The 71,713-nt window shown below is 44.6% G+C and overlaps 3 protein-coding genes across 14 annotated transcripts; all 3 read right to left on the reverse strand.

Annotated features, from left to right (window-relative positions):
• Positions 1–20,372: 20,372 nt before the first annotated feature.
• LOC125544195 (uncharacterized) lies at positions 20,373–24,242 on the reverse strand. 7 transcript variants are annotated; one of them, XR_015619025.1, is made up of 5 exons: positions 23,602–24,242; positions 23,462–23,518; positions 22,346–22,381; positions 21,467–21,666; positions 20,373–21,336 (listed from the first exon to the last, which is right to left on the reverse strand). XR_015619025.1 is itself a non-coding variant. In XM_087547196.1 (4 exons), the coding sequence occupies exons 1-4, from the start codon at positions 23,879–23,881 to the stop codon at positions 21,244–21,246; spliced, it is 411 nt and encodes a 136-aa protein (XP_087403322.1). In that variant the 5' UTR covers positions 23,882–24,242; the 3' UTR covers positions 20,373–21,243. The 7 variants fall into 7 exon arrangements, 4 of the variants coding, with proteins under 4 accessions (XP_087403322.1, XP_087403323.1, XP_087403325.1 ...); XR_015619026.1 differs by having other exon boundaries at positions 22,346–22,394; XR_015619024.1 differs by having other exon boundaries at positions 21,467–22,381.
• A 140-nt stretch (positions 24,243–24,382) lies between these two features.
• LOC147979830 (uncharacterized) lies at positions 24,383–25,543 on the reverse strand. The gene has a single exon (XM_087547195.1). The coding sequence runs from the start codon at positions 25,371–25,373 to the stop codon at positions 24,480–24,482; it is 894 nt and encodes a 297-aa protein (XP_087403321.1). The 5' UTR covers positions 25,374–25,543; the 3' UTR covers positions 24,383–24,479.
• Positions 25,544–26,406: 863 nt separating this feature from the next.
• LOC125544196 (transcriptional corepressor LEUNIG) lies at positions 26,407–41,071 on the reverse strand. Of its 6 annotated transcripts, none has more exons than XM_048707788.2 (18): positions 40,737–41,071; positions 39,621–39,718; positions 39,398–39,507; positions 37,649–38,038; positions 37,430–37,515; positions 35,592–35,679; positions 35,416–35,491; positions 35,214–35,263; positions 33,763–34,062; positions 32,932–33,102; positions 31,883–32,113; positions 31,700–31,814; positions 29,500–29,609; positions 29,273–29,422; positions 28,966–29,130; positions 28,748–28,867; positions 27,145–27,351; positions 26,407–26,796 (listed from the first exon to the last, which is right to left on the reverse strand). In XM_048707788.2, exons 1-18 carry the CDS (start codon positions 40,766–40,768, stop codon positions 26,650–26,652), a joined length of 2,646 nt encoding a protein of 881 aa, XP_048563745.2. In that variant the 5' UTR covers positions 40,769–41,071; the 3' UTR covers positions 26,407–26,649. The 6 variants fall into 6 exon arrangements, with proteins under 6 accessions (XP_048563745.2, XP_048563744.2, XP_048563743.2 ...); XM_048707787.2 differs by having other exon boundaries at positions 33,763–34,065; positions 35,416–35,494; XM_048707786.2 differs by having other exon boundaries at positions 32,932–33,135; positions 40,737–41,070.
• Positions 41,072–71,713: the final 30,642 nt, after the last annotated feature.

Consider the following 71,713-nt stretch of genomic DNA (forward strand, 5'->3'; position numbering starts at 1 on the left):
GCTGCAACGTTAATGTTGCAGACTTTTCAGACAACGATTAAGGAGTTTTAGGTCGTGGTTCTATACTCAGTGATGCCGTTGGAGTTGATGGACTCACTTATCTTCCAAGCCTTCCGCTGTTATCATTATTAGATGGCCTTAAGCCATATTTATTGTAATAAGTTCTCTTTTGAGACACTCGATGTAATAAGTGTGTGATTGCTACTCTGCTATAAATCCTCCGAGTACTGTGTGGTGTCAGCATTACTGATCCAGGGATGACACCGGAGCACAGAGATCAGACTGTTTGAGGTCTGGTCGCTACATCGGGGAGGGCACCCTACAGCCGTGCTCTTCCAAGGGGAAGGAGCCCATCTGCGACAACATGGAGCGCATCCAGGGTCCGTGCTCTTCCCACGGGAATAAGCCCATCTGTGACAAGTGAGGAAACCCATGATTTGTTTTTCCATGCCTCTTCACAGGGGGAAACCCATGATTTTTTTTGTCGAGTCCCTTTTGTAGTGTAGTGAGAATATGTCCAGTTTTAATTGCTATATTTGGTTGTTTGCAGTATGCCTTGTTTATTTCAGTTGTTCACAATGTGATGCTCTATATGTGCAATTATTTATTGTGCAGTACATTTCATCAATCCAGTTTTAAACATACCGATAGGAATGCATATATGTGCTTCCTGTTAAGGCTGTTATAGCTAGAACATGCCTCTTTTAAAGTTTTTTGATTGTTCGGTTGTTTGTAGTTAGCATATGTCCAGTTTCTAATGCTATCTTTGGTTGTTCGTAGTATGCCTTGTTTATTTCAGTTATTCACAATGTGATGTTCTATATGTGCAAGTATGAACTGTGTAGTTCAATTTCATCAGTACTAGTTTCAACAATGCCACTATGAATGACTACATTTGGTTGCTGCATCTTGTAGTTAACACGCCTTTCCATTTTTATTTAACAATAACCAGTGTACTTAGACCGGCACAATACCAGTTTGAATGACTATGTTTGCTTGTTGTTAAATGTTAGGCATGTTGCAGTTAACACACATTTCCACTTGTTTTGCTTTACTAGCATGCTTAAACCTGCACACCGAAGCTATCTTTTGGAGATTATTTTGTCTGCCATGGATAATTTTGGTTGATGTTTAGCCTGTCGTGCTTAACATGCCTCTCGATGTACCTACATAGGACAATTATGGGAACGACTATTGTTTTCCATCATGGTTAGTTTCATCCCATGGCTTATATATACTCACTGTTCAAGATATCGGTAGCTGGTACCATATAGGCCGGGGGCTGATAAGGGACTAATCGGTGAATCGGGCTTTTAACCGAATATATATGTAACCCATTTATTGTTAGGTTAACTAGGGCCATATGTAATATATCTGAGGCTACATAGCAACATGCACTGTACTTAATGTCTAAATATGCAATCCTAGGCTATGTAGCAACAAGAACAACAACCCTGTTTGGATACTCAACTTAGCTAGAGGTTAGAGTTTGTTTCTTGCTCATGACTAACCCTGAACTAACTCCATCCAAAGAGGTGTTTGGATAACAGGGTTAGATTGGCAATAAATGCACTAGGAGAACTAGCTCCAATTAGCACCTCTTGGGTTGGATGGTTTTTTGGGTGGGTTAGATGCAACTAGCTCAAACTAGCCCTCATGTTTGGATATACTTTAGGGCTATTTGAGCCCAAACTAGCTCAAACTAACTCTAACCCATGGATACAACAGCAGTTAATCAGCCGATAATTTGTAAGAATGCAATAAACTCCTTCCGGCCCATAATATAAGATGTTAATTCATCTAATATGTGAGTATATTGGATGTTATAAGATATTATAAAAGAGTGTTGTATTACATCATTGTGCAATTGTTGTTTAGCTTCTAATGTTAACTTGGTGCTTTTAGGTACATATGTCATTGGTAAAGATCCGTGCTTCGACCCTTTATGCGTATGGGGCAATGAGATATCGATGAACCAGCATCAAGTGAGGAAGCTGATAAAGATTGTTAGTAAAATTGGTCAAAAGATGGCAATTAAACTATTTGTTTACACTTTATCCAAGACAACGGCGAACTGCAAGATGGTAAGTAAGAACTCTGCAGCCTTCTTTTTACTTCCCATAATGAGTTATGTTAGATGACAATGTCTGAATCTTTTTCTTTGCAGTGGTTGCCAAAGCAGTTTACTCAAGATTACCTCTCAAACTACATGATTGGTGGGCATGCAAAGGTTAAAGTATTTCTACCAGAACACGATGATCATCCAGATGTTTTCATGAAGACCGTGAAGGATGGGTGGTCAGCCATCACAAGGGGTTGGACTAGAGTCGTGCGTGCCTTCTACATGGAGAAGGGCACAATATGGGCATTCCGCTTCACCTTATTCAGCAATCAGAATGTATTTCGCCTCTTTCTTTACCGTCTTTAATAGTACAAGTATACAATTGTGGTTCATCATTATTTATTTGGTTCTTATGTAATTCTTGAACATATGTACCTATGAATCGAATAATGCATTGGTTGTTTGAACCTGATATGAATGAAGTTATAGCATATATTCAAAATCAAATTCAAATTCAGTACAATTTGAAATAGCAGCAATTAAATTACGGTGAAATTACGCTCTCTAGGTCGTTATGACACACACGGTTGGTAAAACACAAAACGTTTGCGATATACACCATAATCCGACACGGTTCACAAAGAAGAAACATGTGCAAGCATGCACACAATTATCGTTTACAAAGCGTGTGCGATGTCAGACAATATCACAAATGGTGCGGGCAAACTAAACATTTGTGATAGTTGCCTTATCGTACACGATTCACAACCATGAACTGTTTCTAATGAAGTATGCATCATAAACGTTGCACCACAGAATAGCGTGTGTGATACTTGTCGTGTACGACGATGTTACGGCGGCCCGACATTTCGTAATCATGTCCGACACTTGTACGACGATTAGTTAATCTTCTTAATTAGTTCGCATATGTTTTGGGAAAATCAAATGTGTGTGATTGTATGCTTTTTTGATTTAAAAGGAAACTTTATTCATTTGAAGTAACCAGTGCATCATTTGTGAGGATCATTACAATTTCATTTGGAGGTTCCTCAAACTAGTCGGAAGTCGAAGAAAATCTAGCTAATCTAGCAAGTTCATGAGCTACTTTATTTGCCTCTCTATTACAATGTTTGAATCTAGTTGTGACAAAATCCTCGAAAACTGCTGCCGCTGCCCCCGCTAATTGTCCTCCTTCCTGCATGGTCTCAACCACCTCCATGTTGTCTGAGTTGATGATTAGGCGGTTACACCCCGCCCTTTGCGCCATTGTTAGGCCAAACTTGAGAGCTAAAGCTTCAGCCATCAAAACATCCGCACAATAGTCAATCTTTCCATTTCCTCCTGCGATGAACCTACCTTTGTGGTCTCTTAAAATTGCCCCCATTGTACCCTTCAACATATCATGATCAAAAGACGTGTCAACATTAAGTTTCACAAAACCCCTAGGAGGACAGTACCAACCCCCCCTTTTCATCGTCGCCTTTGGAGATGATGCATTTACAAAGTTGGATATGAGAGCTATGATCCCCATTGCTATCTGATTTGTTTTCTGAGTTAATTCCTTATGCACTAACTTTCGTCTTCCCATCATAGGTACCAAGCTGAAATAGCTATCATTTCACGTACATTTAGGTACCCCATAATACTCAAGTCTTGGTCTGGAAGAAGTAGAAGGTATTCCAATATTGCCTCCCCAGCAAGATCAACCTCACAAGCTTTATCAATAATCACATCCATCCCTAGTCTCTTCCAAACCTCCTTTGCTTTACTACAGAGGAAAAGAATGTGTTTCGTATCTTCAAAACCCCGAGAGCAAGTCGGGCAAGAGGGTGAGACCTTCATGTGTCTATTAGCGAGTGTTACCCGGCATGGGAGACTGGCATGTAATGTATGCCATATAAAAAAATTTACTTTTGCTGGGCAGGATAACTTCCATATCTGACACCAAATAGGGTTTGGTATGCTTCGCCCCATCCCATTAGAATATTTGAGTCTACTCACATACTGATAATTCCATTCCACCGAGTAAGCAGACCTTACCAAGAACATACCATTTTTGTGTAACTCCAGGCAATGAAATCTGTCATATCATATTGCGAAAGTGGGATTGAAAGAATTCGTTGTGCGTCAATGGGCCACATAGTTTATCTAATCAGTTCCTCGTCCCAATTGTTGGAAGCAGGGTCAATCAGGTGTAACGCCCCGAGACCGATGCTCCAGATGCCTTCCAGTAATTTCGTTGCCGCCGTGTGTTTATTTTGCTTGCTCCTTTTACTTTTGCATTGCATCATGTCCTCATGCCATTTCATTTTTTTAAATATACTAAATAAAATGCACAGATCTTTGATCTATTTAAATTGAGGGAACTTACATGGTGATTTCTCTATATAACATATCCTCCCAACATATTAGGGAGCTATAGTAAATATTCTAACACACTTGCAAAATAATTCCATGTATTTTATACTTCAAGTTTGGTCCCCAAACTTTGCCCATAATTTCTTTCATCGCTTTCTTGATCTCCACAAAAATTCTGAACATTTTTGGACTCTCCAAACATGTTTTCCTAATTCAAACTTATTTGAATCACATTCAAATGTGTTCGAATGCAATCCTTCCAAGCGGTGCCAAATGTATTTTTTTGGATCAAGCTCCTTTTTGTGAGTCCGAGAAAATAATCCCTTTCCCAACCTCTTTAACCTTTTCTGCACTCCTTTTCTTTCTTTGCATTTTTTTCCTGTTTTGGAAAATAAGTGAGAGGGAGAGAGAGAGGCTCTTGCCGGCCTCTTAGACCAACCTAGGCCATCCCTGCCAAGGCCCATGTCCTCCCAGGACCATCTAACCCCTAACCCTAGCCCGACTCCTCCCTCGATACCTCTCCCCTTCCCTCGTTCCCTTCCGTCCAACGCCGCCAGGAGCCTCGCTCCCCATCTCCCTCCGCGCCCGATCCCCTCCTGCACCGTGCCCCGATCGATGGCGCCTCCCGAGCATGCCCGGCCTCCACCAGCAGCCTCTCCATCGAGCCCGCTCTCCTCCTACCCCGCGACCAAGCCGCCGGCCTGGAGCTTCTCCGCAGCCAGCGCCCTTCTCCAGCGCCCCAAGTCTCGTAGGCGCCTGCTCCTGTATCGAGCAGGGGAGCAAGGAGGACGAAGCCCAGCTCTGCCGCCTAGGCAATTCGTCCGCGCCGCGCCTCCCCTTCCTCTACTCCCTTTTCGTCCTCCTCCCCGTCGCTGCCATTGCCACAAGCAGAGGCTTGGCTCGCCACTCCAGCGACCTATTCCTCCGACGACCTCGACTTCTAGCCTGCTGCTCTGCCTCGCCTCTCACCCGACCGCCCCCGCGTCGTCTGCGCAGCCGCCTGCATCGCGCCCGAGCACCCGCTTCCTTCGTCCATGGCATCGCTGCCGTTCCTGGCCTCGCCCACAGCTCCGCCACGTTCCGGTGCCGCCGGCTGACCTCGTCTTCCTCCTACCCTGCTGCTGCCTTCAAGCACAATCGACGCATCTATGTGTGGAACCTGCAAGTACCCCGACGTTCATCACCATGCACAACTACAGCGACAAGGGTACCACTACCGTCGATCCGGGGACGCCAAGTTCCTCTACTACCCGTGTGAGGCTACATCCGGAGATGCGTCAAGCTCAACTTCCTTCATGGGAATGACTACCTCTCGCGGGCGTGTATCGTCGCCTTGTACCATTTCGGTTCTTCAAGGCCACCAAGTTCCGCTACCAGATGTACCCGTACCATCACCGAAGACCCGTGTAACACAAACGTCAAGTTCTACTACCGTCATAAAAATGAGACGGCGGGAGTCCGAAGACCCCAAGTACCATGACAATTGACACAGAGTACCACTACCATCGCCGATATAGCGAGTACCTCTACCGTCGTCGTGTACCACTACTTCCACTACCCTCGACAGAACGACTACTTCCCACGACGACCCCGTGAACAACTACTTCCCCTTTGACATGTGTACTTCTACCGCCGAACTCGATCCGCTCCTAAAATGCATGCTTCAAAGGTATAACGCCGAGACGACCACCCGTGGACCATACGCATGTGATGTGTGTGTATGAGATGGTTGCATGTATCTGTTGCTTGCCGCGCACGATGTATCGCTTGCGCGTTACCCGTTCCCAAGCCATCGACACGTGGGAACCCGGTTACCAGGAGCACCCCACCTTTTCATCGCATGACACTCTCCCGTTACTTCTTCTTTTGCACCGGCATCTCAATCGAGTTTCCAGAACCGATATGTTGCCGTGGCTTCATTTTCGGATTCCTTGTCGTGGCACCCCTTTCTTTCCGCCATGACGACAAAATGTTCCTTATCATCTTCATGTCAACTTTTCATAAAATTGCATGAAACTTGCAAATGTCATCCGCATCATGATAACAACCTTTAAAATGTGTTGCATTAAATTGCTAATGCACATGAGGATTTACCGGAATTGTTGTTTGATGTTTCCGACCTCCTAACTGTGTATTTTACTCATGTTTCACCTCTTGCCATGTTAAGAACATTTAATTTTGTTGGGTACATAACCGGGAGTGAACTAAATAATCGAATGTGGTGTTTCATCAATAGCTCCACTTAACTTGTAGTTTTGTTTGTGCACTTTGCCATGCCTCTTTAACCGGACATGCATCATACTTGCTTGCGCATCATGCCATGGTTATGCTTGTGTGTTTACCATATTGTTTGCTCCTTTCCAGTGTTGCTTCTTCTTATTAGTTTCGGTAACATCGCGTTTGTGAGGATTCGTTCGACTACGTCCGTTTGTCTTTTTCATGGACTCGTTCTTCTTCCTTGTGGGATCTCAGGCAAGATGACCATACCCTCGAAATCACTTCTATCTTTGCTTGCTAGTTGTTCGTTCTATCGCTATGTCGCTCTACCTACCACTTGTTATATCATGCCACCCATATTGGCATGTCAAGCCTCTAACCCACCTTTTCTAGCAAACCGTTGTTTGGCTAAGTTACCGCTTTACTCAGCCCCTCTTATAGCGTTGTTAGTTGCAGGTGAAGCTGAAGTTTGTTCCATGTTGGAACACGGATATGTTGGGATACCACATTATCTCTTATTTTAATTAATGCATCTATATACTTCGTAAAGGGTGGAAGACTCGGCCTTATGCCTGGTGTTTTGTTCCACTCTTGCCTCCCTAGTTTCGTCATACCGGTGTTATGTTCCTTAATTTTGCGTTCCTTACGCGGTTGGGTGTTATGGGAACCCCTTGACAGTTTGCTTTGAAAATAAAACTCCTCCAGCAAGGCCCAACCTTGGTTTTACCATTTGCCTAACAACATATCACCTTCCCTTGGGTTCTGCAGACCCGAGGGTCATATTTATTTCACCCCCCCCCCATGGGCCAGTGCTTCTCTAAGTGTTGGTCCGAACCGAGCCGCCTGCGGGGCCACCTAGGGGAAACTCGAGGGCTGGTTTTACTTGTAGCATGTCTCATCTGATGTTGCCCTGAGAACGAGATACGTGTGACTCCTATCGGGATTGTCGGCACATCGGGCGGCTTTGCTGGTCTTGTTTTACCATTGTTGAAATGTCTTGTAACCGGGATTTTGAGAATGATCGGGTGTTTCCGGGAGAAGGAATATCCTTCGTTGACCGTGAGAGCTTGTGATGGGCTAAGTTGGGACACCCCTGCATGGTATAAACTTTCGAGAGCCGTGCCCGCGGTTATGTGGCAGATGGGAATTTGTTAATGTCCGGTTGTAGAGAACTTGACACTTGACTTATTTAAAATGCATCAACTGCGTGTGTAGCTGTTATGGTCTCTTTCCGGCGGAGTCCGGGAAGTGAACACGGTCTTGTGTTATGCTTGAACGTAAGTAGTTTCAGGATCACTTCTTGATCACTTCTAGATTCTCGCCCGTTGCGTTGCTTCTATTCTCGCTCTTATTTGCGTATGTTAGCCACCATATATGCTTTGTGCTTGCTGCAGCTCCACCTCATTATCTTACCCTACCATAAACTTAAATAGTCTTGATCTCGTGGGTGTGAGATTGCCGAGTCCTCGTGACTCACGGATACTTCCAAACAGTTGCAGGTGCCTATGATACCACTGCAGTTGACGCAACCGAGCTCAAGTGGGAGCTCGATGAAGACCTTTGTCATTACTATGTGTCGTTTCTTGTTGATCAGTAGTGGTGCCCAGTTGGGACGATCGGGGATCTAGCATTTAGGGTTGTCTTCTTTTATTTTGGTTCCGTAGTCAGACCTTGATTGTACTCTGGATGATGTATGTTTAACTTGTTATTTGTGTGAAGTGGCGATTGTTAGCCAACTCTTTATCCCTTTCTTATTCAGTACATGGGATTGTGTGAAGATTACCCCTCTTGCGACAAAACCACCATGCGATTATGCCTCTAAGTCGTGCCTCGACACATGGGAGATATAGCCGCATTGTGGGTGTTACAAGTTGGTAATCAGAGCCATCCCCGACTTAGGAGACCCCTGCTTGATCGAATCACTAACGTTGTCGAGTCTAGAACAAAATGTTTTGAGTCTTAGGATTATATATATCGGAGAGTAGGATTCTTTTTACTCCTCAGTCCCTTCGTCGCTCTGGTGAGGCCTCCTGGCGTAGAAGTTTTGACTTTCCTTTCCTCAAATTTCACGAAAAAAATTTAGGATCACGCGGGTATCTTGGAATCGTTCCGATAGTCTTGTGATGAGAACATTGTTCTTGGTGCCTCCTGACATTTAGGGGTTGTGGCAGTGTCCCGGGGAGTTGAGCTCCGAGGTGTTGTCATCACAATTTTATCATTGCGGTTCTGGAATACCTGAGTTCGCCGACATCAAAAATCTCTTTTATGCAGTTGTTGGTGAGATAACCTCGACGCCACCCAGTACTAGGGCGGGAGTTTGGGAGTATTGCCATAACTTGTATAATGGATGCTTTTCGAAGGTTGAGGTACATGATTTTCGAAGGTTTCTTGGTGATGTGTTGAAGGATGGATACAGCTGGATGTAGGGATTGTTAGTTTGGGTGAGATATTATGCTTCCCCTGTATCCCCAACACTAGATTGCATAACCATAAAGTTTTGGGAGTTTATAAGTGGTAATTCAACTATCTCGTAGGATATCTTTCCAACAGACACATGATACGACATGGGATCTATCATATGTTTGTTTCCGGCTTATTTTGCAAGCCAAATCCTTTGCTTGTTTTGAGTTGTGGTATTCAAGTTGCTTCGAAGTCAAGTGTTGATTCCATACCTTTCCTAAACGGTGTTCTCATATTTCTATGTGAATGCTAATCCTTCTTGATCCTCAAGGTTGTCTTTTCAATTCTATCCCAACGTTGTTCGTTTCATCCGTTCCCAAGTTTGCCTTTGTTTTCCCCGCCCTCCCACCCTTTTTCTTCAAGGACTCGGATTTCTTAATCAACTATCCTTTTCATTCATGTGAAGTCTCTTTAGTCTTTTCTTTCAATGTTCTTATCCGGTGATTCTCAGGAAGATGCTCAGTAAGCTTCAAGTTCATCATTCATCATTCTTGTATTCTTCTCCGGTGGATTCAATTCAAGCTTTCAGTGTTGATCATATCCTTTCCTCGTTTCAAATGCTTTCTCATGCCATTGCACCCCCCTGATCATTCACCTCTCGCTATTCATTTGTTCCGGAGTGCTGAAGATATCTCAAAAGATTCAAGTCTCCATTCTCAATTCGCTCAAGTTCTTTTGAGGATGTTATCTCATTCAAGCCATTTAAATCAATCGGTGCAATCTCCTTTCAAGTAATCATTCAATGGTGTATCTTTTGAGTGGGCCCTAACCCACATGTCTTTTCCCATGATCTTACCTGACTCTTCTAATTTTCCCGGAGTTACTCTCAAATTCTTCTCCAAGTTTGACGTAAGAATGAATTATCATCAGTCATATGTCTTTCTCTAAGATCTCTCAAATTCTTTTCATCGTTGGCTCAACCTCTTCGCTTTTGATTCTCCCGGAGTGTCTAAACAATTCTTGGTGGTGTTTCTCGTCGTCATTCTCGGATCTTGAAGACCGAAGAAGAGTTTCTCTTAAATCTTGCTCCGTTCTCTTGAAGATGTGTAGTTCAAGATTGATGCCATCCTCTCATAATTGTTTTCGATTGTGAGAATTCTTTTCAACCATTCGGAGCAATTCATGAGTCTTTTCAGTTTGATTCTCCGGAGGCCATCATTTCAGAAGATTTATTCGTTCTCAACATTCAGCTCTCATTCCCCAATTCTACCGGCGGGTGCATCGTTCAAATATCCTCTAATCAGTTCATGATCTCTTCATTCTCAGGTATCTAAATCCCCTCAAGTATCTTCATTCATTTTCTAATTCTTCCAGTGTTTCTTTATCTTTTCTTCGTTCATTTTCAATTCTTACAGTGGTTCATTCAAGATTTATCTTCCTTCGTTATCATATCAATTCATTCATTGTTTCCAAATCCCGCCGGTGGTTCCATCAATACCTTCTCAAGTTTGCGCAAAATCTCTCTTAATCCTTTTTATGAGAATAAGTAGTATGCCAAATCCGTTGCTTGTCATTAATTTAAATTGGTGAAGGATACGCATAACGTAATTCTTATTATTGTTTTATCCAAGTGTTCTAGTTTCTTCTTTCCAGAGTTCTTCATCATGTCACATTTCTCGATTTGAGATGCTTCATCTCTTCTTTTCCGGAGTTCCAAGTTTATTTTCCGCTTTATCTCGTCGTGAAGCTCCATCTAATCATTGCAAGGCTTCAATCTTATTCTTTTCATCCTTCACTTCTTTTTGATCATTCTTTCATTACCGGAGTTCTTCATGGAGGTTGTACATGGTAGTTCGTCAAGGATTCCTTTCATTCTTCAATTGTTCTTCAAGATTTCTCTCGAAGTTAAGTTCCGCCAAGCTATACTCTAAAATAAACATGGTGTTCAACACATGTCTTGTTTTGAGGAGTTCAAGCATTCTTCATCTTGCATTCCGAAGTGCAATTCTTTCTCTCTTATCTTTTGAGGTGGTGTTATGTCACTCTTGACAATTTCGCTTCGTGTTCTATGATTCACAAGTTGTCCGGAATGACATATTTTAAACCCATCATTTTCAATTCGTTCATGAGATCCTTTGCAACCCATCAATCTCTTCATTGGAGTTATCTTGGGTAATATTTCACCTAAAGCTTTCCCTAAGGATTGTTGCTATTTATGGTGCTTATAAATGACCCAAGTTCTTCATTTATCATCCCGGTGAAATAAGTTTTCATCTCTTCGTTGATCTCAATCAATCTTTGTTTCCGTTAGTGGCAGAATTTCACCTCAAGTTTTGGGGTGTTTTCCATAAGCCCACAACAAGTTTATTCTTTTCATTGTTCATTTCCCAACAACTCCATCCAATACTCTATGGAAGGATGCTTTCAAATTCATTTGAGGTAGAAGATGTTGCTTTTCTTCTTCGTTACTTTCAGTCGGTTCTATCTTTTGTTCCGGAGGCATTGTGATGTTGCACGCTTCGACCCATCATCCCATTTTTGTCAAAGATCTTGTTCTTTCCTTTGCTTATCCATTCAATCGGAGTGTCGTGCTCTCTTTTCAAGTTCTTCCCATTTTGTCAAGTTTTACCTCCCTTCTCAACCGGAGTGCTGTCTGAAATCTTTCTTACCCATTGTGCCATTCTTTCAATAGTTCTGGAGGCAGTGTGTTGTTGATTTCGTCAAGTATCATCCAATCTTCCCAAGTTCATGTTCAATTCCTTCCATTTACAATCGGAGTGTTGTCCAAATTATATCATTCTTATTCCTTCTCTATCTTGTTATAACTAGAGTGTTGTCATAATTGATCTTTATCGTTCCTTGTACATCTCGTTTCAACCGGAGTGCTTGCATGTACTTCTTGTCCATTGTAACCCTTTTCTTATGTCTTCCAACCTACAAGGTTACCATAATGTTCCTTGTTCCTCTTTTCCAACGGAGTGTTTTTCAACTTTGTTCATCTTCGTTGCATTCTTTCTTTCAATTTGTTCAATCTCTCAAGGTTCTTTGGTTTCACTCATTTGTCAAAGAAGCAACTTAGTTTACCTCTCCTCTTCCTTTTCTGCTTCTCTCCGGTGCCATCCTAGATCTCGGGACGATATCCTCTTGTAGTGGCGGAGTGTTGTAACGCCCTGAGACCGACGCTCCAGATGCCTTCCAGTAATTTCGTTGCCGACGTGTGTTTATTTTGCTTGCTCCTTTTATTTTTGCATTGCGTCATGTCATCATGCCATTTCATTTTTTAAAATCTATTAAATAAAATGCATAGATCTTTGATCTATTTAAATTGAGGGAACTCACATGGTGATTTTTCTATATGACATATCCTTCCAATATATGAGGAAGCTATAGTAAATATTCTAACACACTTGCAAAATAATTCCATGTATTTTCTACTTCAAGTTTGGTCCCCAAACTTTGCCCATAATTTCTTTCGATCTCCACAAAAATTCTAAACATTTTTGGACTCTCCAAAAATGTTTTCCTAATTCAAACTTATTTGAATCACATTCAAATGTGTTTGAATGCAATCCTTCCAAGCAGTGCCAAATGTATTTTTTGGATCAAGCTCCTTTTTGTGAGTCCGAGAAAATAATCCCTTGCCCAACGTCTTTAACCTTTTCTGCACTCCTTTTCTTTCTTTGCATTTTTCCCAGTTTTGGAAAATAAGTGAGAGGGAGAGAGAGGCTCTAGCCGGCCTCTTAGACCCACCTAGGCCATCCCTGCCAATGCCCATGTCCTCCCAGGCCCATCCAACCCCTAATCCTAACCCTAGCCCGACTCCTCCCTCGATACCTCTCCCCTTCCCTCGTTCCCTTCCATCCAGCGCCGCCAGGAGCCTCGCTCCCCATCTCCCTCCGCGCCCGATCTCCTCCTGCACCGTGCCCCGATCGATGGCGCCTCCTGAGCATGCCCGATCTCCACCAGCAGCCTCTCCATCGACCCCGCTCTCCTCCTACCCTACGACCAAGCCGCCGCCCTGGAGCTTCTCCGCCGCCGGCGCCCTTCTCCAGCGCCCCAAGTCTCATCGGCGCCTGCTCCTGTATCGAGCAGGGGAGCAAGGAAGACGAAGCCCAGCTCTGCCGCCTAGGCAATTCGTCTGTGCCGCGCCTCCCCTTCCTCTGCTCCCTTTTCGGCCTCCTCCTCGTCGCTCCCATTGCCACAAGCAGAGGCTTGCCTCGCCACTCCGGCGACCTAGTCCTCCGACAACCTCGACTTCCAGCCCGCTGCTCTGCCTCGCCTCTCACCCGGCCGCCCCCGCGTCGTCTGCGCAGCCGCCTGCATCACGCCCGAGCTCCCGCTTCCTTCGTCCATGGCGTCGCTGCCGCTCCTGGCCTCGCCCACAGCTCCTCCATGTTCCGGTGTCGCCGACTGACCTCGTCTTCCTCCTACCCTGCTGTTGCCATCGAGCACCATTGATGCATCTATGTGTGGAACCTGCAAGTACCCCGACGTTCATCACCATGCACAACTACAGTGACAAGGGTACCACTACCGTCGACCTGGGGACACCAAGTTCCTCTACTACCCGTGTGTGGCTACATCCGGAGATGCGTCAAGTTCAACTTCCTTCATGGGAACGACTACCTCTCGTGGGCGTGTATCGTCGCCTTGTACCATTTTGGTTCTTCAAGGCCACCAAGTTCCGCTACGAGATGTACCCGTACCATCGCCGAAGACCCGTGTAACACAAGCGTCAAGTTCTACTACCGTCACAAAAATGAGATGGCGGGAGTCCGAAGACCCCAAGTACCATGACAATTGACACAGAGTACCACTACCCTCATCATGTACAACTACCGTCGACCCCAAGTTTCTCGGATTCGTCAAGTTCCTATCCGAAACAAACCGTGTACGACTACCGTCGCTGATATAGTGAGTACCTCTGCCATCGTCATGTACCACTTCTTCCACTACCCTCGCGAGAACGACTACTTCCCACGACGACCCCGTGAACAACTACTTCCCCTTCGACACGTGTACTTATACCGTTGAACTCGATCCGCTCCTAAAATGCATGCTTCAAAGGTATAATGCCGAGACGACCACCCGTGGACCATATGCATGTGATGTGTGTGTATGAGATGGTTGCATGTATCTGTTGCTTGCCGCGCACGATGTATCGCTTGCGCGTTACCCGTTTCCGAGCCATCGACACGTGGGAACCCGGTTACCAGGAGTACCCCACCTTTTCATCGCATGACACTCTCCCGTCACTTCTTATTTTGCACCGGCATCTCAATCGAGTTTCTGGAACCGATATGTTGTCGTGGCTTCATTTTCGGATTCCATGTCGTGGCACCCCTTTCTTTCCGCCATGGCGACAAAATGCTCCTTATCATCTTCATGTCAACTTTTCATAAAATTGCATGAAACTTGCAAATGTCATCCGCATCATGATAAAAACCTTTAAAATGTTTAAAATTGTTGTTGCATTAAATTGCTAATGCACATGAGGATTTACCGGAATTGTTGTTTGATGTTTCCGACCTCATTTAAAATGCCTAACTGTGTATTTTACTCATGTTTCACCTCTTGCCATGTTAAGAACATTTAATTTTGTTGGGTACATAACCGGGAATGAACTAAATAATCGAATGTGGTGTTTCGTCAATATGCAACTTGTTGCATATTGAGCTCCACTTAACTTGTAGTTTTGTTTGTGCACTTTGCCATGCCTCTTCAACCGGACATGCATCATACTTGCTTGTGCATCATGCCATGGTTATGCTTGTGTGTTTACCATGTTGTTTGCTCCTTTCCGGTGTTTCTTCTTCTTGTTAGTTCAGGTAATGTCGCATTTGTGAGGATTCGTTCGACTACGTCCATTTGTCTTCTTCATGGACTCGTTCTTCTTCCTTGTGGGATCTCAGGCAAGACGACCATACCCTCGAAATCACTTCTATCTTTGCTTGCTAGTTGTTCGTTCTATCGCTATGTCGCTCTACCTACCACTTGTTATATCATGCCTCCCATATTGGCATGTCAAGCCTATAACCCACCTTTCCTAGCAAACCGTTGTTTGGCTAAGTTACCGCTTTGCTCAGCCCCTCTTATAGATTTGTTAGTTGTAGGTGAAGCTCAAGTTTGTTCCATGTTGGAACATGGATATGTTGGGATATCACATTATCTCTTATTTTAATTAATGCATCTATATACTTCGTAAAGGGTGGAAGGCTCGGCCTTATGCCTGGTGTTTTGTTCCACTCTTGCCGCCCTAGTTTCCGTCATACCGGTGTTGTGTTCCTTGATTTTGCGTTCCTTACGCGGTTGGGTGTTATGGGAACCCCTTGACAGTTTGCTTTGAATAAAAATCCTCCAGCAAGGCCCAACCTTGGTTTTACCATTTTCCTAACAACGTATCACCTTCCCTTGGGTTCTGCAGACCCGAGAGTCATCTTTATTTTAACCCCCCCCCCCCCCCGGGACAGTGCTTATCTAAGTGTTGGTCCGAACCGAGCCGCCTGTGGGGCCACCTCGGGGAAACTCGAGGGCTGGTTTTACTCGTAGCCTGTCTCATCCGGTGTTGCCCTGAGAATGAGATACGTGCGACTCCTATCGGGATTGTCGGCACATCGGGCGGCTTTGCTGGCCTTATTTTACCATTGTTGAAATGTCTTGTAACTGGGATTCCGAGACTGATCTGGTCTTTCTGGGAGAAGGAATATCCTTCGTTGACCGTGAGAGCTTGTGATGGGCTAAGTTGGGGCACCCCTGCAGGGTATAAACTTTGAGAGCCGTGCCCGCGGTTATGTGGCAGATGGGAATTTGTTAATGTTCGGTTGTAGAGAACTTGACACTTGACTTAATTAAAATGGATCAACTGCGTGTGTAGCCGTGATGGTCTCTTTCCGGCGGAGTCCAGGAAGTGAACACGGTCTTGTGTTATGCTTGAACGTAAGTAGTTTCAGGATCACTTCTTGATCACTTCTAGATTCTTGCCCGTTGCGTTGCTTCTCTTCTCGCTCTTATTTGCGTATGTTAGCCACCATATATGCTTAGTGCTTGCTGCAACTCCACCTCATTACCTTACCCTACCCATAAGCTTAAATAGTCTTGATCTCACGGGTGTGAGATTGCCGAGTCCTCGTGACTCATGGATACTTCCAAACAGTTGCAGGTGCCGATGATACCAGTGCAGTTGACGCAACCGAGCTCGAGTGGGAGCTTGATGAAGATCTTTGTCGTTACTATGTGTCATTTCCTGTTGATCAGTAGTGGTGCCTGAAGGAAATATGCCCTAGAGGCAATAATAAAGTTATTATTTATTTCCTTATATCATGATAAATGTTTATTATTCATGCTAGAATTGTATTAACCGGAAACATAATACTTGTGTGAATACATAGACAAACAAAGTGTCACTAGTATGCCTCTACTTGACTAGCTCGTTAATCAAAGATGGTTATGTTTCCTAACCATAGACATGAGTTTTCATTTGACTAACGGGATCACATCATTAGGAGAATGATGTGATTGACATGAGCCATTCCATTAGCTTAGCACCCGATCGTTTAGTTTGTTGCTATTGCTTTCTTCATGACTTATACATGTTCCTATGACTATGAGATTATGCAACTCCCGTTTACCGGAGGAACACTTTGTGTGCTACCAAACGTCACAACGTAACTGGATGATTATAAAGGTGCTCTACAGGTGTCTCCAAAGGTACATGTTGGGTTGGCGTATTTCGAGATTAGGATTTGTCACTCCGATTGTCAGAGAGGTATCTCTGGGCCCTCTCGGTAATGCACATCACTTAAGCCTTGCAAGCAATGCAACTAATAAGTTAGTTGCAAGATGATGTATTACAAAACGAGTAAAGAGACTTGCCGGTAATGAGATTGAACTAGGTATTGAGATACCGACGATCAAATCTCGGGCAAGTAACATACCGATGACAAAGGGAACAAACGTATGTTGTTATGCGGTCTGACCGATAAAGATCTTGGTAGAATATGTAGGAGCCGATATGAGCATCCGGGTTCCGCTATTGGTTATTGACCGGAGACGTGTCTCGGTCATGTCTACATTGTTCTCGAACCTGTAGGGTCCGCACGCTTAACATTACGATGACAGTTTCATTATGAGTTTATATATTTTGATGTACCGAAGGTTGTTCGGAGTCCCGGATGTGATCACGGACTTGACGAGGAGTCTCGAAATGGTCGAGACATAAAGATCGATATATTGGACGACTATATTTGGACACCGGAAAGGTTCCGGGTGAGATTGGGACAATACCGGATCACCGGGAGGTTATTGGAACCCCCCGGGAGGTATATGGGCCTTATTGGGCCTTAGTAGAAAGGAGGGGAAAGGAGCAAGGGAGGGCCCCTCCCAAGCCCAATCCGAATTGGGAAGGGGGCCGCCCCCCCCTTTCCTTCCTCCCTCCTTCCTCTTCCTTCCCTCTCCTACTCCTAATAGGAAAAAGGGGAGTCCTACTCCCTGTGGGAGTTGGACTCCCCCCTAGGGCGCGCCACCCTCCTTGGCCGGCCCCCTCCTCCACTCCTTTATATACGGGGGCAGGGGGGCACCCCATAGACACAACAGTTGATCATTGATCTCTTAGCCATGTGCGGTGCCCCCCTCCACCATAGTCCTCGATAATATTGTAGCGGTGCTTAGGCAAAGCCCTGCGACGGTAAAACATCAAGATCGTCACCACGCCGTCGTGCTGACGGAACTCATCCCCGACACTTTGCTGGATCGGAGTCCGGGGATAGTCATCGAGCTGAACGTGCGCTAGAACTCGGAGGTGTCGTAGTTTCGGTGCTTGATTGGTCGGGCCGTGAAGACGTACGACTACATCAACCGCGTTGTGCTAACGCTTCCGCTTCCGGTCTATGAGGGTACATAGACAACACTCTCCCCTCTCGTTGCTATGCATCACCATGATCTTGCGTGTGCGTAGGAAATTTTTTGAAATTACGACGTTACCCAACAGTGCCCAGCTGGGACGATCGGGGATCTAGCATTTGGGGTTGTCTTCTTTTATTTTGGTTCTATAGTCGGACCTTGATTGTACTCTGGATGATGTATGTTTAACTTGTTATTTGTGTGAAGTGGTGATTGTTAGCCAACTCTTTATCCCTTTCTTATTTAGTACATGGGATTGTGTGAAGATTACCCCTCTTGCAACAAAACTATCATGCGGTTATGCCTCTAAGTCGTGCCTCGACATGTGGGAGATATAGCCGCATCGTGGGTGTTACATCAGGTCACTCACTTTTGATAGCAAATGTCTCCCCCTAGGGATCACAATCTTCCTAGTGACACAATTTGGGATCCAAGCATCTTCCCAGATATTGTGTGTGATTGTATGCTTATCATACACGTTCTATAATAGTGAACCGTTCATGATGGGCCGCGCATCATAAACGTAGCACCACAGAATACCGACTGCGATGGCAATGCGAGCACAAACGAGTAGGAGTACTTTATATGCATCTTGGCTCCCTATCCCCGATGGTTTCTGGGTTGTGTGGGAAGGACCCCCCTATCGCTTGCACTCACTTGACGATGGTTCAAAATGCCGTCGTGGAAAGGGGTTAAAAACCATTTTTATAGCACTGACGCGTACCAGTGATGCATTCAGTCTGGAGCCAAAGTCACCTTTGGCACCGGTGGTGGCACCTGCTGGCCCGTCTGTCGGTGTCGCCGGAGGCGACAGGCCCCAGGTTGGGGAAATGGCGCGGGTCCTTCAACCGGTACGTGACTTCGGTGGTTCCCGTGTGTGTGGCATGCCTACACCTCATGCAGACCCTTCTGGTTGCTGGCACATCGTCATGAGGCCCTGCCCACCACCTTCCATGTTCCTCCGTTGTCATGCTTTCATCGCGCGGCCTACTCCCCCAAGGTGGTTGCAGGATCATTTGCTTCTGATGCTTCTTTATAGGGCATCGCGCCCGGGAGTGTAGGGACCCAATCTGGTGCACGAGTTGCCTTCAATTCGGGCATATCGCTCATTTCTGTCATGTAGAGCCCTACGACGACTAGACTATGGCACCTTGGGGAGCTACTCCACCTCCTACCCCCACCACATGCATCCACCGATGATGCTACATTGAATGACGTGCCTTTGCAGCATGTGTGCATGGTGAGGGCCGAGTTGCTTCGCATTGAGCTTCGCGACTGCCTTACCCGTGCTAGGAGTGTTTTTGTGAGAGCGGAGGCCGCTCTTGGCAAGCTCTAGGTTGTGCACGTTGTGCCTTTGCTTCAGGTTGTTTTTGTTTCTACGGATGAAGGGGAAGTATTCCACTATGGAGGTTTCTCCCCACGTGCTAGATCTTACTCGTCGTCGTTGCCTGTGGTGACTTCTGTTTATGAGAGTGCAGTCATTGTGAAGGTCGTAGCTCAAGTGCTACGGATTATGCCTGAGCTGCGGGTGCTATGTGAGAAGCCTACTTGACCTCTATTAATGGTGATTCCTAAGGAGATGGGCTCGCTAAGGGCCCTCACAGTGCCCACGATGCACCCACCATCGTCGTTGGATCCTAGCCAACTATCGGTGTCTGCGAATGATGGGGCAACTGAGGCATGTGTGTTGGCACCTAATTCTGATGCTCTCTTTACGAAAGAGCTTTGTGATTTGCTCGCCAACTTGAAGGCATCTAGCCCTGGATCTGGCAACGCGATTGCTGGCCTCCTGACGGGAAAGGCCACCAGAGAAAAAACAAGAAGGTGAAGCGGTCTCTAAGGAGCAAAAGCAAGAAGAATGATGCCAAGAAGGTGTTGGCGGAGCAAAAGGAAGAAAAATGATGCCAAGAAGGTGTTAACGGATGCTTCTTAGTCTTCTAGATTTTCTTCCTGGTTTGGCTTGACTTTCTCTATGTGTTTGTTGGTGTTCGTTGTCTTCAATCAATCAGATGTATTTGTTGGTGTTCGTGAGATGTTTTTGTTGAGCATGGGAGTTTGTGAGAGTGTGATCATTGCGTGTTGGGAATAGTTGCTAGTCGGCCGTGTCGGCATGTAGTTTGCATGTGGGATGTTCACATTGGTTTTCACATGGCTCTTTAATTGGCAATTATTTTCTTCTCAATTAATCAATGAGACAAATCTTTTACTTTCATTTCAAAAACTATTTGAACAGATGCGACTATGGAAAAAAATGACAAAATAAAATGAACATTTATTTTTTGCCTTTGTTTAAGAAAAAAAGTTAAGTTAGATATGTCTTTTGAGGAAATGAGATCATGCTCTTTTAGGCTGGTCATAATGGGAAGTAACATATACTAGTATCATGCATATGATACTAATGTATGATACTACATCCATAGTGCATAGTATCATAAAGTAGTATCATAGATGGTCTCATTTATTACCATGCATGACAGATAGTAGCATAACATTTATTATGTTACGGTATCTACCTATGTTACTATGACCTTCTCTCTCTTCTTTAATTTCCTGCCACATAAGTATGTTTGCGAATCCCAAGTATATGATACTTCCTCCGTCCGGAAAAAATTGTCCAGCGCTTAGTTCATTTTCAAATTTGCAAAAAAAACCTTTCATCTTCAAATCTCTTGCTAATCAGCCCGCGGTTGCTTCTTCCTCCTTTCTCCGTCCGACGCCCAAGCCACCGTCGGCACCTGTCGTAGGGCCGAGCGCGTGACGACGGCCACGACCTGCGCCGCCGCTGTGAACCACCGCCGCCCGTGCCCACCTACGCCACCCGAGGCGGGCCGCACCACCGCTGTGAACCAACGCCGCCCGCGCCCACCTGCGCCGCCCGAGGCGAGCTGCGCCGTCCACCTGCTCCTCCGCGGCGACCACCTCAACGGGCGGCGGCTCCACGGCTGAATGGCGCTGCACCGCCGCCATCCTCTCCCGCCGTCACCCCTTCCGCCGCCCAGGGCTGCGCCGCTATCCCCTCCCGCCAGCCAGGGCCTGCGCCGCCGCCAGGACCTGCGCGCGCCTGGGTCTCGAGCGCCTGGACCTAGAGCTCCCGGCGGGCCTGGAATGGAAGCTCATCCTCAACCTCGAGGCCCCTGTCGTCTCCCCCACTCCTCTCCTCGACCTGCTGCTCGTCTGCAAGTTGCTGCTCCTCCCAGGCGGCCCTGCTCGTGCTGCTGCCCGGAGCTACCCTACTTGTGCTGCTGCCGCTGAGAAGAAGCTCCAATTTCTGATCCTTACATTTGTTCATTAATTTCAAACACAATTGATCATGCTGCCGGTGAGAAGAAGCTCCATTTTCTGATCCCTGCACTTGTTCATTAATTTCAAACACAATTGATCATGCTGCCGGTGAGAGTACTCTGCAGAAATGTTGCAAAAAAGATTCAGTTAACACAGAAGTTAAATGAATGTGTCCAATGTCCAAAGTTCATCAGTTAACTGAATGTTAACAAAAGTTAACTGAATCTTTGGATAATTTCTGAACCTCACCTAGAGTAGAAGCAATTTCTGATCTACTGTTGCTGTCAATTTCCTCAAGATAAAAGAACATTATTCAGGAATTTAATATGTCATCACTTTTTTTTGAGCTGTCAGAGCACCCACAGGAGGAAAAGCTTTCAAAATGGTGGGCATTCACTTGTAGTTTTTCTTCATGCAGATAGGCCTTCCAACTTTCCAAGATTCTTACTCTGGGTTAATTAATTACACAACATACAGAAGTAGAGTCATGTTGCTGGTCTATTGAGCATAAAAATAAACTATGTATAAAAGCAGGGTTGTTAAGCCTATTCTCTACAAGATTACCTTCGTAGAACTATTACACACGATCGAATGTGAGCACATAAAGTGAACTTTCCAAGATTAAGTTAACTTGTGAGAGATACTACTAGCATCTTCTCTGCATCTTCAGTAAATTGTCATTTGGCAGTTTAAAAAAACTCATAAAGTGGAGTAGGAGCATAAAAAATTCAGGGGAGTATATGTTCAGTACTGTCATGGTCACTACTGTTATGATCTCTACTGCCATGGTCTCTACTGCCATATTGTACAAAGAAATAAAATAAAATAACAATGCTTGCAAATTTTGCAAGCACTAGTTTGGAAAATGAAAACATACACTCATGTTTCAGTTGACAGTGACAAATTTTGCAAGCACTAACTTGGAAAATCCTACTGCAGTTTACTAAAATTTCCTTGATGTTCATGGAATGTGCTTCCATCAACTAAATTTCCTTGTTTCTAAACTGTAGCATTAAAATGATCATGGTCTAAAATGAGAGAAGGAAAACATCTCTGAAAACATTCCCAAATCCTTCCTGACAGAAAGACAGAGAAAAGACAGCACAATAAGATTACAAAGTGGCTTACATAATGAGCGCAGGGTGAAGGTCTTCACATGCAAACCTGCATCACATAGCTTTTGTTTTCAGTTAACCAAAATAACAAAATGTGGATGTCTTAACAGTTTGCTGTCAATTTTCGACTGAGTTTACTGAACTTGTTAATTTTACTGAGCAAAATCCATCACTAGTGACTGAATTTTTATTTTATTTGAATTTATTTGGAATAATGTCAACAGGGATACTACAAGGACTAACAAGAAGTTGCTCCTGTAGAATAAAGATCAGGAGCAAATCTGCTCCTACAGAGAGGAAAACAAAAATAAGCATCAATAATTGGCATGTTCTGGTATTGATCTTAGCTTATTTGAATTAGTTAACATTACGAATTGCATATACTAAAGCAAACTTGTGACTAAATTTTTGTATAGTCACTTTTGACTAACTTTATTTGAGTTTACTTGGAATTATTCTTCTTCTACTCTTACTACTACTGTCAACATTCAATTTTGACCTGGAAACAGGGGGACTAGGTGAAAAAAAAATCTACTGAATTAAATTGATTAAGTTGGAATCTCTCTTTTCTATAGGAGTTAACTGAATTTTGTACTGAACCCAATCTACAGGAATTGATTGAAATAGTGAATGCATCCATGGATGATACTACCTAAAACATGTAAGCAGAGATCTACTCCAATTCATGAACAGTAAACTGTCCCAGCGATGCACACAATTGAGCACACAGTAAACTGAATTCATAGACTGAATTTTACCGAACTTGGTAATTTTACTAAGCACACAATTGAAGTGCTTGTGCATTTAATCTCCACTTCTTTTCTTTTGATAGTGAAATTCAATCTGAATTTTGTAAGCAGAGAAGCAATGTAGTGACTGTACTCCAAGTTAAATTCAGGCAATGTGTACACAAAGTAGTGACTTTGTCACCAACTGAACTCAATTATCACCAATACTGTTTATACTGAATTTATACTGTATGTTTATCTACTGTATGTTCACCAATACTGGAAGCATGCAAAGTGCAAGGCTAACTGAATCTATACTGTATGTTCATCTACTGTAGTCCATCTCCATGGCTAACTGAAATTTGTCAGTACTGTACTCGTACTCCATATACATGGCTCACCTGCACCAAAAGAAGCAGCATCCATTCCTCTGCAATACTCCATTCCTCCTCCAATTTCTGCACAAACCAATCGCTGCAAAAAATCAGCTCACCTGCTTGCTTCAACAGACAGACATCACCTGTAAATTCAGAAGACAGACCTGCGCTGTGGGCGAGCGGGGAGCAGAAGCAGAAGCGGCAGCGGCGGCGCTGGTGGAGCCAAGAGTGCAGGTCCTCCATCATCAGCCCACCAGCTCGAGGAGCAAGATGAGCTGCTGGAGCAAGTCTTCGTCTTCCCCATGCCCTGGTCGTCTTTCCCATGCCACCGCCGCCGGAGCTCGAGGTCTGGAGGAGGTGCTCGAGGACGAGGAGCGGGCCATCGAGCGCCGCCGCCGGAGCTCGAGGTCTGGAGGGGGTGCTCGAGAACGAGGAGCGGGTCATCGAGCGCCGCCGACGCAGCCGGCAAGGCACGAGCTTTACAGAAAAGGAGATCCCTTCCCTCTTGATCTCCTAGTGCGGACGCAGAGAAGCGGAGAGACGAGGGGGAGAAGGCGGCCGACATGCGGCGAGGCGACGGAGCAGGCGGCCGGCGCGTGGCGAGGCGACGGAGAAGAGAAGCAGACGGAGGGAGGGCTGCGTAGTTTGTCGGGAGAAAGGGGAGGTGATTTTCGCAAAATGTCGTCAGGGACAACTTTTCCCGAACGGAGGGAGTACTAGTTATGTTACCCCACTATGGCCAGCCTTATATAGCTTTGCTACGAGGATCCTGGGCCGACATGTCAGTGGACCAATGGCACCTACAGTACGTCAAGGGATCTGTGTCCATATGAGTCCTCGGACCCTACCATTGTTAGAAAGAAATCTTTTGCACTTGCATCTCTACCCCTCTTCTTAAACTACTCTACAGTTCAGTTCATAATAAGAGTATACCAAATCCGGTAATGAGTCATGACCGCTAAATCAATACCATAATCATAGCGCAGACTAACACATGATTTTGATTGGTTCATACGTCTCCGTACATGGAATGCGTACGCAGTCAAATGAAGCCGCCGAGGGAGAGGCTGAGGGTGGCCTGAAGGTCGAGCCGCCAGAGGTAGCCGCCAGCGTCTAGCCGCCACACGTCGCACGGGGCCACGAGGGAACCTCGGCGAGGGCATGCGTACGGGACGCGCACCCGACAGGTGAAACCGGCACAGGAGCCCCACGCCGGCACGGGGGCGCCATCCTTGGCGGCGAGCACCACCCGCACCTCGGAAGCGGCCGCCGACGGGGCCATGGCTGCGTCTACGTCCTCCCTACCGGACACTGCCCGGTTGAAAGCCACGTTTGTCCACGTGACGCGGCCGCACTGGTCGGACACGAACGTTGGGGCCTCGTCGCCGCCGCAGGCCGCAGCGTACGGCGCCTCGCCGTCGCGCCAGATGCCTGTGACGTCCTCAACCGTCACCCAGGACACCGCTTGCCGCAGCGCCTGCGGCGGCAGGACCAGTCCGGCAACGTGGGCAGGCGCCAGATTCGCCACCGGCGCCGCCCCACCGAACCCCTCCTCTGCCGGCAGCACAGGCATGAGCGGCAGGGGTGGAGGAGGCGACGAGTCGACGGACGTCATCCCCGACGAGGAGGAGGACGGCGAGGACAAAGGCTTGTCCTGCACGTAGTCCAACTTTTGCGTCGTCGGTGCAGCCACCGTGGCCTGCTTCTTGGGCTTCCGTCCCCTCCTCCCGGTACCCCCTGGCCCTGCAACCGCCTTCCGTCTCCCCTTCCCCTTCCCAGCCGGCACGGCCGGCATCGGCGCAGGCGCCATCGCCGCCGGCTTTGGCGCGATGGGCCTAAACTTCAGCATGGCCCTTCCCATGTGCCACCCCTGGCCTGCCTGGGCCCCGGCTGCGTACCTCGGCGCCAAGCAGCACCCTCCCTTCCTCTCCATCATACACCAGACGCCTCGGTGGAAGCAGAAGAGAACGGCAGCGACTAGTCTCAGTTACGCTGAGTGCTACTTTCTCGGCGCGGTGCGAGTAGACCACGGCGGCAAGCAGGTTGGTTTTATACAAGGACGCGCAAGGGACACGCGTCAGGGAGCACAGGTGTCGCGAGTGGGAGCGGGATATGATTGGTCTCGCGACACCACCTGGCCCCCGACGGGCAGCGGCAGCACGTGAAAGGCCGCGACCCCATTGGGCGCGCTCGCCATGGCTGCCGTGGCACGCAAACGGATTAAATATCTGCTAGGAGTACCAGACTAGCCAGTAAGAGAAGAGATTTGTACTAGCGCTAGCGCGACGTGTCCCTTGCTTGCTGCCCCATCCGTAGAACGCAAGAGAGCGCAAAAGGCGTGATTCGCTTCGGCCACAAGTACAAGCACGCGCACCTCACTGAGACGTGGGCCCGACCGAGCTATGAGGTCCACATGTCTGTAGGACGAAGTTTGAGGTTTTGCGTGTGTTGTTGCTGCGGGTAAAGGTGGCGGTGGTCGGGTGGGTAGAGTGGGGGTGAGGATTTTGGACCAATGGGAGTGCGTCCAGTGTGCAGCGCTTTATTGGTGGGGAGGGAACACGTAGAGCGGTCAGAGGGACCGTCTGGAAGATCGATGGCTCGTGGCCCCATCGATGCTGCTTTTTCTTAGGGAAAGGCATGGGGCACCAAAACTACTAGCCCCACACAACATGGTCCAAGTCTCTAGACTAGTGAAAGTGAAGTTGTTGTACCGTGCGTGCGTTAGGCATACTCTCCAGTTGATGCATCGGCCTACCCTAGGTCGGCGCAAGCATTGCGACTTCCTACTTGTCAGCAAAATCAAAGCTACCTTGCTCTCGACCCATACGTTGCGGCCTATCACGCAACACTTCGACAGCCTGGCCTATCACGCAACACTTCGACAGCCTTAATTTTTACTCGGTTTTTCTTAATCGATACAGGGCTTCAGGACGGTGACTTCCAAAAGGGCATACATGGGACGGCAAGGGTAGTTCTGTAACTTTTAATCAGCACAAAGTCCTCATTGTAACAGCAGGCAAACAGCCCATTCTATAACGAGTTACAAACATGAGAAGCAGCATACAAGATACAACTAAGACAACCACAAATCGCAAACCTGCCTTTTGTTAGATAGTACCTCCTTGTCATGTGGTTATCTGAACCATCCTGTTCTCTATAAAATCTAGCAACAGAATGTAAAAGTCGACAAACAACAGTCACTATTTTACAAGTCATTTCCAGAGCTTGACAAGCCTGTCATGACTAACTGAGGCAACCTTGCCTGTTGCGCTCGATGCTGCTAGGGCTGCAATTAAACCGTCATGAGCATTGTTCAAGGTCATGGCATTCTTCTCCCTGATGTCCCAAAGTTCCAAGGACTGCACCGCAGAGTATAGCAACACACACTATCAGCATGCTCACAAAATGGAATTTCTTCGCTTAAGCTCAAATGCACCCTCATGAACAGTGAAGTTGAAAAAGCATTTCTACTGCGCTAGGTGAAAAAAACAAAATTGATGCTCCAAAAGGACTATTTTTTAAAGCATTTTAGAGTGCTATTTTGTTATTTTTGCCCAGACCTCCACGAATGTGACTTCATCACCAAAATGTGCATGAAGGAAGAAGACTAAGATCAAGCCCAAATTCAATTAATTTTCTATTTATTTTTTTCCTGTTCATAGAGGGGCATTTGGGCTCAGGATTCAAAGGGCACTTTCGAAACTTACCTCATAACAACCAATGACTAGCAAAGAAGGGTGAGCTGGATGGAAAACACATGTTTGAAACTTGTTCCCACTGCAGTTCAACTCATTCACAAATTCACCATCCTGCCCAGAAGTAAATGACCATATTCTGACAGCATCTTCACTAACAGAAGCAAGATAGTCACCCGCAGAGTCCCAACAAACTGACTGAATGTCCTTTGTATGACCCTGCATACATGAACAGAACTTCCCACTCAAAAATCCACCACCACTGGACCACAAGATACTTGCAACTTCTTTTTTGAGATGGAAGAAACATACAACTTAACATAATTAAGGTTCATAAAATCCCTAGAAGAAATACCATTTGAATCATAATCTTTGATGCCTTTGATATATACTCCCTCCGTTCGGAATTACTTGTCGCGGAAATGGATGTATCTAGACGTACAAGTAATTCCGAACGGAGGGAGTATAGGAGATGATTATTAGCAAAGAGGAACTTATTCTGGGTGCACTGGTCTGATCATGCAGTGTCTACCTAATGGACACTACCATGCTCCGTTTGTTACCTAGCAGGTCAAATGGAAACTCTTGGACCAAGGAATACAATTCTACAGAAAGGTGTAAACATATTTCGGTTTCGTCAAATCTACTGATTAAAGCCTCCTAGTGCCAAGAGCATATAGTGAACCTTCTTTGTCCACTGCTATCTTAGACAATTGGTATGCTTTTACTACTGCAGAAACTAAAGACATGGCACAGCATAACTTGCACAGTAATGAGTTCTACAACAGCTGATGAAAAACAGCCAGTGCCCAAACAACTGCCGTTTGGGGCACTTTGGGCCAAAGAACCAGCTCCAGCAGATGATGTATCTCTATTTGATGATGCAAAAAATTGTGGGCAGCCCAAAACTTCAGCCCCAAGTGCTGCCCAAAAACCTCTACCGGCTGTCCAATACCAAAACACTGCAGCGGGAACCTAACTGCCACGCTGAAACTTCCCCGTCGCCTGACCATCGCCCGGTTCCGACATATTCTCGCCGCCAGTCCCGCAACGGAGTCCCAGCCCCAGAGCCACCCCACCGCTCATTCTCGTCGGCCAAGATAACCGCCACGACCCCAGCCGCTGCCACCGATTCTGGCCATTCCTCCCGCCCCCTCCACCACCGGAGATTGTCACCGTCGCTCCACCATTGGCCGCCGAGGTCGATTAGCAGCCGGGCGACCTCCAATCAAGCGGCCAGACCACCGCCAAGCTGCCAGACCCTTTCGAAGCTTTCGGCGCGCCAACGCCGGAGTTGGCCGCTCCCCCCGGCTCCTGGTGCCTCCCATCTCCTGTCCTAGGCGGCCCGGCGACCATCTCGGCCCCGGCAACCTCCGCCGGTCGAAGTCAAGCTCGGCTCCCGGCAGCCGTCAGCTCCGCCTCCCCACCATTGGATCTCATGTTTCATTTGCTTTCCAATTTTTTGTCATCTGGAAAAGCAACAACAGCCACGATGCCCAAAAACCTTCTCTCTCCTACCCTATAATCGTTTTTTGGAGATGCTCTTATGAGACAGATGTAAATGCGTTCTTAAATGCTCTCAGCAAATTTTGTAGCTGATCTTTTGGTAACAAACCTGTAAAGGGCTTCTACAAGCATGCTGTGTCTCCCCATCAAGTATGTAGATAGCCTTCTCTGATGCAGCTGCTAGATATTTTCCTTTGCGGGGTTGAAATCTCATCTGAGTGGCACCTCCCTGCGAAGATAACAATATGAGAGAAAACCATCAAAAAAATAATTGTTTGAGCAGAAAATTGTGCGGTATGTGAAAATCAGAACTGAATAGACAAATACCTTAAAAACCTTGACACAGGTCAGGCAGCTACCATTGTTAATGCTCCAACTGCGGACTTCCCCATCACTATCACAGGAGCAAATAATATCTTCTTTATTGGGGTGAAAATCAAGTGACATCACAGATGCTGAATGACCCGTGAAAGTACGGAGCGAATAGTCAGTCTGCACAGTCAAATCAGTTAGTCACAACAAACTAAGATTGCAGCAGTTTCTAATGCAATATCTTCATACGACAAATACATTGAAAGGAGGAAACAAATGCTAAGGAGTATACAAAGGAGGAAACAGATGCTAAGGAGTATACATTGTCAGCATCCCAAACCCGTACGGTTTTGTCAAAGGAAGATGTAGCAAGGCGGGACATGCTTGGGCTAAATCGAACATCGGTTATCAAAAATGAATGCTCTTCTAACGAGGATTTAGGCTTCAGGGGATCTGTACACCATAAAAGAACCTGCAGAGGAGCAGGTGTGTGATTGAAGGTTTTCTGACAATGGTAGAATATAGCTACTTCTGCATCAACAGCCACACCTTTTTATCATGACCACCAGTAGCAAGCAATTTGCCATCGGATGAGAAGTGGCAACAAACAACTTTACTTGCACTTGCACGTGCTTTTGCAACCTCAGCAAAGCCAAACCCTGCAACAAACAGATCTTGAGAAGATTGCAGCAGTTGGACGCCTTAAGAATTTATGATACTTCTACTTTTGACACCTTTTTTCCTACTTTTAAACTAATATTGATAAAGCCACGTGGCAAGTAGGAACAGTTTCGAGTTTCTGGTCTGTTTTCTTTTGAGAATCAGACCTCTAATGGGTTTTTGCTACCAGGAGAAGGGAATGGCCATGTCGATGGGGTCTATCTAAATAGAGAGGAACCTACAGGGCTGATTACTCAATCACTCCATTGTGATAACAATCACACCCATATTCTTTATCATTTCTAAATACAGATAACTGTCATCTGCCGGTATAATAAGGAATGGCCCTAACAACAGCCCCTTTAAATACTACAAAACGTTTTAAATCAGACTGGACTGAACGAAGAAGGATCTTTCCACACAAGAGTGGAAGGGATCCTTTATAAATAGATCATAGCTCCAATCAAGCTTGCTCTGTTGTCTAGGATCGTTAGTGCTATAGTGGAGACACTTATCTCAAATAAGAATGGTTGGCACATTCCCTTTCTGGTGGTAGTCATTGAGGATCTCAAAAACAGGGACCGCAAAAACGTGTCAATGACAACGCTGGGTGAGAAGGCTGAAGAAGAAAAACCGGTAGATTTGAATGTCACTTCCTTTGCTAAGATAGCTAGATTTGAATGTCCATAAAGTATAGGTGCAAGCAAGCAGGAGCTCCCTTACATGGAACAAGGCATAAATTTGATGTCAAGACATTTCTTACGGAGAGGATTTGCATATAGTTCCCTAAAGTGGTATGATCATATCACAGGTCCCTATCCTGCACACCTTTGCATGTTATATCACAATCGCATTTAATTTCAAGATTAGACGACAGCTTGAGGATCTAACTAGTGTGAAGCCTGCGCTTTGCTGCGGACAAGTTTATTTTAAAATGCGTGTATATGAAATTTGAATATATTTTTAAGCATACTCACAAATTTCAATCATTGTTTAAGTGCATAAACAAATGAAAATGTTAAACTTTGGCACAGCTAAGGCAATTTCAGTGGTAGCATCATTCGTGAAGTTACAACCTGAATTTTGTGACGTGTTAATCCAACAATCGTTCTGCTTCTTTTGATTCTTTCCTAATGTCTTTCCACGAAGAGGTATCATTTCACCAAGAGAAACGCCTCTCCACGAAGGGACATCTTTTCATCAATGGTCGTGTCCCATGAGTAGATATATTTTAAACAAGGGACATCTTCACCAACAAATGTGTCTTTTAATCAAAGGACATGTTGTTCGTAGGCCCCAACCCATAAGATCTAACTGACTTGATTAATTCTCGATATAGTCCGACGACTGTTCTTTTTAAAGTGGTGATGTGGCTTAACGCGGATGCTGCATTAGGAGTCAGTTTTAGAATAAAGAGATGCCAAAAATACTCTCCCCCTTCCCATATGGAACCAAGGCCCCATGACTTTATCAATGGTGACATTGTTGAGAAGTAGCCACGGGGCACAACTACTTCTGTGCACCGCACACCTTGGACCTTGATGCCTACCACTTGGGAGGAGGAGGGGGGGAGGGGGAGGGGTCGACGTTAGTATATCTTGTACTTCAGTGGTAGCGAACTAGCAAGATGGTCAACAGTAGCAGGAGATCACATGATCAAGGACATGCAACAGCAAGCAAACCAAGAGGGGTGCTTTTAGGAAACAGTAATGTATTATGAAGCTCAGGATTAATAAAGGAATCTAGATTATTAGGAGCCCATATTGTTTATGGGAGGAAAAGGGCCTTAGCATCCAACTATATAAGGATGCCATGTATCTATGTTTGAGGCAAGCAAGAACAAGCAATTTAAACTCTGCCAGTTATTCTCTCGACTCAACCTATGTCTACACAATACCTAGCAGCCACGACATCTGGCTATCTTTAGCACTGTGGTTCTTAGAATAAGGATTGTGGACAATGTACCGAAAATAGGTATGCGATCAGCAATGAGGGCTATTTATCAAGCTACATTACCTCGGTCACAAGTAACAGAATACACAGATTGAGCTTGACAAGGACCAGTTATCAGCAGGACTAAAAAGCATACCTTTACTGGCATCCATGCAGCGTCCCAAGGTATCCCTGGGATCCATGTCATCCTGTGACAGAAAAGATTCAACATTTTCATCCAATCCTTCTTCCAGCAAACGGTCCACATCACCCTGTAATGAAGCATTTTTATTATTATACTGCCAAAAAGAAAGAAAAAATCGATCAAACATATGAATACCAGTGGGTTTGCGGTAGATGTCAAGCTTCCAGTGCCATCAGAGCCAAACATTGCCAAGGGTTTTGCTGAAACACCATTCTGCTGAAGTTGTGGTACTGGCATCGGATCTCCTGGTGTATGAGTGGAAGGTGTCGAGGGTGCAGAACCTGGAGACGGGCCAGCAGTATTTCCAGTTCCTGAACTATTAGCTCTACCCGAGGAAGAGCCAGGCTTCTTTCTTTTCTTCGTTGACTGAACAACAAATAGTATTGTTTGTGTAAATAAACTGAGAACTAGTGTATCGGTCACTTCACTAATCTAAAGCAGTGGGAGGCAAAAATGAAACAACGATTTTTTAAAGTTGACCGGGGAGAGACCGGTAGCCTATAACCAAGAGGTTACCGAAAGTCTCCTATGATCCATTTCAGTTTGCTATGTTTTCTTTACACATTTGCTTGTCGAAGTACTGTATTTCTCTGGTGTTATATGAACACTAATATCATGTTACATCTTTACTAGTCTGAAAGCACCACTTTCCGGACTGATATACTTTTACAGTATTCTTTGCTCTGCACTACATCTTTACTAGTCTGAAAGCACCACTTTCTGGACTGATATAATTTTACCAGTCTGATGAGGTCTAGCTGGTTGGTCATATTTTTGTCACTGCTGGGAAGTAGATCTAAACCCATCAACAACGACAAAAAATGGAAGATCAAGAGTAACAGTAAGGGAAACAAGGAGCAGTAACAGCTCAGTTGATTTAGTGCTATAGATAAATGAACTGTAGTGCAGAGCAAAGAATACAATTGTATGTTTTTATAAACCCTAGAAGATGGATCATGGAGCTAGACACAGTGGTGTAGGCATGGCCAGATCATGTACCACAGCAAACTTAGCTCAGTTATTACTAATATTATATTGTGTGAAAATACATTATTTGGCAGGAAGATTTGAAAGAAAGTTATCAGCACATTCAGAACTTATGTATACTATAAACAGGAGGACTTTAGGTTTAATGATTAATGCAAAATAATCATAAAAGGCATTTGTGTGCTGCAAAAGTTTACTTGATCGGTGGCCCCAAAAGAATTCGGCATGCCCCCATCAACAGGCATATTTCCAGTTCCTGGCTTTTCTTGTTGGAGAAGCTGATTTGAGCTTTGAGACTGCTGACTGGAGACAGCCTGATGGTGCTGCTGTTGGCTATTGCTTTGTTGTTGTAATAGTTGTTGCTGTTGCTGCTGGTGGTGGTGTGCATTAGCAATTTTCTTCTACTAAACAGAAAATTCTACATAAGAACATGGCAGCAGAAAAAAAAAGGCTAGAAGAATAACCCAAAGGCATATCTACAAGTTGAATCATCAAAGACAAATGTAACATAAAATTAGGTCATCTTATATCAAAAGGGAAGCATAACACATATGAGTGGAATAAAACAGACTTGGAAGATAGAGAACCGCAAAATCAATACCATAAAAGTAAAAATCCAGGAGCTAGAAAAAATTATGAACATTATGAGTTGTCTTTGCACTATTAAAATATTGGCCTTACCATGCCAAACACCTTATGGGGAATTAGATGTTTAGGCAATCAGGTAAAATGGCGAATATAAAATAACTCACATTCATTGTTTTGTCATTGCAGAAAATGCCAAAATATGATATCAGGCAACAAAAATACGTTATGAACAGATTGAGATGATGACATTTTGCCATGATGTTCTATCTTCTATGATCAAACCCCCCATCTATCATGGAACAGGAGTTGCCTTACCTCATACAATAAGCACTCGACACGATTAAAAAATAAAGATAAAATTTCACCGAGGAGAAAAATTAAACCTGTTAGTGGAGAAAATACAAGAAAATGAACACTCGGTTAAAAATGAAAAGGTCTACCTTTATTAGCATGTCTATATCACCACCACTTTGACTAGGAGAGCCAATATTTGGAATGATATCTCCACCGCTTGTGGTCTGCCCATCCCGCCCAAGAACTACATTCCTGTTGTTAAACATCATCCTCAATCTTCTGCTGTCAACATCACTAGATGTTGGGGAAGCCATATTTTGCTGCGCCTGCAACGCAAGCTGCTGCTGTTGTTGTGGAGTCAGAAATTGGATCTGTTGTTGCAATTGATGTTGATTCTGCATGAATGACTTCTGCTGTAGAATTCCAGACCGAAGTTGCTCAAGTCCCTGCTGAAATAAACAAAGCAGAATGCATGTCAAAACAAGGTTAAAATTTAGCATCCTTACTAGCAGATGTCAAATCACATATTTGCTATTTGACATTATATTGGAAAAGAAATACTCCCTCCGTTCCATAATGTAGTGCGATATAGATTTTTTGAAAAGTCAAACTTTCCAAACTTTGACCAAGTTTATAGAGAAACTATTTATATCTACAATACCAAATGTATAAAATATGAAACTACATCGTATGATGAATCTAATGGTATATGTTTGGCATTCTAGATGTAAATGTTTTTCACCACAAACTTGGTCAAAATTTGTGAGGTTTGACTTTCCGAAAAAACTATATGCCCAACATTATAAAACAGAAAATATATATGCCCAACATTATGAAACAGAGGGAGTACAAAACTAGCCTTTGTTCCACAACTTGCTTGCAATGACATTGTCTGTGATACCACTATATTTTAACTGTACGTAAACCACACAAAATTACTTAAGAGAGGGGTCAGAGAGAGCCATAGACAAGGTCCGGGATATGATAGCATAAAGGTGAGATCCGCTAGGGCAATATCAAATTGTGCAAATCAACAGAAGAAAGAACAGACATGGTCATAATGTACCAGGTAAACACAAAACAGATCAACGCAAATTTAGATGCTTCCCTTGGTCAGTTAAGTACTACAAAAAATACTATGCTATTACCAACTATGGCAAGTGTGTGTCCCATAAAATAATCGTCAGGTTTCATCAACGTAGGGGAATTCAGTCTAAGCTGAATCAATACTGAATAGAAGGACATTAATCATAAGTGGAGTGTACATAACTACTCCCTCCGTTCGGAATTACTTGTCGCAGAAATGGATGTATCTAGACGTATTTTAGTTCTAGATACACCCATTTCCGAGACAAGTAATTCCGAACGGAGGGAGTAGGATTCAAGTTGGGGCCCTTGCAGTTTTTGACTGGTTACTGTCGTAACTGGAAAAAAATCCGTTTCAATTTTAAAAAAGATTTAGGCCTGAAATTAAATTCAGACACTTTATACAGAAAACCCTTAGGCCTGAAATCTCCCGCAACAAATTTGAACCCTGAATACAACACTGATGAAGAAGCACAAAATAGTAAAATTTTGTCATAAACTAAACCCTTACTGTGAGTGGCCATCCTTTGAGAGTCAAATTATTGGCAGCTTGATTAGATCCTGTTAAGAATGCATCTAAATTAGCCTCACAAAACTGGTCACCCAACTAAGATAAATACAAAATTGGAAATAAGAATAGTGGGAAAAATGAAAAATAAAATGACGTGAGTAGTGGAGAATAGTAATTCATTGGAGCAGAATAATAATATTACCTTGTAGACCCATGAATGACCCCTCAGGACCAGCAGCTCTAGGTGTCAAAATGGGATTTATCTCTGTCTTGATACTCTGCTAAAAGAACACATAAATAGTTTTTTCTTGTTTTCACAGCTGAGTATAGTTAGGGCTGACAGATAATAGATAAATCAGGAAGACACAAGGGACTAACCTGAGCATGCCCTGGAAGTTGGGGGCTTCTACCCTGAATTTGTTGCATAGTGCCCGACAAACCACCAATGGAACCATGCAAAATTTGCCTATATAGGGGGCAAATGTTAACATATTAAAAAAAACGGAATAAAATATATCATTTGGTCTGACTAATAAAGAAACAGTATGTGCTTCCATATAGGGATGAAAACGGAACAGAAACGGACGGAACTGGGTGCTACCACATTTGTTTTCGTTTTTTTTTTGCGGAAGCGGAAACGGATACAGAAACCCCAGAAATGAATATGGAAACAGTTACTAGCGGGAACAAATGCGGAGTGGACACGGCAACAAAAGCAGGTGTTGATTGGAACTTAAACACGCTTTAACCATAAATTGATCGATTGTTAACATGGCTACAAAGTAATATAGGGTGTGTTTGCTTTACAACCAACAACAACCACACCAAAATATTGGCGTGCCCGTATGATTTGGCTAACGTTTGGATTGATGCCAAAACTTTGGCTTGCCCAGCACGCCCTGGGTCTTCCCATGTTATTCTCGCCAATTCGTTGGCGCGCCGTCGGCGCAGAAAACGCTCGCCAAAAAATTGGCGACTTCGGTGCCCTCTCTTTCATACTTCATGAGTACGCTTTGTTCGATTGGCAGGCGTATTATCCGGACAGATAAACGCTAACTGAATCATGCGCCATCGCATAACTACCTGATTATATTGGGTGTTTGCCTCCGTAATTATCTGCAGCACTTTTTTCTGTGTGAGATTCGATCCACGCGCGCCGTGCATGCCCGTCCCGCCTCCGTAATCCAAAGCAGCCCTCACCTCTTACTAATTACAGCAATTTGTTTCCTAATTGTGTTTCCTTTTTTCTTGTTATCCCGGGTATACTTGCGTTTGCAATGTCGTGGACTTTAGTCCCGTTGGCCCTATTAATACTTTTCGTTTTTTCCTTCTTTTTTTTCTTATTACGGGAAGGCCATGTAGTGTTTTATGTGTCTCACTGTTTTATTAGCTGAAGATTGAAAGTAAACTAGAATCAAACTAAGGACTAACCCAGCACATGTTGCCATGCACTAACCCAGTTGGCTCCAAACCAAACGAAAGTCTAGCAATTTTGCCAAAAAATTAGCATGTAACAATGGCTATAAACCAAACAACAACACCTTACCAAAATTTTGGTCATGCCCTTGCTTTGGTCATGCCAATATTTTGGTGGGGCTAGCTGAGGCACAAACCAAACACACCCATAATTAGGTTAGTGAATTAGCATAGTATTGTAGTAGTACTGGAAAATTGCGTATAGGGTCTATTTGAGTACGTGTGTGGTAGTAGAAGTTGAGCCATTCTGCTCGCTGTGTCATTGTGTGTTGTTTGGTGGCTGAGCTACAAAACAGCCATAGGCCCATAGTAAGAACGGAAATTCTATATTCACGGAAACGGAGAGTTCCGTTTCCATGTCTGTTCCGTCGGAAAATGCCCTTCTGTTTTTGTTTCCGTTTCCGCATAAAAAATTATGTTCCCGTTTCCGTTTTGCAAATTTCCATTTCCAAATTTCCTCTCCTTCTCAGATTTTCCCCCGGAAACTACTTTCATAGGGCGTACGCATCTACACTCCATACACATTGAAAACCTTACAATTGATGCACGTCCAGGATTATTAACATCTAGGCTCTAAGGAGAAGGCAGCAAGGATAGCCAGCCACACCAGCAAGTCTAAGTGTGGCATCTAAATGATGATTTTGTAACTTTTAACAAGAATGCTAAAATGTCATCAGCTACTTCTGTATGCAGAACATTTTTTGTTAAAGCACTTCATAATTTACAAGTTCAGCGAGTACCCTGAGGATTGTCCACTTGCAGCTGCTTTCAGCAGTGATGTTTCATTCGGATCAAGTAGTTGCCCAGCATTTTCTCCATACCTTTGCTGCAACCGAAAGTTTCAATGTCATAACAAGTAATAACAAATGAACTTATTTTTCTTTTGAGGAAAACATAAATGGAAACCTTTTAGAGTCAACTAAAAGAATTTAGAACAATGGATGTAACTACAGTGATACCTTCATAGATGTGTCTTCCAAAGAGTCTCTCTGGGAAGGCAACTTTAACCTCTCCTCATACATTTTGGTCGCCATAACATTTGCGGTACTTTGGTTTTGTCGCATTAAAGGATTGTTTCCAGAAAGTCCACTTGAAGTACCATTAAGAAGATAAGAATCATCTCTACGCTGCTGCTGCTGCTGCTGTTGCTGCTGCTGCTGTTGCTGCTGCTGCTGCTGCTGTTGCTGCTGTTGGTGCTGCTGATGTTGGTGCTGCTGCTGCTGATGTTGCTGCTGCTGCTGTTGTGCGGCTCTTTGTAACAACATTTGTTGCATTTGTATATGCTGTGGTTGCTGCTGCCGCTGTTGAGGTAACTGCTGTTGTTGGTCCCGGGCTTTCATGAGCTGCGTCTGAAAAGAGAGCAGCACATTCTAGCTGAGTTAGAACTACCAATCCAGGACAAAAGATGCCTCAGAATCACAGCTATTGATGCAGCACAAATAAAATTGTGATTTTCTAATGCAATTAATTAGATCAATATGCAACAAAGTGGCCTTGACAAGCGAAAACATAGAAAACAACATTGTATTATTAATATGTAAAATAAAACATATGTGACGACGGCGGAATTTCCCAGCTATAGTGGATGTAACACATGTAACAAGAAGTTTAAGAACTAAGAACTTGTTTAGTTCGTCAGAAGTAATGGGAAGGTAAACGTGGTTGAAAAACAGTATCACACTGTTAATGTAAATGGAATGGAATGGAAGAAAGTTCAATCTTGTTTGGTTAGCATGAAATATGACGTTAACTAATTGCAAAGCTAGGTCTGTCTTCTTTAACCTGTAGGATGCAACTAGGAAGAACATCCACAAATGGAATTCAAACCACCAAACAACGAAGGATACAAATTGGTATTTTCAATCATTTACGTCCAGCACCAATTTACAAAAAATTCAATGATTAGAAGGGATTTCATCTGCGGAAGAAAAACAAAAATAGAACGTGGGAGAAGAACAAAAATTGAATCAGCCCTCATAAGACATAGCAGATTAGAAAAAAAATCAATCTAGAGCGCATCAATCAAAACCCAAAAGATCTCCTGAGTGGCAGCCCAGCCACGATTTCACGTCTCCCCCATGCCTCGACCAAAACTCTGGCGTCGCTAAGATCCAATTGCATGAGATGGGGGTCATGGAGAATGAATCAGGTCTGGCAGTTTGATGGAAGGGAAGAATGATGCGACCGGTTTGTGGCGACGTTGGCACCCTGTAGCCAGGGGAGATCGTGGAGAATACATCGTGGTCTCCTGGGGATAAACTCGTATGGGAGATTTTCCTTTTTTTCTTACAGGAGCTCAGATGCGATTAAACCGGATCTCGGGCGGAAACAGAATTCCACTAGGCCGGGAACTGATACTGCGGCAACTGATTATGACCCAATCAAAACAAACACCGGTGTAAATGGATCACCTCCTAAGTGTTATTTAAAAGCAATAGAAAATGAACAAAACGAATTTTAGTAAACAAAAAGGGCCTCACAGGCCTTGCAGTAAAATTGGTTACTGACTCACGAACCAAACACCTCCTAAGTGTCATTTAGCTGTAACAGCAAACAAATTGTAGTAAACCAAAGGACCTCGCAGGCCCTGCAGACTAAAATTAGTGACATTTCACATCAGATTACAGGTCACATAGGATTTTTAGTTCATTTTAAGTTTCTTCAGTAGATCCCTCATAATAAGGATAATCAAATGCATAACTGTTTACCTCAATATATGACGCTGCAACATCTGAATGCTTCTCGTTTGTTCTTGCTATGAATATATCCCAAAAAACTGACCACCACTCAAAAAGAAACCCACCAGGTGCATCAATTGCTGCATGGAAACACAGCCTAAAAAGTGAGCAATAGTTTTCATGAACAAATGTTTAAAGGGAAAGGTTGCAAAAACCAGGACATAAGTAGTTAAACTTGCTGAGAAGCACATACCAACTGGATCTGAAGAAACCTTCCCTTCTGATTGGAAGGCCTTTGCAGTTGCCTGCAAATTTCTCTTCATAAAATAGTCGTATATGTAAACATCGAGCCTGTTTCAGCAAGCAGTTAAACATTAGTCCTTAGGGTGAAGGTTAAATGCACTAAGACATACTCCCTCTGTCCGGAATTACTTGTAGCAGAAATGGATGAAAACGGATGTATCTAGAACTAAAATACGTCTACATACATCCATTACTCCAACAAGTATTTCTGGACAGAGGGAATACAATTCTTCAACTACAAGTACAATACCATTCAAAAGACCCGCAACCAGTATGGTGAATAACCAGCTTGGGCATAAAACATTAAGACTTGAATGGCACATTTATGCTGCATCAATGTATATTCATTTTGTTTCTTCAACTTTTATTTTAACACTAGCACATCGTCACCTAGAGTGATCCTATGCACGACAAATGCTTAGGTTTGCTAGTGCACGTTTCCGTGAAACACTGAAAAATCATGAAAAGTATTAGTAGGTCTAGTTCCCAGAAGCAGAATGAGATATTTCACCTCCTTCCTCATACAAGAAATGTTGAAACTCAGATGTGAGTTCAAATCTAGTCATCGATGTGTAAGGAATCAACTTATTCGCTGGTACTTCCCTCCATACTATCTTCCTGAAGAAGATTACCGCAGCCCATGAACCAAATCGAACTCCCTTGTCTTATATCCATAATGGATAGGTCAACTATTACTACTGGTATTTCAAATCTGATGGACAAGTTATCCTGCTGTTCTCAAATCTCCAAATCAGTTCTCTGATATTTGAGAGATCATCACGACAGATTATCACTGAAGAGCTATATAGTCAAAACAGTAGGTCCTTCAACTGGTAAAACAAAGCTCAAACCAAACCCGCAAAAAAAAAAACTCCTGAAACCCTAGCGGCCAAACGCGCCACCACCGCACCACGGGTCTCCTCTCGTCTACTTCAGTTCAAACTTCGTAGCCCCTCCCGTGATTTTTGCTCAAATAATCGCCACCCAGATTAAGCAACAACAACGTCGCCCAGCCAAAACATGCCTCGAATAACAGAATGAATACGAAAAGAAACAAAATCCTCACATCTTGTCAGCCTCCCAGTTCGTCTGCGACATGGCCACCGCAGCTCGCCGACCGGCCTCCCTTCCCCCGAAGCGCCGCCCACGAGAAAAGTTAGCTCTGGCTACGCCTGGGCCGCCGCGGCCACCGACGTCTACGCAGCCGCTGGGCAGCGGGTGGACGGGCGAGTTGCTCGAGACGAGGAGAGGCGGAAGGGAGGAACCCGAGGCGAAACCCTAGAAGCAGCTTTGGGAGGGAAGGTGAGGCGAGGCGGCGGCGAGAGATGTGAGAACAGATTGGAGTTTGCAGTTGCAGAGGCGCGAGGAGGGTGTGCAGGGGAGAACTGGAGAGGAAGGGGAGAAGAAAAGAGAAGGTATAGAAACGCAACGGGACCCACGGATTTCCCACCTTCTTTTTCTATAAAATAAATATAATTGTAATGTATAAATTTTAAGATGGCTTACCACATATGCCATGTGATGTTTGTACACTTTTGCTATGTATATATAATTCTTTTTCAAATGACCCAGGGATGCTTGGGGACTAGAACACGGCAATGCTTAATGGACCATGCCTGTTTAGAAATTGGACAATGATCTTGATGGAATATGACGGTTTCATGAACCCTAGATCGGTGTCTTTGGGGAGAAAATGTTGTATGGCAAGAGTACTAAAGTTGCCAGATAATTATTTGAATGATGCGGTGATCAAGGAAACGTGTAGAAAGATGGGAAAGATCCTGAAAGTGCAAAATCAGCTTCAGACAAGTTATGTTGGACCCTTTGTTCATGTGAAAGTAAATCTGGATGTAAATAAAAAATTGGAAAGATTTGTTTCGACTACTAGGGCTAGGAAAAAGGACTGGTACCAAGTAAAATACGAGAAGCTACCAATTTTTTGCAACCAGTATGGACTTATAGGTCATTGATATAAGGAATGTGGAACAGGGATAATGTGTTGTGTCCAAGTTTGAATAAGGGGAATTTATTCTAGCTGGTGAACGAAGAAATCGGGATGGTGGTCGTGGTTCTGGAAGGGGTAACAGAAGAGGAAGGAGAGGTGCTCCTTTTGGCAGGGGTTTTTGGAAGAGGAGGTGTTCCAGATCGGAATCGGAGTAGTAACAGAGAAGAGGATAAAACCTATGATGGTCAAGGTAGCTGGAGATGGAATGCAGAATTTGGATACAAAGAACCTCAAAATCTTTTGACGGGACATGGGAAAAAAGAATGACCATCATGAGGATATTAACATGACTGGTATGGTTCCTTCAGCAAAGAAGAGGTTGGCTATGAACTCTAACTCGAGGGTCAGAGAATCACAAAGCTTGGCTGGAGCTATAATCCTAGTGGATGTGTCATCAAAGGTCGCAAAAAAGTGGACTTATTTGGTGGGAATATGGATCGGAGTCCGCTTCAACTCCTCAAAAGGTGCAAAAGAAAAGAAACAAAAGGGGTATGATGGTCTGGCTCTTGATAGTATGGTTTCAAATATCAATGCTCCAGGATCGGTGATACCACGTGAAGGGGAGGTGAGGGAGAAAAAGAAAAAAAAGACCTTATATCGACGGCCTTTGGGATGGCAGTTGCTCGGGAACAATGAAATTCCTAAGCTATAGTTGTCGGAGGCTTTCGAGGAACCCGGTTGTAAGTGCATTGTTGGATATTAAATGGCTACAAGGTCCAGATATTGTGTTCTTGCCTGAAACTCATTTGGATGATTAAGCTACGGAAGTGATTGAAGACGTATGAAGATAGATCATAAGGAAGTGGTGTGTAGTGATGGCAGGAGTGGCAACTTGCTCTTGCTTTAGAATAATGAGGCTATGGTTACCCTCTGATAGAAAACAAACTTTCTATAGATGTGTATGTTGGAATAAGGGCAGGTCGGTGAATGTAGCTCCCGCTTGCACAGGGTCCGATGGGTCGGAATAATGTTTGGCGGATGATAGGTTTGTATGGAGAGACAAAATGGGAAAACAAACATGAAGCATGGGCTTGTCTTAGAGATCTGCATGTAGTCAATAATCTTCCTTGGTTGGTAATTGGTGATATGAATGAATTTGTATTTACTTTGGAGAAAGGAGGAGGAAACTCGTGTCTACATCAATACATGCAAGCTTTTATGGTGGCGATAGGAGATTGAGAACTATTAGATTTTGAGTACACTTGATACAAGTTCACATGGCATAGAGATCTTATTAAGGGAGCGACTAGATCGAACACTAGTTAATGAGTGGATGAATAAATTCCCAGAAGCAGCTCTCTCCCACTTGAGCTATGTAAACTCGGATAATAGGCCCTTACTTATGAATACAAAAGCCCAAATAGCCCAAGAAGGATGCAGACCAAGGGTATTGAGGTTCAAGGCTAAATGGCCAAAGGAAACCCGGTTCAAGGAAATGGTCCAAGGGCTTGGGGTAGCAAGAAATAGAGTTCAAAGCAATAATTTGGCAGGCAATTTGGTCGTGGTTCACAAACAGTTACATCAGTGAGACATAAGGGTCATGAGAAGCACAAAAAGCAGATTAAGAGGAGCTTGGCGAAGATTAGAAGTTGTTGCGACGGCCGCTAAATGATTCATATCTTGCAAAGCAAAGAGGGGCGGTAGAGGAGATTGAGAAACTATTGCAGTAGGAGGAGATGTACCATCTCCAAAGAAGTTGTGTGGACTGGATGAAGTTTGGTGACAGGAATACTTCTTTTTCCATCAATTTGTCACAACGAGAAAATAGAGAAAAAAGGCTTAGGATAATCTGGGTAACTTGCATGAAGGTAATGCATATTTGAACCCACTTGTTTCAGAGCTGCTAAAATTGATGAGATAAATCATGCATTATTGGACAAAGTGGTGCCATGAGTGAATGAACATACGAATGGGTCTTTGTCAAAACCTTTGGCTGAAGAGTTAAGAAAAGCCTTATTTTCTATATGAGACGTGGAAGCTCTGTGGGTTGATGGTTTGCATGTTATATTTATCAAAAAATGTTGGCACATCCTATGTGATTCAATCACAGGAGAGGTTCTTGATGCTGTGAATAATAAATTAATTCCTATGGGGTGGAGCATATAGTTATTGAGCTCATTCCAAAAGTTGTGAATCCAGAATGTATCACACAATATAGGCCAATCAGCCTATGTAAAGTCCTTTACAAAGATAATTTCAAAGATGATCACCCTTAGATTGAAGCATGTCCTTGATGATATAGTTTCCCACGTGCAAAGTGTTTTTGTTACAGGCAAGTTAATTACTAATAGTATCGTGTTAGCCTATGAATATATCCATACATTAAAGCATAACAAGTCGGGGAAATAGTACAATGAAACTAGACATGCATAAGGCGTGTGATAGAGTTGAATGCGGGTTCCTAGAAAAAATAATGTTGGGATTGGGTTTTCATGATGACTTTGTTGATATGATTATGGCATGTAATACTTCGGTAAAGTATAAAGTTCGCTTCAATGACCAAGAACACAAACGATTTCATGCCTAAATGCAGGCTCCGGCAGGGGGACCCCTTATCACCTTATTTATTTTATCTGCGCACAGGAGATTTTTCAAGTTTATTGGCTCATAGAGGGAAGGTCGGTAGGATTGTGAGAGTTAAGGTGTGCACAAATGCATCATCGGCATCACACTTACTTTTTGTTGATGATTCGTTAATTCTTGTGAAGGATGACTCGAATAATGTAACCTCGTTGAGACAGATTTTTTATGGATACTTTGCAAACTCGAGACAATTGGTAAGCGAAGCAAAGTGTAGCATATGTTTTTAGTCTAGATATGAAGGTGAAAGACAGAGATTTCTTCATAATTGAATATTATTGTTAGAATAAATCCGAGGCATACCGTTGATCATCCGAGGACCAAGCAGTCACACGAGCACGACACCGAGATTAGTTAACGAGGTTCACCGATATGGCTACATCCCGGGGCTTGACTACGGGCGCTCCTCCCCGTGACACCGCTACAATACCGCACCCGGTCGTCCTGGACACCGGCACATGCCGCCGGCTTCCCCTGCGTTCCACTGCCATTATGTTGGCATATATTACATCGTGTGTCTACCCCCGCTATATATGAGAGGCTTAGGATACAAGTGTCCTATTAGGACACGACTCCACATCCTATGTAAATACAATACAACTCATAGTCCAACTGTGACCTACTTGTACATTATATTCGACACAACTCTAACAAACTCCACCTTGGCGAATATTCTCCACCATCTTGAATTTGTCAATGCGTCAAACTTCCATGTACATTGGACTTGAGCTTATCCCATGAGTACCGCTGCTACTCCAAAGACTCCATAAGACTCCACCTGCAACTTGTAGTCCCTTCTTTTCTTGAGTATAGTCAACACTCGAGCAAAATCAAGTTCCACATTACTCTAGTTTGCGCTCCCAACTTTCAGAGTATTAGTCCAACGCCATCACACATTGATCACTGGCCTGCGTGAAAGTGAACAACTCACATATTGGGAGTTACACATAAGAGTTACCTGAACTCAACATCATCGCTCCTTTCTTGACCGTCTGTCTGAAACTTGAAGGAATTTCACCATTGCTTATAATCATCCCGAGTCAAACTCGCAGTTGTCTCATCACATGTATGACCACCAGAGCCCTGGCCCGTCTCCATGCCATGTGCATACCGCACGCCTCGCCGCTATTACCGCCTCGAGCCTCCGTTGTCCCGGTCGAGTCTCAAGGGTCGCGAACCCACACCACTCAACCTCCACTGCAGAGTACCACCGATCATCGCCGGCCGGTGACGAGTTTCACGCTTTGAAAGGACATGCGGTGCCCCCATGTGTGTTTTTGGTAGTTGATGACATTCTCTCTAGACTAATGGTTGCATTGAGTTATATTTGAAGAATTTGCCCATAGGCATTTCTTGAAGTCCATGTGTTGGTTTCAAGGAGTTTATGTGTTGACCAAGGTGCTATTAAGAAATTATCCAAAAATTGGTCATGTGAGTGTTGAGCTTATTGCAAGCATGTCTTGAAGAAGAAGATTGTGTGATCATTCATGTTTACCTTCATGACATCATCCAAACGAAGAGAGTTGGAAATATTCAAGGTTGATCAAGACTGTCAAGAGTGAATCAAGTTGATCAACTCACAAAGCGTAAAAGATGTACCAAGAGGGATCAAGTGATCCCATGGTATAGTAAGCATTGTCCATTGCACTTTGTGTACTAACCCATGGTCTATGTGAGAGTTCTATGTGGGGTTAGGTACGTGTCCATGGGCTTGCATCAAGAGGAAGATATCATACAACCCATGGAAAGGATGACATCAAGTGGTGATCGTCATCAAGATTGCCATGTGCAAGTTCAGGTGGAGCACCACGAAGGGATCAAGTTATTGAAGCTTGCCATCCATTGTGGTGTCAATGGACTTGTGAAGATGTGCCGAAGAGTGGCTCACCTATAGTGGAGTATGGGGGAGCAATCATCTAGTCTTCATCGAGCCAAAGCAATCAAGAAAGGTGGTCCAACTTGAGGGAGTCAAGATCGTCATCATCTAGCTCAAGTGGACCATGTGCAAGGCAAAGGTTTGCCCTTGATAGGCTTTCTATGTTACCAGTCTCGTGGTGGTAGTTGGGAGACCGGATTATAGGATCGTTTGTCGTACTATCAAGGGGGGCTCTCAAGTTGGTCGCTTGATCGTATCGTTAGTAGAGAGCTCAAACCATTGCATCCTTGCATCATGTTTCTTGGTTCTTGTTTGGTTCTCTTTGTGAGTCTTAGAGCTTATGGTCATCTTGATGACAAGCTTGAGTTCATCAAAAACGGAGTTTGCATGCGTCTTCTATGATGTTTTCGGTGTTGGAGGTTTTACCGGTCTTATACGAGGAAGGGTTCTCACCATTTTCTTTTGGGCCTTTTCTCATTTGCTCCTTATTGGTATTTCTATCAAGATTGTGTTAGCCCTTGTCGCTAGCTTTCCAACAAACTTGGTTTCATTGAATTCGGAGTCCGTTTGCAAAAGTTGTTGTAGTTTTGGTGTTCTGAAAAGGCCGCAACGGTACTACCGCAAATTGGAGCAGATGTAATTTTTTACTACCGCTCTAGAGTGGTACTACCGCGGCTCCTACAACGGTAGTACCGCTCCGGACCAAAAAACCGTCCCAAGTCCAGCGGTGGTAGGCACAGATGTAATTTTTTAGTACCGCTCGCAAGTAGTAGTACCGCTACCCTTAGCAGTAGTACCGCTACCCCTAGCGGTAGTACCGTGATGTCAAGCGGTACTACCGCTCCGACGGTTCTTCTGGCTTTTTTGCCTCCTCGCTGTTGCGTTTCAAAGGGCTACTACCGCCCTAGCAGTAGTACCGCTCGGTGCGGGCTGTGAGCATAACGGTTGGATTTTTTTCCACCTATAAAAGGGGGTCTTCTTCCCCATTGAACCTAATCCTTTGAGCTCGTGTTCTTCCCCCATTGTTGACCTTCTTCGAGCTTGCTAACTCTCAATCCCTTCATGGATTCTTGCTAGTTTTTGAGGGAAAAGAGAGAGGAGATCTAGATCCACATTTCCACCAATCACTTTCTCCTATATGTGAGGGGAACCCCTTGGATCTAGATCTTGGAGTTCTTGGTGCTCTCTTTCTTGTTCTTCCTCTCATTTTCCTCCCTAGCATTAGTTGCTTCGGTGGGATTTGAGAGAGAAGGACTTGGGCACTCCGTGTGCCCTTGCCATTGCATTTGGTGCATCGGTTTGAGTTCTCCACGTGATACATGGAAGTTACAAGTTGAGAAGCTTATTACTCTTGGGTGCTTGGTACCCTTGAGCTTGTTCCTCTTGGGTGCTTGGGCGCCCTAGACGGTTGTTGGTGTTCGGAGCTCAATCATTATGGTGCAAAGCTCCGGGCAAGCGTTGGGGTCTCCAATTAGGTTGTGGAGATCGCCCCGAGCAATTTGACGGGTACCGGTGACTGCCCCCAAGGGTTGCCAAAGTGTACGGGTTTGGTGACTGCCCCCAAGGGTTGCCATTTGTACGGGTTCGGTGACCGCCCTCAAGGGTCCCTTAGTGGAATCACGGCATCTTGCATTGTGCGAGGGCGTGAGGAGATTACGGTGGCCCTAGTGGCTTCTTGGGGAGCATTGTGCCTCCACACCGCTCCAAACGGAGATTAGCATCCGCAAGGGTGTGAACTTCGGGATACATCCTCGTCTCTGCGTGCCTCGGTTATCTCTTACCCGAGCCCTTTACTTGAGCACTTTACTTTGTGATAGCCATTTTGTTCTTCGTCATATATCTTGCTATCTCATAGTTGCTTATCTTGCTTAGCATTAGTTGTTAGTGCACATAGGTGAGCCTGGTTGATTTAGGTTTTGTGCTTGACAAATTAACCGCTAGGTTTATTCCACATTTGTTCAAGCCTAAATCGTAATTATTTTAAAACGCCTATTCACCCCCCCTCTAGGCGACATCCACGATCTTTCAATTGGTATCAGAGCCTCGTCTCTATTTGTTAGGCTTAACCACCTAGAGAGTAAAGATGTCGACTAGGGGATTAGGATTCTTTGACACTCTTAGTTTCGATGGCACAAATTTTGATGTTTGGGTAATTCGCATGCTTAATCTCTTAAGGGTCATGGACCCAAATTTAAAGCGAATTGTAGATATGGGTTTTTCTCCTCCAAAGGATCCCCTAAGATTATCTTTAGAGGATGAGAAAAACTCTTATCTCAATGCTCAAGCTTCTAATGTGCTTTTCGATGCTTTGAGCAATGTAGTTATATTTCAACTCATGCCGTTCCGGGATGCTCATGAGTTGTGGACAAAGCTTCAAGATAAATATGGCGTGTCCAAGTTTTGTGGGGATGATTGTTCTCCCTCCACCTCCGGCCGTGTTGTGTTCTCAACTTCTTCTACTTCACCTACGTGTGGTTTGCCACAAGGTAATGACATGGTGCGTAGTGGTGTTCATTGCAATGATGATAGTGGGCTCATTGTTGATAATCCTTCATCACTTTCTTATTGCAATGCTTCATCTTTGGACTTTAGCACTTCAAGCACTCCAAATGTTTCACATGCTTGTGTTGATAGTTCTTGCATATCATGTAGAAATTGCTTGACTAAATCTCATGATGATATGCTTGCTATATCTTGTTGCCATGATGAAAATGCATGTATTTCCTCGAGTTGTTGTGCTAACAATGTAGAGGAAACCCAACACTCCATGGAACAAGATGTGGTCTTGGATGGTGCTTCAAGGGATCCTAAATCATCATCTATTGCATTTTGCCTTATGGCCAAGGCTTCAAAGGTATGTACCACTTTGAATCCCAATATATCTTGTGATGATATTGATGATGGCAAGAGTGATGATGATGTTGATTATGATGAAGAGAATGATGATGTTGTCTCCTTAAAAATTAAGGGGGGAAATGATTTTTAAAGCTCTTCTTAAGAATAAAATTGCTTGTTCCAACTTCATGGAAATCATGTCTATTGCTACCGAGGGCAAGAAATGTATTGATGAGTTGGAATCTCGTCTTGAGGAGCATGAGGTCACCATTATTAAAATGGAAGGTCATGAGCGTGATTACGCTAATGAGATTGCGGACCTCTCTCAAGCTCTTGAACTTGAACAAACCACCAAGGAATCTCTTGAGGAGACTTTTGCTCTAGAATTATCTAGAGTGAGGAAATCTCGTGATAGAGCTCTTGTGGTGGCCAATGATTTTGAAACTAAAAATGCTAAGCTTGAAGTTTCTCATGCTAGACTCCTTGAGGATTTTGAGCACCTCAAAAATGGCTCGAGGGTCATTGAGGGTGAGCTCATCAAACTCACTGAGTCTCATGCTCAACTTGAAGCTTCTTATTTAAAAGAGCTTTCCAAATTGTCCTCTCCTCTTGTTATTGATGATGATGCTTGTGCTACTAACTCTATTACTTGTGAAGCATCCATTTTGAAGGAGAATGTTGAGCTACGGGCTCAACTTGAGTTGCTATCTAGCAATTATGGGAAATTGGAAAAAAGTCATGAAAAGCTCTCAAGCTCTCATGATGATCTTCTAGTATCCCATATTGTGCTAAAGATAGCTCATGAGGCCATGATTGCTAAGGTAACATCTAGTGAGCCTCATGTGGATACTAGCACTACTTCTAGTCAAAATGCTATGTTGCCATGTGCTAGTCCTTGTAATTCATCTACTCACAATGTTGGTACATCTTGTGATGAATTGCTTTCCTTTCCTTGTTGCTCTAACAATGAAGCTTATACTTCCTCTAGTACTTGTGTTGAGACTAACCATGTAGAGGAAATCAAAGAGCTCAAGGCCCAAGTCACTTCTTTGAAGAAAGACTTGGAAAAGAGTCATGAAGGGAAATTCACACTCAACAATATCTTGAGTGTGCAAAAATCCCCCAATGACAAAGGTGGACTTGGATTCAACTCCAAGAAGAAGAAGTCCAAGATAAACAAAAAGAAGGGCCAAGAACAAGTCAAGAATTCGGCCAAGATTGTTTGCTTCAAGTGCAAAGTAGAAGGGCATCATGTTAGATCTTGCCCATTGAAGAAGAAGGCCATTAGTGTCAAGCAACAAGGGAAGCGGACACAAATTCGATCTCATGCTCAACCACAAGTTGAAGAAAGTCCTCTTCCCAAGAATCCTCAAGCTAATGCTTCTCAAGTTGAGAAATCAAGTGAGAAGAAAGTGAAGAGTAGACGTTGCTACTTATGTCATGAGAAAGGTCACCTCGCCTCTTCATGCACTAGTGGTAACTTATCCACCCCAATTATTATTGATGATATCTATTCTCTTGGGAAGGATAAGGTTGGCAATGTGTTTGCCAAAGTTGTTGGTACTCAAAGTGGTGTCAAGAAGAGAACCATTTGGGTAGCCAAGCCTATTGTGACTAACCTCTTAGGACCCAACTTGGTTGGGGACCAACAAGCTCACACTTGATCAATAGGTGTTGTTGGAGGGCATTGGAGACTTGGCTACTTTATGAAGAATTAAGGGGACTTCATCATTCTAATTGTCTCAAGCCAAGTTATTCGAATTAATTATCAAGTTTCTATCTTATATTCAATGTTTCTTCATGCGGTAACTCGTGCTTAAAGTGTTTACATTGATAGTTACTTACCCCTTTGCATGTTTGGTTTTGTGCCTTGCATGTGTTTGTATATGTTGTGCTTCCAACTTGATTATCTTGAGCAATCAAGTATGTGTGTGTTGGTTTGCACATCATGTACGTGTGTGTCATGCATTGAGCCTTTTCCATCTTGTTCTTTTCTTAGTTGGCTCTTGTGAGAGATTAATGGAATATCCCATTATGGGGGACTGATGTGCTTTGTGCACCTCACAATCCTATATATGTGTGTACACGAGTAATACCATCTAGTATTGATATTTCAAGATTATCTAGTCGCTATGTGGTATGTCTTCTCATGATAAATTCAAATTCTATATTGTCCATTAATTATCTCGTGTTGGATAGTTATTTTGCCTCTTGTTTATCTTTAATTGGTATCATATTATGGGGGAGTAATATGCTATGTGTATATTACTAGCCTATAAAATGTGTACATTTGAGATATTGTCACCTAGAATTGATATTGTAAATTATCTTGTTCCTAGGTGGCATGTTAGCTCTACAAGTTGCAATTTTCTTTTTGTTTGGTGTGAAGATGATGTCGGATATCCTTGTTATCTACCACTGGGAATTATTTCCAAATACTTCTTGTCTTTTGACAATTGGTACTCACTTATGTGTGGTAGAAATTATTGATCATCTTTACATTGGCCTTTGCTTTTATTTGCTTTATATCTTGCCTAGGATTGTGTCAACTCCCATTGTATTCCATACCACTTGTGGATCTTGTTAATTTCTTGACCTTGTCTAGTGTTTTCTAGATATAGTGAAAGTGGTGGTCCCACCTCGTGCATTTTGTATTCAAATGCAAATTCTCTACAATGCACTAGTCTTGGGGGAGCTATCCTATTCTCTATAAAACACTCATCTTGTGATCCTTATCAAGTGTGTGTTTGTGGAAGGCAAGCCGTTTCTTTTTGGTGCTTTGTGCCATCATGAAACTTTGTAGAGGGCTTGGTTTGTTTGGAACCATTCTCTCTTTTGGGAGTTTGACATCTTTCTTTTTGAGTGTATCAATGGATATCTCATTCCTTAATGTTGTTGGGTAACGTTGCAGAAAACAAAAATTTTCCTACGATTTCACCAAGATCCATCTAGGAGTTCATCTAGCAATGAGCGATTAGATGCATCTACGTACCTTGTAGATCGCGAGCGGAAGCGTTCGAAGAATGGGGTTGATGTAGTCGAACACGACGTGATTCAAATCACCGGAGATCCTAGCACCGAACGGACGGTACCTCCGCGTTCAACACACGTACGGAACGGATGACGTCTCCTCCTTTCTTGATCCAGCAAGGGGGAAGGAGAGGTTGATGAAGATCCAGCAGCACGACGGCGTGGTGGTGGATGCAGGGCGTCACAGTAGCAGGGCTTCGCCTATACTACGAGAGAGAGACGTAACGGGGAGAGAGGGAGGCGCCAGGGGCTGGTGTCTGAAGTCCCTCCTCTCCCCCACTATATATAGGAGGGCCAAGGGGGGGGTGGTGCGCCAGCCTAGGAGATCCAATCTCCTAGGTGCGGCGGCCAAGGGGAGGTTTCCCTCCCCCCCAAGGCACCTAGAGGTGCCTTCCATCATTGGGACTCTTCCCTTTTGTGGAACCCTAGGCGCATGGGCTTTTGGGGCTGGTGCCCTTGGCCCATGCAGGCCAAGGCGCACCCCCTACAGCCCATGTGGCCCCCCGGGATAGGTGGCCCCACCCGGTGGGCCCCCGGGACCCTTCCGGTGGTCCCGGTACAATACCGATAACCCCGAAACTTGTCCCGATGGCCAAAACAGCACTTCCTATATATAATTCTTTACCTCCGGACCATTCCGGAACTCCTCGTGACGTCCGGGATCTCATCCAGGACTCCGAACAACATTCGGGTTACTGCATATACATATCTTCATAACCCTAGTGTCACCGAACCTTAAGTGTGTAGACCCTACGGGTTCGGGAGACATGCAGACATGACCGGGACGACTCTCCGGTCAATAACCAACAGCGGGATCTGGATACCCATGTTGGCTCCTACATGCTCCACGATGATCTCATCGGATGAACCACGATGTCGAGGATTTAATCAACCCCGTATACAATTCCCTTTGTCAATCGGTATGTTACTTGCCCGAGACTCGATTGTTGGTATCCCAATACCTTGTTCAGTCTCGTTACCGGCAAGTCACTTTACTCGTACCGTAATGCATGATCCCGTGATCAATCACTTGGTCACATTGAGCTCATAATGATGATGCATTACCGAGTGGGCCCAGTGATACCTCTCCGTTATATGGAGTGACAAATCCCAGTCTCGATCCGTGTCAACCCAACAGACACTTTCGGAAATACCTGTAGTGCACCTTTATAGTCACCCAGTTACGTTGTGACGTTTGATACACCCAAAGCACTCTTACGGTATCCGGGAGTTACACGATCTCATGGTCAAAGGAAAAGATACTTGACATTGGAAAAGCTCTAGCAAACGAACTACACGATCTTGTGCTATGCTTAGGATTAGGTCTTGTCCATCACATCATTCTCCTAATGATGTGATCCCGTTATCAATGACATCCAATGTCCATAGCCAGGAAACCATGACTATCTGTTGATCAACGAGCTAGTCAACTAGAGGCTTACTAGGGACATATTATGGTCTATGTATTCACACGTGTATTATGATTTCCGGATAATACAGGTATAGCATGAATAAAGACAATTATCATGATCAAAGAAATATAATAATAATACTTTTATTATTGCCTCTAGGGCATATTTCCAACAGTCTCCCACTTGCACTAGAGTCAATAATCTAGTTACATTGTGATGAATCGAACACCCATGGAATTCTGGTGTTGATCATGTTTTGCCCTAGGGAGAGGTTTAGTCAACGGATCTACTATATTCAGGTCCGTATGTACTTTACAAATCTCTATGTCTCCATCTTGAACATTTTCACGAATGGAGTTGAAGCGACGCTTGATGTGCCTTGTCTTCTTGTGAAACCTGGGCTCCTTGGCAAGTGCAATAGCTCCAGTGTTGTCACAAAAGAGTTTGATTGGCCCCGACGCATTGGGTATGACTCCTAGGTCGGTGATGAACTCCTTCACCCATATTGCTTCATGTGCTGCCTCCAAGGCTGCCATGTACTCCGCTTCACATGTAGATCCCGCCACGATGCTCTGTTTGCAGCTGCACCAGCTCACTGCTCCACCATTCAACATATACACGTATCCGGTTTGTGACTTAGAGTCATCCAGATCTGTGTCGAAGCTAGCGTCGATGTAACCCTTTACGACGAGCTCTTCGTCACCTCCATAAACGAGAAACATTTCCTTAGTCCTTTTCAGGTACTTCAGGATATTCTTGACCGCTGTCCAGTGTTCCTTGCCGGGATTACTTTGGTACCTTCCTACCAAACTTACGGCAAGGTTTACATCAGGTCTGGTACACAGCATGGCATACATAATAGAACCTATGGCTGAGGCATAGGGGATGACACTCATCTCTTCTATATCTTCTGCCGTGGTCGGGCATTGAGCCGAGCTCAATCTCACACCTTGCAAAACAGGCAAGAACCCTTTCTTGGACTGATCCATTTTGAACTTCTTCAAAATCTTATCAAGGTATGTGCTTTGTGAAAGACCCATGAGGCGTCTTGATCTATCTCTATAGATCTTGATGCCTAATATATAAGCAGCTTCTCCAAGGTCCTTCATTGAAAAACTCTTATTCAAGTAGGCCTTGATGCTGTCCAAGAGTTCTATATCATTTCCCATCAAAAGTATGTCATCTACATATAGTATGAGAAATGCTACAGAGCTCCCACTCACTTTCTTGTAAACGCAGGCTTCTCCATAAGTCTGCGTAAACCCAAACGTTTTGATCATCTCATCAAAGCGAATGTTCCAACTCCGAGATGCTTGCACCAGCCCATAAATCAAGCGTTGGAGCTTTCACACCTTGTTAGCATTCTTAGGATCGACAAAACCTTCTGGCTGCATCATATACAATTCTTCCTTAAGGAAACCATTAAGGAATGCCGTTTTGACGTCCATTTGCCATATTTCATAATCGTAGAATGCGGCAATTGCTAACATGATTCGGACGGACTTTAGCTTCGCTACCGGTGAGAAAGTCTCATCGTAGTCAACCCCTTGAACTTGTCGATAACCCTTAGCGACAAGCCGAGCTTTATAGATGGTCACATTACCATCCGCGTCTGTCTTCTTAAAGATCCATTTATTTTCTATGGCTCGCCATTCAACGGGCAAGTAAGTCAAAGTCCATACTTCGTTTTCATACATGGATCCTATCTCGGATTTCATGACTTCTAGCCATTTGTCGGAATCCGGTCCCGCCATCGCTTCTTCATAGTTCGAAGGTTCACCGTTGTCTAACAACATGATTTCCAAGACAGGGTTGCCGTACCACTCTGGTGCGGAATGTGTTCTTGTGGACCTTCGAATTTCAGTAGGAGCTTGATCAGAAGTATCTTGATCATCATGAATAACTTCCTCTCTAGTCGGTGCAGGCACCTCAGGAACATTTTCTTGAGTTGCGCCATTTACCGGTTCAAGAGGCAATACTTCATCAAGTTCTACTTTTCTCCCACTTACTTCTTTCGAGAGAAACTCTTTCTCCAGAAAGATTCCGTTCTTGGCAACAAAGATCTTGCCTTCGGATCTTAGGTAGAAGGTATACCCAATAGTTTCTTTAGGGTATCCTATGAAGACGCATTTTTCCGACTTGGGTTCGAGCTTTTCAGGTTGAAGTTTCTTGACATAAGCATCGCATCCCCAAACTTTTAGAAACGACAGCTTAGGTTTCTTCCCAAACCATAATTCATACGGTGTCGTCTCAACGGATTTCGACGGAGCCCTATTTAAAGTGAATGCGGCAGTCTCTAAAGCATAGCCCCAAAAAGATAGCGGTAAATCGGTAAGAGACATCATAGATCGCACCATATCTAATAGAGTGCGATTACGACGTTCGGACACACCGTTACGCTGAGGTGTTCCAGGCGGCATGAGTTGTGAAACTATTCCACATTTTCTTAAGTGTGTGCCAAATTCGTGACTCAAGTATTCTCCTCCACGATCTGATCGTAGAAACTTGTTTTTCCTGTCACGTTGATTTTCAACCTCACTCTGAAATTCCTTGAACTTTTCAAAGGTTTCAGACTTGTGTTTCATTAAGTAGACATACCCATATCTACTCAAGTCATCAGTGAGAGTGAGAACATAACGATAGCCACCGCGAGCCTCAACACTCATTGGACCACACACATCAGTATGTATGATTTCCAATAAGTTGGTTGGTCGCTCCATTGTTCCTGAGAACGGAGTCTTGGTCATTTTTCCCATGAGGCATGGTTCGCACATGTCAAATGATTCATAATCAAGAGACTCTAAAAGTCCATCTGCATGAAGCTTCTTCATGCGTTTGACACCTATGTGACCAAGGCGGCAGTGCCACAAGTATGTGGGACTATCATTATCAACCTTACATCTTTTGGTACTCACACTATGAACATGTGTAGTAATACGCTCGAGATTCATTAAGAATAAACCATTGACTATCGGAGCATGACCATAAAACATATCTCTCATATAAATAGAACAACCATTATTCTCGGATTTAAATGAGTAGCCATCTCGTATTAAACGAGATCCTGATACAATGTTCATGCTCAAACATGGCACTAAATAACAATTATTGAGGTTTATAACTAATCCCGTAGGTAAATGTAGAGGTAGCGTGCCGACGGCGATCACATCGACCTTGGAACCATTCCCGACGCGCATCGTCACCTCGTCCTTCGCCAGTTTCCGTTTATTCCGCAGCTCCTGCTGTGAGTTACAAATATGAGCAACGGCACCGGTATCAAATACCCAGGAGTTACTACGAGTACTGGTAAGGTACACATCAATTACATGTATATCAAATATACCTTTGGTGTTGCCGGCCTTCTTGTCCGCTAAGTATTTGGGGCAGTTCCGCTTCCAGTGACCCTTCCCTTTGCAATAAAAGCACTCTGTCTCAGGCTTGGGTCCATTCTTTGACTTCTTCCCGACAGCTTGCTTGCCGGGCGCAGCAACTTCCTTGCCGTCCTTCTTGAAGTTCTTTTTACCCTTGCCCTTCTTGAACTTAGTGGTTTTATTCATCATCAACACTTGATGTTCCTTCTTGACTTCTACCTCTGCTGATTTCAGCATAGCAAATACTTCAGGAATGGTCTTCACCATCCCCTGCATATTGAAGTTCATCACAAAGCTCTTGTAGCTTGGTGGAAGCGACTGGAGGATTCTGTCAATGACCGCGTCATCCGGGAGATTAACTCCCAGCTGAGTCAAGCGGTTATGTAACCCAGACATAGTGAGTATGTGCTCACTGACAGAACTATTTTCCTCCATCTTACAGCTGAAGAACTTATCGGAGACTTCATATCTCTCGATCCGGGCATGAGCTTGAAAAACCATTTTCAGCTCTTCGAACATCTCATATGCTCCATGTCTCTCAAAACGCTTTTGGAGCCCCGGCTCTAAGCTGTAAAGCATGCCGCACTGAACGAGGGAGTAGTCATCAGTACGTGTCTGCCAAGCGTTCATAGCGTCTTGGTTCTGTGGGACGGGTGGATCACCTAGCGGTGCTTGTAGGACATAATCTTTCTTGGCAGCTATGAGGATGATCCTCAGGTTCCGGACCCAGTCCGTATAGTTGCTGCCATCGTCTTTCATCTTGGTTTTCTCTAGGAACGCGTTGAAATTGAATACAACGCTGGCCATTTGATCTACAAGACATATTGTAAAGATTTTAGACTAAGTTCATGATAATTAAGTTCATCTAATCAAATTATTAATGAACTCCCACTCAGATTAGACATCCCTCTAGTCATCTAAGTATTACATGATCCGAGTTAACTAGACCGTGTCCGATCATCACGTGAGACGGACTAGTCAACGTCGGTGAACATCTTCATGTTGATCGTATCTTCTATACGACTCATGCTCGACCTTTCGGTCTTCTGTGTTCCGAGGCCATGTCTGTACATGCTAGGCTCGTCAAGTTAACCCTAAGTGTTTTGCTTGTGTAAAACTGTCTTACACCCGTTGTATGTGAACGTAATGATCTATCACACCCGATCATCACGGCGTGCTTCGAAACGACGAACTGTAGCAACGGTGCACAGTTAGGGGAGAACACTTCTTGAAATTGTTGTAAGGGATCATCTTATTTACTACCGTCGTTCTAAGTAAACAAGATGCAAAACATGATAAACATCACATGCAATCAAATAATAATAGTGACATGATATGGCCAATATCACATAGCTCCTTTGATCTCCATCTTGGGGCTCCATGATCATCCTGTCACCGTCATACTCATCGACATGTAAGTTGTGATTCCTTGTACAATAGCATGAACATCTCATACATCACATATAGACCATTCATCATTCATCACAACTTTGGCCATATCATATCACAAAGCACTTGCTGCAAAAACAAGTTAGACGTCCTCTAATTGTTGTTGCAGGTTTTACGTGGCTGAAGTAGGGTTCTAACAAGAACGTTTTCTTACCTACGTGAAAGCCACAACGTGATTTGTCAACTTCTATTTACCCTTCATAAGGACCCTGTTCATCGAATCAGCTCCAACTAAAGTAGGAGAGACAGACACCCGCCAGCCACCTTATGCAACTTGTGCATGTTTGTCGGTGGAACCGGTCTCACGTAAGCATACGTGTAAGGTTGGTCCGGGCCGCTTCATCCCACAATTCCGTTGAAGCAAGATAAGACTAGTAGCGGCAAGAAAGTTGACAACATCAACGCCCACAACAAATTGTGTTCTACTCGTGCAAGAGAACTACGCATAGACCTAGCTCATGATGCCACTGTTGGGTAACGTTGCAGAAAACAAAAATTTTCCTACGATTTCACCAAGATCCATCTAGGAGTTCATCTAGCAACGAGCAATTAGATGCATCTACGTACCTTGTAGATCGCGAGCGGAAGCGTTCGAAGAATGGGGTTGATGTAGTCGAACACGACGTGATTCAAATCACCGGAGATCCTAGCACCGAACGGACGGTACCTCCGCGTTCAACACACGTACGGAACGGATGACGTCTCCTCCTTTCTTGATCCAGCAAGGGGGAAGGAGAGGTTGATGAAGATCCAGCAGCACGACGGCGTGGTGGTGGATGCAGGGCGTCACAGTAGCAGGGCTTCGCCTATACTACGAGAGAGAGACGTAACGGGGAGAGAGGGAGGCGCCAGGGGCTGGTGTCTGAAGTCCCTCCTCTCCCCCACTATATATAGGAGGGCCAAGGGGGGGGGTGGTGCGCCAGCCTAGGAGATCCAATCTCCTAGGTGCGGCGGCCAAGGGGAGGTTTCCCTCCCCCCCAAGGCACCTAGAGGTGCCTTCCATCATTGGGACTCTTCCCTTTTGTGGAACCCTAGGCGCATGGGCTTTTGGGGCTGGTGCCCTTGGCCCATGCAGGCCAAGGCGCACCCCCTACAGCCCATGTGGCCCCCCGGGATAGGTGGCCCCACCCGATGGGCCCCCGGGACCCTTCCGGTGGTCCCGGTACAATACCGATAACCCCGAAACTTGTCCCGATGGCCAAAACAGCACTTCCTATATATAATTCTTTACCTCCGGACCATTCCGGAACTCCTCGTGACGTCCGGGATCTCATCCGGGACTCCGAACAACATTCGGGTTACTGCATATACATATCTTCATAACCCTAGTGTCACCGAACCTTAAGTGTGTAGACCCTACGGGTTCGGGAGACATGCAGACATGACCAGGACGACTCTCCGGTCAATAACCAACAGCGGGATCTGGATACCCATGTTGGCTCCCACATGCTCCACGATTATCTCATCGGATGAACCACGATGTCGAGGATTTAATCAACCCCGTATACAATTCCCTTTGTCAATCGGTATGTTACTTGCCCGAGACTCGATTGTTGGTATCCCAATACCTTGTTCAGTCTCATTACCGGCAAGTCACTTTACTCGTACCGTAATGCATGATCCCGTGATCAATCACTTGGTCACATTGAGCTCATAATGATGATGCATTACCGAGTGGGCCCAGTGATACCTCTCCGTTATATGGAGTGACAAATCCCAGTCTCGATCCGTGTCAACCCAACAGACACTTTTGGAAATACCTGTAGTGCACCTTTATAGTCACCCAGTTACGTTGTGACATTTGATACACCCAAAGCACTCTTACGGTATCCAGGAGTTACACGATCTCATGGTCAAAGGAAAAGATACTTGACATTGGAAAAGCTCTAGCAAACGAACTACACGATCTTGTGCTATGCTTAGGATTAGGTCTTGTCCATCACATCATTCTCCTAATGATGTGATCCCGTTATCAATGACATCCAATGTCCATAGCCAGGAAACCATGACTATCTGTTGATCAACGAGCTAGTCAACTAGAGGCTTACTAGGGACATATTATGGTCTATGTATTCACACGTGTATTACGATTTCCGGATAATACAGTTATAGCATGAATAAAGACAATTATCATGATCAAAGAAATATAATAATAATACTTTTATTATTGCCTCTAGGGCATATTTCCAACAAATGTATCTTTTATGGATATCCTCCAAGTGATGATTTATTCATCTGGTATCTTTTCTTCGCTTGGTATTTCTTTGTCTTTTGGTCTCGGTTCTTGAAAGTCTTGAGCATGCATATTTACTTCTTGTAGTTTCTTTGGCATGTTTTCTTTCTTTGACCCAATATATAGGGGGAACTCCACCAAGTCTCAAATTGGATGAGATGTGCATGAAATTCATGTTCATATCTATATGCACATATTTATATGGAGTTTGTCCTGTGTGTTGTTGGTTCTCTAACTCCTTGGTCCCAATGAGTTTGGATACCATTTTGTTTGTGTTGTTGTTCTAGGAACAAGTGGAGATGCATTGGATGCTCGGCTCACTCACAAAGAAGGTGTTGTCACCATGTGCTTATTGGAGTCAAGCTAGGATGATCAATGAACTACTTTGTACCTTCAATTGGTATCTACTACATCCTTCCAATGTTATCTCGGTAACAAGTATCTTCATATACTTCATGCACACATTTCTTGCATCAACCTTGTGTAGGTTGTATCATGGCATGTTATCCATTCTTTCTTGTGATACTTGTTTCCTTTCTCAAAGCATCCCAACAATGATGTCTTGTTGCTAGTTGTGATGTCTTTGATGTTCGTGTGGTTGGAATGCATTTATATACAATAAGACCATATCTAGCCATGTGCTATGCTCTCAAGCAAATATCTTATTGGTATATGTATGACTTCCTTTTGGATATCTTGTTCCTTCGTATTGTAACTATTTCGGGTGTACATCCTTCTTTGTATATATATATATATCATCATGATTTCGTCTACCTAGAATCTTATACACTTGAGAGAAGTTGCATATCTAGATGATATCCTTTCTTTCACGTCCACCTTGTCTTTCTTATGTTATTTCTTTGGTGGCTTCGTGAAAGCTTTTGCCTTGAGTGCGTGTCTTCTATCGTTGCATCTTGATGCGCTCTTGTGTGGTGAAGATTATTTTCCTCGTGCTTATCTTTTACGAGGTTTTTGCCATCTTAATTGGCATCCCTCATCTTCTATCTTCACCGCGGGTTGTCACAAGCATAGGTTCTCTATATGCTTATTAGTAAGCTTGTGAACCCATTTGCTAGTTGTGTGTGGGAATGATAGGCCTTGCACCATGTGCCTCATTCTTTGAAGACTATTGATGCTTAATGCTCTTCTGTACATTAGTCTTCTCAAGTGCATTGCCTTGACTCACACAAATCTTTTTGGTTGAGCCCACTCTTAAGTTGCCTCTCTTACTTGTTGCTCAACCATGTGTTTGTTGCAAGTACTAGGCTTAGTTTCCTATATGCTCTCTTGCACTTCTTGTTAATTTCTATTGATTTTGGGGGAGCTATGATCCTATTTTGTGCACTTTGTATCCAAATACAAAATTTCTTGATGTGCACAAATCATGGGGATCTTCTCTAGTTTGTTTAGAACACTGCTCCGCTCTTATCATAATATCCTTTATTCATGTGGCTCGTAGGATCATTGGCCTAGTTGGTTCAATTGGTATCTTTTGATAGCTTGCTTCAATTGGTATCTTTTGATTGCTTGATTGCTTGTTTCTCTCTTTGATTATGTCTTTGTGGCATATCTTCCTTTTGCAATCTTTGGGCCTCAATATAGTTTGTCTTCCTCCAAGTATTTACCATTGGATATGTGTATTGCATTCCACTCTCTTGTTGAGAAATACACAATTTATGGAGGAACACATTTTATATTGGCCTTCTAAGCTTTTAGCCCATTTTGGCAATCGATGCCAATGGGGGAGAAGTTTCAAAGAGTTTTGTGGAGAAGTTTAGAGAGTTGTCTCTTCTGGCTTTGGTTTGTTCCTAAGCATACGCATCTCCTACGCATGCATTATTGGTTGTTGTATAGCATGGTGATGCATAATTCTTTATATAAACTCTCTTGAAAGTGATTGTCATCAATTACCAAAATGGGGGAGATTGACAGGACATGCGGTGCCCCCATGTGTGGTTTTGGTAGTTGATGACATTCTCTCTGGACTAATGGTTGCATTGAGTTATATTTGAAGGATTTGTCCATAGGCATTTCTTGAAGTCCATGTGTTGGTTTCAAGGAGTTTATGTGTTGACCAAGGTGCTATTAAGGAATTATCCAAAAATTGGTCATGTGAGTGTTGAGCTTATTGCAAGCATGTCTTGAAGAAGAAGATTGTGTGATCATTCATGTTTACCTTCATGACATCATCCAAACGAAGAGAGTTGGAAATATTCAAGGTTGATCAAGACTGTCAAGAGTGAATCAAGTTGATCAACTCACAAAGCGTAAAAGATGTACCGAGAGGGATCAAGTGATCCCATGGTATAGTAAGCATTGTCCATTGCACTTTGTGTACTAACCCATGGTCTATGTGAGAGTTCTATGTGGGGTTAGGTACGTGTCCATGGGCTTGCGTCAAGAGGAAGATATCATACAACCCATGGAAAGGATGACATCAAGTGATGATCGTCATCAAGATTGCCATGTGCAAGTTCAGGTGGAGCACCACGAAGAGATCAAGTTATTGAAGCTTGCCATCCATTGTGATGTCAATGGACTTGTGAAGATGTGCCGAAGAGTGGCTCACCCATAGTGGAGTATGGGGGAGCAATCATCTAGTCTTCATCGAGCCAACGCAATCAAGAAAGGTGGTCCAACTTGAGGGAGTCAAGATCGTCATCATCTAGCTCAAGTGGACCATGTGCAAGGCAAAGGTTTGCCCTTGATAGGCTTTATTTTTTACCGGTCTCGTGGTGGTAGTTGGGAGACCGGGTTATAGGATCGTTTGCTGTACTATCAAGGGGGGCTCTCAAGTTGGTGGCTTGATCGTATCGTTAGTAGAGAGCTCAAACCATTGCATCCTTGCATCATGTTTCTTGGTTCTTGTTTGGTTCTCTTTCTGAGTCTTAGAGCTTATGGTCATCTTGATGACAAGCTTGAGTTCATCAAAAATGGAGTTTGCATGCGTCTTTTATGATGTTTTCGGTGTTGGAGGTTTTACCGGTCTTATACGAGGAAGGGTTCTCACCATTTTATTTTGGGCCTTTTCTCATTTGCTTCTTATTGGTATTTCTATCAAGATTGTGTTAGCCCTTGTCGCCAGCTTTCCAACAAACTTGGTTTCATCGAATCCGGAGTCCGTTTGCAAAAGTTGTTGTAGTTTTGGTGTTCTGAAAAGACCGCAGCGGTACTACGGCGAATTGGAGTGAATGTAATTTTTTACTACCGCTCCAGAGCGGTAATACCGCGGTTCCTACGGTGGTAGTAACGCTCCGGACCAAAAACTCGTCCCAAGTCCAGCGATGGTAGGCACGGATGTAATTTTTTAGTACCGCTCGCAAGCAGTAGTACCGCTACCCTTAGCAGTAGTACCGCTACCCCTAGAGGTAGTACCGTGATGTCAAGTGGTACTACCACTCCGACGGTTCTTCTGGCTTTTTTGCCTCCTCGCTGTTGCGTTTCAAAGGGCTACTACCGCCCTAGCGGTAGTACCGCTCCTTGGAGCGGTAGTACCGCTCGGTGCGGGCTGTGAGCATAACGGTTGGATTTTTCCCCACCTATAAAAGGGGGTCTTCTTTCCCATTGAACCTAATCCTTTGTGCTCGTGTTCTTCCCCCATTGTTGACCTTCTTCGAGCTTGCTAACTCTCAATCCCTCCATGGATTCTTGCTAGTTTTTGAGGAAAAAAAAGAGGAGATCTAGATCCACATTTCCACCAATCACTTTCTCCTCTATGTGAGGGGAACCCCTTGGATCTAGATCTTGGAGTTCTTGGTGCTCTCTTTCTTGTTCTTCCTCTCATTTTCCTCCCTAGCATTAGTTGTTTCGGTGGGATTTGAGAGCGAAGGACTTGGGCACTCCGTGTGCCCTTGCCATTGCATTTGGTGCATCGGTTTGAGTTCTCCACGTGATACGTGGAAGTTACAAGTTGAGAAGCTTATTACTCTTGGGTGCTTGGTACCCTTGAACTTGTTCCTCTTGGGTGCTTGGGCGTCCTAGACGGTTGTTGGTGTTCGGAGCTCAATCATTGTGGTGCAAAGCTCCGGGCAAGCGTTGGAGTCTCCAATTAGGTTGTGGAGATCGCCCCGAGCAATTTGACGGGTACCGGTGACCGCCCCCAAGGGTTGCCAAAGTGTACGGGTTCGGTGACCGCCCCCAAGGGTTGCCATTTGTATGGGTTCGGTGACTGCCCTCAAGGGTCCCTTAGTGGAATCACGGCATCTTGCATTATGCGAGGGCGTGAGGAGATTACGGTGGCCCTAGTGGCTTCTTGGGGAGCATTGTGCCTCCACACCGCTCCAAACGGAGATTAGCATCCGCAAGGGTGTGAACTTCGGGATACATCATCGTCTCCGCGTGGCTCGGTTATCTCTTACCCGAGCCCTTTACTTGAGCACTTTACTTTGTGATAGCCATTTTGTTCTTCGTCATATATCTTGCTATCTCATAGTTGCTTATCTTGCTTAGCATTAGTTGTTAGTGCACATAGGTGAGCCTAGTTGATTTAGGTTTTGTGCTTGACAAATTAACCTCTAGGTTTATTCCGCATTTGTTCAAGTCTAAACCGTAATTATTTTAAAACGCCTATTCACCCCCCTCTAGGCGACATCCACGATCTTTCACGCTTCCATCAGACCACTGGACTCCAGTCCGAACTGCATGTCACTCGCTTTTCCCGCCGAATAAGCTTCGACTCTCTGAGCTCTTACGCCGTAGCCCCTCAATCAACACCGAGTGAAGCCTTCTAGACTCCAGCTCCACCTTCAACATGACTCCATGGTAGATGACCAGGACACCCACGCACCCCATCAACTTCAAGCTCCGTGTATACACCACCTTGAATCAACCCCGCGCCATTGTCTTGTCGAAGCCGCACAAGCCTCGGGCTTGTGCCACGTGTTTCCACGCCTCAGAAGTCGGTCACCATCAGCATCACGCACCTATGTCGCCGTCGCCGATTTCACCACCGTCTTCTGTACCAACCGACTTGCGTCGATCCATCATTCTGCCTAGTCCGACCCAGCCGAACATGTCCAACTGCAATCATGCTTCACCCTGCATCACGACCGCTTGCACATCTGTGCATGTCTTGGACGCCCTGTGTTTGCACGATCATGTATGACACGCTCCAGACTCTCAAATCTTCTACAAATTCCCATCCATCACATGATACTTTCATCTTAGCACCTTGACATCATGCAACGCCTTCAAGCATCCTTGTTGTGTCAACAAATCTTTCACTCCGGTCTGCCATAACCCAAGGTTTTTAGTTTCGCGAACTTCTCCACCTCAAACCTGGTACCCGTTGGCACCATGGTTCTTCGTATGACTAACCGTGAAAAATTATCCGAGCTTCTTTCTGTGATCCCCAAATACATGTGTGCCGCTACAAATCGAAAAGAGTTGCTTTGGTCTTCACGTGATTGCTCCCTGGCACCAATTCCAATGTTGGCTTGCTTTGCCAAAGCTTTTGCTATTCTAATGATGCATATCGCTTGATGGATTTTTCACTCAAAAATCATCTGCTGCCTTGCGTCGTACATGAGGACTCGGTCCTCTTCTTTTTTTCAACAAATCCTCACGATGCCACGGCTTCTGGCTGAGCCCTCCATACAGCTCGGTGCCACCATCGAACGAGTCAGCCGCACGCGCCGTCCTACCCACACAGGAATAAATCCCGCGACATGGGCCTACAAGCACGCCGCATCTCGGCACGTGCACTTCCAGCTTGGTCCGTCTCGCATAGAGCACCTACCTCCGGATCAATCCGATCGACCGAATTGATCTATACGCAGCCGCCGCCGCCGCCCTTGATCGCTACTGCCGCAAAATCGTCAGCCGATCTATCACCTCGTCCGTGGAACCCGCGGCATGATCGCCCTGCTATTCCGACAGCTGCTCCTGTGATTTTCTCGACGATTTCTTCCGGCTCTTCCTCTAGATCAAGCATCCAACAACCTAGCTCATGATACCATTTATTAGAATAAATCTGAGACATACCGTTGATTATCTGAGGACCAAGCAATCACACGAGCACGACACCGAGATTTGTTAACGAGGTTCACCGATATGGCTGCAGCCCCGGGGCTTGACTACGGGCGCTCCTCCCCGTGATACCGCTACAATATCGCACCCGGTCGTCCTGGACACCGGCACATGCTGCCGGCTTCCCCTGCGTTCCGGTGCTATTATGTTGGCATATATTACATCGTGTGCCTACCCCTGCTATATATGAGAGGCCTAGGATACAAGTGTCCTATTAGGACACGACTCCACATCCTATGTAAACACAATACAACTCATAGTCCAACTGTAACCTACCTTGTACATTATATTCGACACAACTCTAACAAATATGCGAGAATCCTTATCATATAAATACATTGGTTTACTACAAATGGTTGGTGCAGATAGATCTAATAGCTTCATACATTTGCTTGAAAGGGTGGTGGCTAGATTAAAAGCATGGAAGGAAAAAATGTTAGCAATGGGAGGAAGAAATCTTGCTAAAAGCGGTCATTCAATCAATTCCGGTGTTTACTATGGCCGTGTTCAAGATTCCATAGAAAGTAATAAGGCTAACACATATGATATGTCTGCCTTTTGGTGGGGAGAAAAATACAAATTGCATGTGTTGGTTCGCATGGTGATGCATGTGTATTTCTAAGCCGAAGGGGCTATGGGGTTATGTGATCTCACTATAAGAAAAAGACACATTCGTGATGTTATACCCCAAACGAAAATATTTTCTGTCATAGAAGTGACACTTCCATGATGATAATTGTGACAAAAACATGTGTCATCTAGATGTGGTGGGCGCCTACTTATATGACAAAAAAATATGATAGAAAATGGGTTATTGTCTTGGGCGGGACAAAGGGCGCATCACATGATGTTCTTTGGGCCTTCCATGATGTAAAAAATTTATGGTAGAAGTGAGGGCGAGATTTTTCGAGGATTTATCGCTATACGGTGGGTTGTCGTGCCGCGGCGATGCAAGGGTGGTTTTTGCGCACGCATGTGCGTGCCTGCACTTACTAAACCTAAGCGAGCCCTTCTCTTACTAAACACGAGTGAGCCCTTTGCATTGTTGAACCTGAGGGATCCCTTCGCTTACTAAAACCCAAGTGATCCCTTCGTGCTACTGAACCTGAGTGATCCCTTCGTGCTACTGAACCCGAGCGATACTTCTCACCACCGAACCTGAGCAAGCCCTTTGCACTACTAAACCCAAGCGAGCCCTTCGCAGTATTGAACTCGAGCAGCCCCTCGCACTACCGACGAGTGAATTATGGGACACTCGAGTCATTGCGATCATGCGTAGTAGTGTACGAGGCCCTAGTTGATCGTGCACGCTATACGTGGAGTCGAGACTAGCCGGCTGGTTGTTGAATCGAGCCCCTTGCATGATACGTAGAGTTGACCTAGCCGGTTGGCTCGATGTCCAGTCCCCGCTGTTGCCACACGCGCGTATGCCCCAGCGCATCCTATCGGGGTGGGATGACCACGACCCCGTGGCTGTGTTGGACGAACATGACCCCGAGGAGGAGGTTTCGTGGTGTGCCATACCCTAGCCGGTTGGGGTGGATAAACAAGACCCTATTGTAGCTACAGATGGTTAGTGTTGGACGAACAAGATTCCGTTTCATGGTACACCACAACCCAGTCGATTGGGGGTGGATGAACAAGACCCCGTTGCGACCGTAGGCGGTTAGCGCTGGATGAACATGACCCTTCGAAGTCATTCCGCGGGACGCCACGCCCTAGCCGGTGGGGGTGGATGAACATGAATCCGTTTTGGCTGTCCCACCCCAGCCCACTGGTGATCATTGAACAACACCCCATTGTTGCATACCCCAACCATCCAACGCAGTCGTCTATTGCCTCTCGATGTACACGAACCCTAGCCGTATGCGCGAGTACGCGTTCGAGACCCTGGTCGCATGTACGTATATGACCATATTTTTTGCAGCATGGTTGTACATATGTGTACACGACTAGACGAGATTGCGTGACTTGCTACGTGCGGGGCCAAATTTGCCAGTATGACACGTTTTGGTCATTACTCCACGGTACATCTTTGGAAAGAGACCTCGGTATGTACGTGCACGTTTCAGACAATGCTACACACGCTACAACCTGATGGGTCCAGCTGTCAGGGGGAATCATTTCTTGCGCGTAATAAGGAGGCACCTGCTTGTGTGTGGCCATGGACCTAGTGGGTCCCTACTGTCAGCCTTTCCACATATAGTCCTTTTTCGATGGTTGTTGTTTGTTGGCCACGTTGACAACCATACACCGAGTGCACTAGGCGGTGGACAGCTACGAGGCCTTGGACAGAAATGACATGGAGCCAGGTAAGACGCGACAGTCGAATCCCATGTGGAAGGGAGTAAGAGGGTTGACTCGTTCGGGTATGGCGTGGGGCTTCCTTCGCCGAAGAATAACAAGTGTGGACGGTTGAATGGATGGCATGGCCTGGCCAGAGGAGGGGTGGCACTTGGCGGTGAGGCATGCGATGCAACACCGCTAGCTGTTGGAGACAGGAGCAGGTGGTTCTGCTGACGATGGAGGGAGAGGGCGAGAGATTGAAGAACCACGTCAGTTGTTGGATTTACATCCAACAGCTACGGATGTCAGGATCGTTTTTTGAGTATGTTGAGAATGCATTGCGTAGGCTTCAACCTCGTGGGCTCAAAACGCCAGCTTCTAAATCTGTGGCAGACATTAAGCTCATTATGTTTTTTTAAGAATTAACAAACCATTTACATTTTTTAAATACACCCATTTGTTGGGCTAGGTGAAATAAGAATGTAGCGGACATGCAACCAATTTATTTTTTCTTAGAATTTACAACCCATTTGCTTTTTCTGAAATACGTGAATTTGTTGGGCTTCATGAAGAGATAATGTTGGACTGGACAAAGCAATTGTTACAAAAAAATAAAACCGAGATGGGCATTTCGTTTGTTGACCATGTTGTTCCATGTCGAGCACACTGAGGCTCACATTTGTTGACCACTTGAGCCACGTCATGCCAAGTGCACCAAGGCAGTGGACGACGACAATGTCGGTGCCAAATCCAGCATATCTTGAGGTAGGGGTCCTGAGCTAGGCGTCTTGGAACGATGGCAACATGGACACAAGATTTTACCCAGGTTCGGGCTCTCTCAAAGAGATAATACCTTACGCCATGTTTTCAATTGTATTGATATGGGGTATATTACAGAGTAAATGTATCTACCACGAGATTGTTGTATGAGATTCTAATGAATATGAGATCATCTATTGACTAGCGTAGCCTCGGTTTATATAATGCACCGGAGGCCTAGGGTTTAGAAGAGTCCCCGTTTGTGCGCCAAGTATTGTGGAATCTCCCTTGTATGCGCCAAGTGGCATGTTAATAAACCTCCATGGGGGTCCCCGGCCCGGACGTCTTGGCCGGGAGACAACATGGTGAGTACCCCCTAATCCAGGACACCATCAGTAGCCCATGAACCGGCCTTCAAGTTGGGGACGCTCCTCGGTTCTTCCCAACTATTCTTCGTCTTCTATCGTCGGTCTTGAAAGCTGGTTCAACAAATCTTCTTATTTTCGATCTCGAGGATCGTCGAGGTGTATCCGAATAGTTCACATGTCAGGCATCCGATGAGACCCTTTAAGTTATCGACCTTTATCAATGCCTTGTTATTGCCACACCTCGGGTTTGAAGTTTTCCCGAGCGGCGGTGTCCTCTTGCAGCCGAGCTCCAGCGTCAGACTGCATCTGAGGTGTCTTTTTTGCAACCAAGATCCAACGCCGGTCGGCATCCGAGATGACATAGATTACCCCGGTCTTGAAAAAGTTGAAGGAGTTCATCCGAGCTTCATGCCGAAAAATTCCCGAGTCGAGCCGGCCACTCGGATCCGAGATTTATGCCGAACTATTTTCCAAGGTGGTGCACCACCTCAGTCTTGGGCTGATTTTTTTAGATTGGTGCAATTTATTCTCTGCAAAGATGTATAACCAGTATTCCTCAAGGTGCATGCCAACCTAAAATCCGAGATGCACCTAAAAGAGAAGATAAAGCCGTTAGTCCCAGTAGCCCCTGAGAGTTAGGTTGATATGCAAAATCGGCATGAGGATCAAGTCCTTGCTTGGCAGTATACTTAGGAACAGAAACACAGTGTGTAGTAGCTCCTGACACTCAGGTTGGGTGCGGCAGACCAACCTAAGGATCATAATCTTCTCGGAAACTATTTTGCACTTTGATTTTTCTGCATTGAATCGCAATGCAGTAGCCCCCAAGACTTGGGTTGGAAAATATGGCCGACCCTAGGATCGTATCTTCCTGATGCTTAATTGCATTTATTCAGAAAAAGCACGAGCTCAATAGCCCCCGAGCCTTAGTTTGGGCACAAGTGGTCGAATTAAGGGTTGATTTATTTGACTAACTATTTTATTTCCTTGATGTAGGCATCTCGGCAAGAGAACAAAAATCTCTTGAAGGAGCTGGAGCTAGCCTTGTCGAGTACCAAAACAAAGTGGCAGACATCAAGGAATTCACCCGTGAGGCGCACGGTAAGTTTTATTCTTGACCACTATGACCAGAGGTATGTTTAAATGGCTAATTTCTATACTACTTACTAGTAGAGGATACCATTGGTCAACTTAAAAAGGATCTGGAGCAGGCTCGAGAAGCCGCCCATTATGCCGAAGCATAGGAGGTTGTGGGTTGTCGGACCCATGCTTGGAAGATCTGAATTTAATCAGCTCAAGGCGGAGAAGGATCAAGAGACACCGGGTATTGAAATGTTTAAGTATCCGTTGGCTGCCTCTGATGACCCACAAGTATAGGGATCTATCGTGGTCCTTCCGATAAGTAAGAGTGTCAAACCCAACGAGGAGCAGAAGGAAATGACAAGTGGTTTTCAGCAAGGTATTCTCTTCAAGCACTGAAATTATCGGTAACAGATAGTTGTGTGATAAGATAATTCGTAACGGGTAGCAAATAACAAAAGTAACTAAGGTGCAACAAGGTGGCCCAATCCTTTTTGTAGCAAAGGACAAGCCTAGACAAACTCCTATATAAAGCAAAGCGCTCCTGAGGACACATGGGAATTATTGTCAAGTTAGTTTTCATCATATGCTCATATGATTCGTGTTTGTTACTTTGATAATTTGATATGTGGGTGGACCGGTGCTTAGGTGCTGTCCTTACTTGGACAAGTCTCCCATTTATGATTAACCCCTCCCACAAGCATCCGCAACTACGAAAGAAGAATTAAGATA

This window comes from Triticum urartu, chromosome 3A, assembly GCF_056163025.1.
Source record: "Triticum urartu cultivar PI428250 chromosome 3A, HENAU_Tu73, whole genome shotgun sequence".
NCBI classification, from domain to species: domain Eukaryota; kingdom Viridiplantae; phylum Streptophyta; class Magnoliopsida; order Poales; family Poaceae; genus Triticum; species Triticum urartu.

Bases quoted from the DNA above. Each gene is read 5' to 3' on its own strand.
- LOC125544196 (XM_048707782.2), bottom strand. From the start codon at position 40,768: ATGTCGCAGACGAACTGGGAGGCTGACAAGAT. The intron at 35,264-35,415 runs GTAATATTATTA...CATTCTTAACAG, and splicing joins GTCATTCATGGGTCTACAAG to GATCTAATCAAGCTGCCAAT. The intron at 27,352-28,747 runs GTTTGTTACCAA...TCATGTATGCAG, and splicing joins CTTGTAGAAGCCCTTTACAG to GGTCATACAAAGGACATTCA.
- LOC147979830 (XM_087547195.1), bottom strand. From the start codon at position 25,373: ATGATGGAGAGGAAGGGAGGGTGCTGCTTGGCGCCGAGGTACGCAGCC.
- LOC125544195 (XM_087547196.1), bottom strand. From the start codon at position 23,881: ATGACCCGCTCCTCGTTCTCGAGCACCCCCTCCAGACCTCGAGCTCCG. The intron at 23,519-23,601 runs GTCTGTCTTCTG...TGGTTTGTGCAG, and splicing joins CCCGCTCGCCCACAGCGCAG to AAATTGGAGGAGGAATGGAG. The intron at 21,282-22,345 runs GTAAGCCACTTT...GAACAAGTGCAG, and splicing joins CTTCACCCTGCGCTCATTAT to GGATCAGAAAATGGAGCTTC.